Source organism: Pinus tabuliformis, chromosome 9 (assembly GCF_031772625.1).
Source record: "Pinus tabuliformis cultivar Carrire ecotype Pingquan chromosome 9, CPIR1, whole genome shotgun sequence".
Lineage (NCBI taxonomy): Eukaryota > Viridiplantae > Streptophyta > Pinopsida > Pinales > Pinaceae > Pinus > Pinus tabuliformis.
Window position 1 is genome coordinate 920,865,129 of NC_142307.1, and position 72,089 is coordinate 920,937,217.

General features: G+C 37.3%; 1 long non-coding RNA gene and 1 pseudogene across 2 annotated transcripts; one reads left to right on the plus strand and one right to left on the minus strand.

Annotated features, from left to right (window-relative positions):
* Nucleotides 1-26,333: 26,333 nt before the first annotated feature.
* Nucleotides 26,334-35,930, minus strand: LOC149151743 (polyamine oxidase 7-like; annotated as a pseudogene).
* LOC149151744 (uncharacterized) lies at nucleotides 28,340-33,313 on the plus strand. Of its 2 annotated transcripts, none has more exons than XR_016262288.1 (4): nucleotides 28,340-30,187; nucleotides 30,282-30,424; nucleotides 32,255-32,400; nucleotides 32,842-33,313. It is a non-coding gene; the product is annotated as an uncharacterized LOC149151744 (long non-coding RNA). The 2 variants fall into 2 exon arrangements; XR_016262289.1 differs by having other exon boundaries at nucleotides 28,342-30,187; nucleotides 30,282-30,333.
* Nucleotides 35,931-72,089: the final 36,159 nt, after the last annotated feature.

Consider the following 72,089-nt stretch of genomic DNA (forward strand, 5'->3'; position numbering starts at 1 on the left):
TCGCACAGTCAAACCACACTAACATTACGCTCCGATGAAAACCTCTTTTGCAAAACTATTGTGCATGTGTCATCTGCTGGGTGTTATCGCTGCGTCCGGAGGGAAAACCACTTGCTCATGAAAAGCGATGCGATGGAAGATTGGCGGCTTTCCTGGAGTAAATGCGGCAGTTGGAATTATAATTTCAACACTCCCCTTTAATTTTAACTGCCAGGTTATTAGTGATACCCAGACATTTTCTCAAAAATTCAAAAATTTTATGTCCCAATGACTTGGTCAGAATGTCTGCAACCTGCTCCTGAGTTTTGCAATGGACTAAAACAATTTCTCCATTGTTTACCAATTCCCTGATGTAATGGAACTTTGTGTCAATGTGTTTCGTTTTCTTATGAAGCACAACATTCTTGGATAATGCAATAGCTGAGCTATTGTCACAAAAATCACAGTTTCTTTTGTTTGCTCTTGGCATAAACTTCTTAACATCATTCTCATTCAAACTGCTTGACATGCTGCTGCTGTAGCTGCCACATATTCTACCTCTGCTGTAGACAATGCTACAATAGGCTGTTTTTTAGAAACCCATGAAATGGCTCCTGAACCCATGTGAAAAACATAACCGGATGTGCTCTTCCAATCATCTACACTTCCAGCCCAATCCTATAAGTGTATCCAATTAAATCTGAACATTCTGAAGTAGTATATAAAATTCCAAACCTTTTAGTACCTTTAACATACCTCAAAATCCTTTTTTCTACCTGCCAATGTGCTTCTTTTGGCCTCTCCATGAATCTAGAAATCAAACTAATAGCATACATTATATCTGGCCTAGTTGCAGTCAAATACATGAGGCTGCCAACTATGCTCTTGTACAAACTAGGATCAAAATCCTTGTTGTTGTCCTCTTTGCTGAGTTTTAATCCCATCACTGTGGCAGTGATTGCTGCTTTGCTCTCCTGCATATTGAATCTTTCCAACACTTCATTAACATATTATGCTTGTGAGACAAAAATTCCATTTCCACTTTGTTCTACTTCTATTCCTAGGAAGTATCTCAGCAAACCCATGCCAGTCATTTGAAATTCTTCTTTCATGACTGCTTTGAAATTTTTAATAAGATAATCATCATTACCTGTGAAAATAACATCATCAACATATAACACAACAATTAGTATTTTACCATCCTTTTCTTTGATGTAGAGAGTGGGTTCTCCCTCACATTTTTCAAATCCATTTTCCAGTAGATAGGAATCTATCCTACTATACCACACTCTTGGTGCTTGCTTCAGTCCATAAAGAGCTTTTTTCAATCTACACACTTTTTGCTCTTGGTCTTTCTTTTCATATCCTAGAGGTTGTTCAATGTAAACCTCTTCCTTTAACACTCCATTTAGGAATGTTGACTTCACGTCCATTTGGTAAACTTTCCACTTGTTTTGTGCTACTATGAACAGCACTGCTCTCACGATTTCCATTCTAGCAACCGGTGCGAAAGTTTCCTCATAGTCTCTCCCATACTGTTGCTTATATCCTTTGATTACAAGTCTTGCCTTGTGTCTTTCTATTTTGCCTTCAACATTACTCTTGGTCTTGTAAACCCATTTAACTCCAATGACTTCCTTTCCTTTTGGTAGTTCAACTAGATTCCACGTCTTGTTTCTTTCTATGGCATTGATCTCCTCATCCATAGCTTCTATCCATTTCCTATCGTTAATTGCTTCTTCGAAATGAACAGGGTCATCAACATAACAATATAAAGCAAACAAAGAATTCATACCTTCATTTGCTGCCTCTTGTTCATAAATGTCACTTAAATTTCTGAACTTCTTACCTCTTTCATTTGGTGTACAAGTGCTTGAAGAAGCACTTGAATTTCCTCCTTGTGCTGTGCTTGGAGAAGCACTTTCATTTCTCTTCAATGGTGTCTTTTGCTACCCTTGTGTTGGTGTTGTTGTTTGGGGATGTATTTCAGCCATCTCTTCATCATCTACATCATGAGACAAAGAATTTTTAACATTTACTATTTTCTCTATGCTTCCATCCCAAGCTTCCTCCTCAATGAACTGAACCTCTCTACTCACAATAAGCTTCTTGGTGGATGGGTTATACAACCTATAAGCTTTAGATTCCTCACTGTATCCAATGAAAATATATTTATCCCCTTTTCTGTCCAACTTCTTCCTTAGTTGATCTGGAATGTGTGCATAAGCCACACATCCAAAAACTTTCATGTGGGTGACTCCTTGCTTTCTCCCACTCCATGCTTCTTCCGGCACTCTGTTCATGACTGCTTTTATAGGGAATCTATTCAAAATGTACACTGCACAGTGTACAGCTTCAACCCAATAATAATTTGGCAAATGCTTTGCCTTTAACATACTCCTCGCCATATCCATGATTGTCCTATTCTTCCTTTCGACAACTCCATTTTGTTGCGGAGTGTACATAGTGGTAAGCTGCTTATGAATTCCATTTTCTCTACAAAAACGTAGAAATTCTTTGGAGATATACTCACCTCCTCTGTCAGTTCTTAAAACTTTGATATGCAGCCCGCTTTGGTTTTCTACAAGTGCCTTGAAATTGCAAAATCTTTTAAACATTTCATTTTTGTTCTTAAGGAAATAAACCCAAGTTTTTCTAGTGAAATCAACAATGAATGTTAGAATATAGTGGCTGCCTGCAAGTGATGGAGTTTGCATCGGTCCACATAAATCTGAGTGGACAATCTTTAAGGGTGCTTTTGCCCTTATACTTTTCCCAGATGGAAAACTTTCTCTGTGTTGTTTCCCCAAGATACAACCTTCACAAAGGCTGTCTGGTTTCTTTATCAATGGTAATCCTCTTACCATTCCTTTTCTATTCAACAATTTAAGACCTCGAAAGTTGAGATGTCCAAATCTCAAGTGTCACAACCAATTTTCATCTTTTGGTTCGCTTTGATAAGCCTCTTGTGTTACTGCTGCTATTACTTCTTTATTTTTCAAATCTGCATTCATTCTGAGAGGGAACATCCTGTTCCTTGTCATCTTCACTTCAGCAATACATCGTTTGTTGGGTGTTCTATCCATGATGGTGCATACATCATTCAGAAAGAAAACATTGTACCCCTTTTAAACAAGCTGTCCAATACTTAAGAGGTTACATTTCATTCCAGGAACATAATAAACATCTGCTATGGTTTTCTTTTCACCTTTCTTTGTTAAGACATTTACTTCTCCTTTTTCCATAACAGAAACTTTATTATTAGTCCCTAGTGTGACTTGTGACTTCACACTCTGATCTAACATAGAAAACAGGGTTATGTTTCCTGTCATATGGTTACTGCAACTGGAGTCAAGAAACCATACATCTTCACTCTTTTCTTCAGCCATATTACAAGCTAGAATCAAATTATTTTGGCTGATATTTTCTCTAGTGAAATTTGCACTAGTTCTATTACTCATATCTTGCTGCTTCTTCCTACATTCATTTGCATAATGCCCATATTTTTTACAATAGTGACATTGGACATTGGATTTATCATACTTTTGTCCTTGAGCATAATGTTGTCCACTTTGTTGGCTGCTGCCTTGGCCTTGGTTCTGATTTGGATTGCTACCTCTTCCTTGAGCATTTGCTGGACTGTTTCTTCCACCTTTGTTTTGGCTTCTGCCTCTTCCTCTCTTGTTTCCTCTGCCTTGACCTCTTCCTCTTCCAAAGGACATTTGGGTCTTAAAGACATGTTCTAGGGATGAGTTTTCATTCCTACTCAATCTCTGCTCATGTGTTATCAGTGATGCATGTAGTTCATCAACTGAGAAGTTTGTGAGATTCTTTGTCTCTTCTATGGTGGTGACAATCACATCGAACTTTGAGGGTAGGATCCTCAATAGTTTCTCCACAATCCTCCTTTCTTCAAGAATCTCTCCATGAGACTTTATTTGTATGACCAGACCAATCACTTATGTGAAGAATGAGTCAATATTATCTTATTACTTCATGCAAAGATTCTCAAAATCTCTCCTTAGCAACTGTAGTTTTGCTGTCTTTACTTTCTCCGTGCCTTAATAGGCTATCTTGAGAGTTTGCCATGCTTCTTTTGATGTCTTGGCTGTTGCTATCCTTGGAAACACACTCTCATGCATTGCTTGATACAAAAAGCAGAGGGCTTTAGAATTCTTCTTCTTATAGCTCTTCAACAGATCTTTCTTTGCCTCAGTTAAACTATTAAACTCATTTTCATCTGCTGGCTCTTCAAAACCATCTTCAACAAATTCCCATAGGTCTTGGGAAGCAAGCAAAGCTTTCATAGTGATTGCCCATCAGTCATAGTTTTTCTCATTAAATTGTGGAAGCTGGGTATTAAAGATACCCATGCTAGTGCTGGCTCCAGCCATTCTTGCACTCTTAACTATGCTTCAAAATACTTGACTGTGTATATAAAATCACTGACTGTCTTCAACAGTAACACAAAAACTAGCTTGAGAAATACCTTGAATTTTTCTTGACTGAGTCTTCACTCTGTTGGAGAAGCTACTGCAACACGAAATTCTTCCTTCAGCTTCTTTGACACCTTCAAAGAGCCTGTACAAGCTCTGATACCATGTTGGGAATTTATGATAATTCCAACCAAAACTGAACAGAGGATAATACTCTATTTTAACCACAGGATCTTAGCACAAGGAAGCAAAAATTGTTTGCTAAAGAACAAAGTTCACATGCACAATAAAAACTTTGTATTCCTTAATAAAACTTCCTGATACAAAAGGATCTTCCTCTTAACAGAGGGATTAAACAGGAAAACTTCAGTTCCACAAAAAAAATTACTCTGTCTCTTCTGAAAATTTTACACTGTTGTGTGTGTAAAAATTTTCTTTACATTCACTGCTGTAAAAAAAAAATTCTTGTTTCATTTACTCTGATGCATATTTCATTTCAACACAAAAATTACTTTCATGCGCTGCTACAAATTTCCTTTTGTTTTCACTCAACAAAAAAAACTTTTTCACGCTGCTGCGTATGTTTCATTACATATGTTCAATAAAAAAATTTACATTAGCTGTTGCATCTCACATACATTACATATTCACCAACAGAGACTATACTCACGCTGCTGCGTGCTTCCTCTTGTTCTTTCAACGAACGAACAACACTCCTTTCGCGCTGCTGCGAGTTTCACTTTTCATTACATATGCAATGAACAACATAACAAAAAAAATATAACAATACCTATTTCTATGCTATACTCCCGTGAGAAATAAAAAACATTAAAATTAAAAAGAACTTTTACCAACACTTACCAACCAGAGTAAATACATTAATTACTTTACTGTTAAACCTGGCGGTCAGTGAAAACTTTTACTTCACGTTAAGTCCATATGGTGATCTACGGTGCAGGCCAGTTCATTCAATCGGAGGGCTATCGCACGGTCAAACCACACAAACATTACGCTCCAATGAAAACCTCTTTTGCAAAACTGTTGTGCACGTGTCAGCTGTTGGGTGTTATCGCTACGTCTAGAGGGAAAATCACTTGCTCGTAAAAAGCGGTGCGATGGAAGAGTGGCGGTTTTCTTGGAATAAATGCAGCAGTTGGAATTATAATTTCAACAGTTAATCGTATAAATCATAGGTTAAGATCTGATTAAGTCTCTATAAATTATCCACCAAACGTTTAGGAAAATATGGCCACTAAACCACCCTCTATACATATCATATGTTATAAAGATTAGAAAAATACTCGCAAAGTTTCCCTTCCAAAAAAAATATCAGAGCTTTCGGAGACGATTTATGATATTACAACACATAGAATGATGCAAGTAGTCTATGTGGAGAATTAAATCCATTTCATTTGATTGGTTTCTCATTTTTGTTCTCAATTTCACATGATTAAAAACACGAATTTATCATGTCACTACTATCTCTGCCCCACATACGGCGACCAATTTAAAGAAAAATCCATATTGGGCAATTTTCTCACCGTCAACAGACAACCCTGCATACAGCGTTCAATTTAGAAAAAAAAATCCATGTTGCCCAAATTTCTCACCATCCACAGATGGCCGTATTCAGAGGGTTTTATATGCAAAAATACATGCACTAACATGCTGAGAGCAATGGAATGGATGCAGCTTTGCTATATACATTCGAACTTCAATGTAATCATATTAGGGCATGAGCTAAAGAGTGTGGCGGCCCCACTTTTGAAATCAAAGGCCCTACAATAACGGGATGAAACAAGGTAGACAGTAGGTGGTAGGTGATCAAATGGTTTAACAACAAACCCTAAAATGCATAACCGTTCACATACATGTCATCACCTCCTGACATCCAATCACCGTACACATACATCTCATGCCTAGTGACAACCACTCACCCGTAAATTCACATGGATAGGTTACATCTTTTTACGATGTGACTAAAAAATTTTAAGGAAATTTTAATTTTTATTGTTTAAAATGAGTTTTTGATTATATATATGATTCAACACATTGAAAAATTTATGAGGTACTTTAACTGAGGAGAGTTTGTCACTTAAACTTGTGATTCTAAAATATTCCTTAAAATTATAGGTAAAATATGTTAGAATACCATTGAGAAAATAGAACACATAGACTACAACCATCATTAAAAGAAATAGAACAAATAGACTACAACCATCATTAAAAGCATAAAGGTAAAATCAAGATTATTCTAATAGTTGTTTTTTCAAGGCAAAAGTTTGGTGGCAACTCTTATAAGATGTTGGGTATATGACATAATTTGTACAAGGTGGTTTTTCATAACTCTTTCATCTTAAATTGCCTTGGAATTTAAGTTTTTATAATTTTTTTTAAATAATAAAAAATGTATTGTAACTTAGTTGTCAAATCAATAATGAAACAATCGTCATTAGTTGTCATTAGTTGTCATTTGGGAATGCACACTACTCATCATCAATACACAAGGAAAATCATGCTACTTATAAATATTCATTAGTGGTCCATAAAAAAGCATGTTGTGGTTTTTATTTTTTGCTTCCCTATATTTCAAAACATTTAACATTTTCAAAAGCATTTTAAATAATATGTATATGTGCCTACAATGTAACCCAAACCTCCTTATTGTTCGTAGCCTAGCACCATATGTTGAAAAGGTTGAGATAAACAAACAAAGACAAGTTGTTGCTATACAGAAAATATTTTATTCATTAATCTTTCTCACCTACATAACTACTGAGCTACGACTCGTCTCTCTTGCTTCATCATTACAATGACCCAACCATAAGGATATAAACACCAAATTTACTAAATATGGAACCATGCTAACTCAAACTAGACTTGACTTTTCTCTAGCAAACTATGTATCGCAAAATTACACTAGAATCGACTTCTAATATTAGACTTGACTTATTTTTCTTAACTTAAATATTTATGCACTGGATACACACATGAGTAATTAATATTTCCAACACTTCCCCTTAATTACAACAATATGACTCAACCTTAACTCAACATAACTTAAACATGCATGTTGGTCTCAGTCTTACCTACACTTACAATGACTCAAATGACCTTTTACAATGCTAGAGTTTCTTTTTTGTTCTTCCAAATTCTATACCCTTGAAACTGCTTCATTGTTAACTGCACTTTCTTGTTATAACCTCCATATTTATTCACTTGTTATTGCTGCAATTTTTCTTTGAATTCTATTGTATTTGTTCTGAGCCTATCTTCTATAGCTTCCTCTTTAAAGATTCGTTCACTCATGGACTATTGTCACAACTCATCATCTTCAAATTGTGAACTTAATTCTGCTTTTTTCTCTTCATATTCCCGATCTTCTTTCTGTTATATTTCTTGATCGCAAACTTTGATCTCTTCTTGATTGTATTGTTGATATGTTGTTTCAATGCTTTCTTCTTCATCTTCAAAAACTTCCATGTCCTTTCCTGCATCATTTTCTTCATCTTCTCTTTCAGGTATAATTGTAATTGGTATGTTGTCTTGTTTACCTACATACTCAAAATCAATGTTAAAAACATCTTCCTTATGCTCTAGAGTGAGAGCTTTCTTCTCTTCCTCTTCCCTCTCTGCTTCTTTGCTCTCTGCCTCTATCATTGCATCATAATCTTCATTTTCCACTTCTCTACCAACTTCTGTTGTTGTAAACAGGTTGTCTTCCACTTGGATTCCATACAAAAGTGGGCTTCTCTCACCAAATAACAACATATCAATGATATCTTTATGTTGCATTATGTGCAACCACTCATCACGAGTTAATTGTTTTTCATCAAAGATAACATCAACAATTTCAATTGTTCGGTCCACCAAACCACTTGCTTCTCCATTGATAGTTGTATTTATGTCAAACTCAGCTGGTACTAGTTCACACACTTATTAATCAGCATTTCCAACTTTTGCTTCATAACTTGTTGTTACACTGGTAGCTTCAACCTTCAATTCTTCATCAAACACGGCACTTCCCACATTGCCACAATCAAACCTTGTTTCTAAAAGAGACCAAAAATGTGATCAACATAATTTTCATCCACTCTATGGTGGGATATCCGAGCATGCATGTGCTCATTAACAATTTCAACTTCACCAAATTGATCAGTTGTTGTTTAATTCATGAGAGATGCACTCTCAACACCACAAACCATTACTTTATATGACAAAATATCTTTGTCATTCTCAAACTTAAATGTCTCAACCTCTAATTCAAAGAGCTCATCATCAGCTACAATCTTACTAATTGGATCACACATGTTATTCACTGCTTTATTGGAAGCATCACCATCATCATCAAGGTCTATTATTGGATTCACAAATTCACAACTCACTTTGTAGTCATCATCCACGTGTCTCATAACAGTGGGATTCACCACCATCTTTACCATCCATGTTATAGTGGAGTTCTTGAGCATCCATATGCTCTTGCTCTACTTCAACCATATGCACGTCTACATAATGGGTTTCACTTTGACAGTCTTCACGACCATCATCCACATTTGAGTGGGATTCTCCAAGATTTGTTATCCTCCCTAAGTCTTGATTATTTACTCTCAGACATGTGGTAATCTTCCATATTGATTCTTCAATAGACTATGACACAACTTGCTAATGCGTGTCACTTTCTTTTTTGTCAAATTCTGCTCCAGGGATCTTCCATACTTCCTGGGAAGGTGTATCTTTTGCTAACTTGCACAAAATTTCTCATCCAATGCTTTTTTTATAAGATCCAACATTAAAGAATTGGATACTTCATTATATGGGTTATCAGACCACTACTCAATCAACTCTTTACATCAAAGAAAGGTTTTCATTATGAAAACCCAAAAATCAAAATTTTTACAATGAAATTTTGGAAGTGTTACTAGATCCATTTCGATCCATTCATCCTTGAATTGGTCTGCTTCATCTTATTGTCTTTTAGATTCCTTAGCTACAACAAGAACTACCTCTATCCACTCTTCGAAATACTTTGGCTCCTGCTTTTGATTTCTTTTTTTGGTCTGCTTCAGTCTCACTTTATGACCCATCGTTGTCATGGTTATTTTTTCTTCCTTCTTTCCTTATTGCATCAATTTTCTTTCCATATCACCCCCTAAAAAATATGATTTTCAATATGTGCCCTCGTAACCTACAATATTCACCATATTCATGTATCCTTATCAAGGAAAGGGATTTTTCAGAACCCAAAACATTATCATGCTTCAAAAAATAAAATAAAAATCTACAGACCGACTCACCTTTTCAAGGCCCTAAACTATTGTTCAAATACAACCCAAAATTTATATAATCCCTTTTTTAATTCTCTTTTAATAAAAAAAATTCTTCATAAATATCTCCCAAAACATATATATTTTAGAGTGTTAAAATATGAAAGTATGGTGAAATTCTTCTTTTGATAGCTCATTTGATGAAGATAATTATTGAATTTAATTCATCTTTTCGAGAGGACCAAAATTGACCTAAAGGTCATTTAATTTGGACAAGGGAAAGTGTATTTTTGAATTATGATCCGACATGTGCATATTTGATCAGGTCGCCCCTAAAGAAAGTTGGACACCCTTGGAAGGCAATAAATACAAGTGACCTCTACCTCATTTGGACATCATCATGGAGCATTCTTCTATTCTCTTCCTTGTTTTGGCTCACATAGGTCTGAGGCTCACTTTTGGAGAATTGGTTCGCATGAAGCTCGCATTTTTGTTTTATGGTTTTGGGACTCAGTCATAGGCATGACATAGGAAGATATCAACTACACTCACCCGCTAGATGGCTCATCCGTGCAACTGAATCTTTTCAGTGGCACACACAACACGTCCTCCATGCGATTGACATCTAGGGTTTCTTAGTCACAGTTGCAGGCATTCCAAAGGTCGATTTTGACTGCAGTCGTTGGCTTACAAGCTTAACAAAGTGACTAAAACATTTCATTCACTCACATAGAATGTCCTCCATTCGACCAAAAGTTAGGGTTTGGTTTTTCATTTATCTGAAGTTTTCGCTCGTTGACCGCAATGTTTGACAATTGAACGCAAATAATGACAGTTCATTATAGGCTTCTTAATCAGGGTTTTGAGTATTGGCATGGTTGGGTCTATCTCATGGATAATTATTTAGTTTGTTTTATTAGGTAGTTGTATGGATGAAGATATGGATCATTGTACTCTCTTTTATTGAATCACTCAAGGATAATCTAATAAGAAGAATAATTTGAAAGGGTTTTCCCCGTAGTGGGTTTTTCCTTGGTCTCCGACCAATCTTGGTAGCTCTATGTGTGAATTTTTTTCTTCTATTGTTCCTTTATATTCTGATGCATTGATGATGATAATATTATTCTTTCTACATAGTTGCATATGTTGTTGAATAATGTTATTATGTTATGGGGTGAATTTAATGTGTAATTGAAGAAATGTAGTTATCAAAGAAAAGAACAATATAACCCTAAGAAAAATTAACATAGAGCATGATCCAATTGGATATTGGTGGCCACCCACCTATTCCACATAGACCTCTAGTTGGTTTCATCTGTTTCCTTGTTTATTGCAGCATTTACTATTTTTAGCATTTTACCAAGTCTTGAATGTCCGAAGCAGTTTTGGAATTTTTTTTCAAGTTCGCAGTAGGTCCATAGCCTTAGGAAAGGGCCTACTGCAAATCTTGTAGTACTCAAAGTATTCTTTCCAACAAGGTATCATACATGCCAAACATAGATAATATGACCAAGTTACGACCCCGGGAAGTTGGATGTCCAACTAACCCCAACGGGGCCCACAAAATCTTCTTGTTCCATCTCCTGGGGTTAGGGTTTTGGTCGTTTAGGGTTTTTCCCTTGTTGTTCAATAATAAATAGGCCCTTGAGCCTCATTGTAACACAGTTCAAAGGCATGTAGCCACCACATCTCTTCTTAGAGATAAACTACCATCACCCAAGCTAGTTTTATTTCTATTTTGTTTGTAAGCATATTTTAGTATGTGATATAAATGAAATGATGTGTTATTTCTGGTGCATATTTGTTTTTATGGTTATATCTATACTTTTTTGCATTCCTGTTTAAGTTTGGATCAATGGTATCAGAGCAATCTGCTTTTTCTCTATTTTTCTTTGCATGTCCCCAACGAGGTTAAGATATAAGGAGTTAGGGCTCGAACTGGTCAAACTTTTGCAAGATCAGCCTCACAAATCCTGACAGCCTCCCATGGCGGAAGAAAGGAAAGACGAGGGGGTAGGAGATCCTTTCAAAATATTTCTCAAAGAAGCCCTCAAGTGACAGAGGAATGCGATTATGGATAACTTTGCCCAAATCCTTCAACGACTACCCAAGGGTGACACATCTTCTTCCAACAACTACTTTAGAAGCGCCACACCCTTTAAGGTACAAGTTAACTTTGACATCCCCATATTTGAAGGTCAGATAGATGTGGATGTCGTAGATAAATGGTTAAATCTGCTAGAAGGGTATTTTTATGTTCATGATTTTTCCACCCAAGAAAAAATTACTTTTGCACTTCTCAAAGCCACCCCCGATGTCAAGGACTGATGGGAGACCTACTGTGATAAGAAGCACGAAAGTACACCTTCACTATTTTTAGCTGCACCCACTTGGAATTCGTTTTGTGACACCATCAAGGAGAAGTACTACCCTGTCGATAACTATGAGAATAAATACACAAAGTGGACCACACTGTAGCAAGGAAGGGGCCAAGACATGCTAGAGTTTACCAATGTTTTCCATACCCTTCGCACGAAGTTGGGTATCAAGGATTCTGAGTGACATTTGGTACTCAAGTATCGCGACTCCCTACATAAGCACATCCAGGACGAGATGGAGTTCCTGGAAATCTCCTCGCTCAACACGACATATCGATACGTTGTCAAGATTGAGCAGAAGTTTAAATAGAAGAAGCGAGACTTTAGATTTGCGAATCCGAAGCAAGGAAAAGGCACCCCCAAACCGTAGAGAAAAGGACCCATCAAATCTACAAGAAAATAACAACACCAAGAAGACAAAAATGGACACGAGGAAATGGTGTGAGTTCCATAACAGCTCTACTCACAACATGAGTGACTATTGAGCCAAGTACTCACTGGTGGCCAAGCTGAAGGCTTCCAAATCAGACGCATGTTCTGATTCAGAGTCAGAACCTGACAAGGGGAATGAAAAATGGATGCAGATCATTGATGTGGATCCTAGTGCCACTGTGGCCACCACCAAGATCCACAAGAATGTGCCTAAAGATCCAGAAGGGGGGGAACGCCTCTTCCACTCACAGATGTGGGTGAAGGGTTCTTGATTGGAGTTCGTTGTTGACAGCGGGAGCAAAAACAACCTCATTTCAATAGAGGTCATGAAGCGGTTAGGCCTACCGACTACAACACATCTGCAGCTATACACCATCGGGTGGCTTCACCAAGGACGAGATCTCCGCGCCAGCCAGCAATGTTGCCTTCCCTACAACATCAATCCCTTCATGGATGAGGTACTATGTGATGTTTCTCCTCTTGAATTTTGTGATGTATTATTAGGAAAACCATACTTGTGGAACTAACATGTTGTATATGAGCCTAGACTTCACTCTATGATTATTACTTTTCACAATAAGCTGTATAGGATACCAAAGGTAGCCCCGCCTACCGCCATCTATTTGATAACTACAAAGCAATGTAGTAAGATCATTTCACACACCAGGAAATTTATTTTCCTTATGATTTTCCCTCAAGGAAACAAGAATATTATGGCCATGGCTTCCAAACAGGGCTCCTTTGCACAACATCAACAGATGGACAAGGTCATGGAGGAGTAGAGGACATTTTCTCCTCACCTACGAGGGTGCCTCTACACTGTCAAGTCAAGCACTCCATTGATCTGACCCCGACTGCATCGCTACCCAATTGACTGATCTATCGAGGCTTTGTTCTAGAGAATGATGAGGTCAAGATGCAGATCTAAGAGTTGTTGCAAAAAGGGCACATCGGGCCAAGATCATAACCCCATGGGAGCCCGATTATATTGGTACAAAAGAAGGATGGGACTTGGAGACTCTGTATTGACTATCAGGCACTGAAAAAGATCATTGTACGGAATAGGTAGCCAATCCTGTGGATTGGTGACCTTCTCGACCAGCTCAAGGGGGCAAAATATTTTAGCATTATTGATTTGAAGTTTGGTTATCACCAGGTGCCTATCGAACCCTCCGATGTGTGGAAGACTACCTACAAATCTAAGGAGGGCCTTTTCGAATGGTTGGTCATGCCTTTCGGGATGACGAATGCCCCCGCAACCTTCATGATATTTATGGATGACATCTTGTAACCCTTCACCAATGAATTCTAGGTGGTGTATTTAGATGACATCTTGGTCTTCAACCAGAGTTTGGAAGACCACCTCCACCATATTGGACGGGTCGTCCAAACCCTGCGACAACACAAATTGTATGCCAATTTGGAAAAATTCACTTTTGGCATGACCCAGGTTCAATATCTGGGGTACATCATTGATGAGCAGGGTGTGCATGTGGACCCAACCAAGATACAAGTCATTTAGGATTGGCCAGCCCCAACTGCTCTAACATATCTCTACATCTTTCTAGATCTTGCCAATTTCTACCGCAGGTTCATGTTGGAGTTCTCTCATATCACTTCGCCACTAAGTCAAGTCACCAAGGGCGAAGCGAAAGAGAATTTATTTTGGTCTGTAACCCAATCGAAGGCATTTTCTGAGTTGAAGCATCACCTCTACTCTGCATTAATGCTCACATTACCAGACCTGTAGCAACCATTTGACATTGAGACATATGCATTCGACTATGTTATTGGTGCAGTTCTTACTTAGTAGGGGCATCTAGTGGCTTACCATAGTGAGACACTTTCAGACACAGTCCGAAAGTATCCCATCTATGACAAAAAAATGTATTCCATTGTGAAGGCATGCCTTCAATGGAAGCATTCTACTCTGGGGAAGGAAACAGTCATCCACACAGACCATCGATCCCTACACTTCATACAGACACAAGGGAAGTTGTAGAACGATCGCCATCATAAATGGTCCACATACTTGCAACAGTTTCATTTGAACATTAAGTACAAGAAGGGCAGAACCAATAATGTTGCATACTGCCTCAACCGACCACTTGTCATGGCATTGATCACTGTGCTCGACTCCTATGGGCATGAGACTTTGGGGTGGCCGCATCTTTACAAGAGCGATACAAAATTTGGCATCACATTCCAAACACTCCTAGACGGTAAGCAAGTTCCAAATTTTCACCTCCAAGATGCATTTTTATGCCACCTGGGACATCTTTGTGTTTCTCCAAGCGTGCATGCCAAGATGATTTGGGAGGTGAACTACAGTCGAGTCCTTGGACATTTCGAAATAAAGAAAATAGTGGTAGTATTGCAGAAGTATTTTTATTGGCTGAACCTTTGTCAAGATGTTAGGAAGTACATTCGATCCTGCACTGCCTATGTCATTGCCAAGCCAACCATCAAGAAGAAAGGCCTATATACTCCTCTACCTAATCCTAGTTGACCTTGGGAATCCATCTCCATGGATTACATGTTGACCCTTCCTTCTACTAAGCACGAGAATGACTACATTTTTGTGGTCGTCGAAAAATTCTCTGAGATGTCCATTATGGCCACCTACAAGAAGAGTATCACAACAGAGGTCACTGCTAAGCTCTTCTTTGAGTGAGTGTCGGTACACTTTGGGATCCAACAGTCCATTGTCTTAGATCGGGACAATAAATTCCTATGTGCATTTTAGTCAAGTCTCTAGTCGATGCTGGATACCAAACTTACTAAATCCACGACTTTCCACCCCCAAATTGATGACCAAACAGAGGTTGCCAACAAGATGATCGTGCACATTCTTCACACGTGTAACTCGAAGCATCCATGCACATGGGATGAAAGTCTCCCCTATGTCTAGCATAGCTACACCAGAGCTATCCACAGCTCAACATGCCACAACCCCTTTCAGGTAGGGCTAGGATTTTAGCCATTATGTCCCATTGATGTGGCCATACCATTTACATCCACTCAGATAGATTTGGCTCACATCCAGTCTGAAGCCGATAGGGCAAACAATTTCATTGAGCGCATTCAGCACATCCACCAGTAGGCCCATGATATATTGGAAATAGTCAATGCTAAGTACAAGCAGCGCCATGATTATCATCGGGTGTCACACAAGTTCCAAGTGGACGACAAAGTTTGGCTACATTTGTAGAAGGAGCACCTCACTAGTCACCACCACAAGCTTCATCTGCTCTGACATGGGTCATAGACCATCACCAAGGCTGTAGGGGGCAATGCCCTCGATCTCAGCATTCCACCCTTCCTTGGTCTGCACCTAGTGTTCAATGTAGACCACCTTCGACCATACTTTCCACCATTACCAGACACATGTGACATTACAGAACAACTGACACCAATAGAGTTAAACCTGGATAGCATGGAAAATGCCACAAATGATCAGATCATGGACACGCAGATCAAGAAAAATCTCCAACGAAGGATCCAACTATATCAAGTTGTAAGAGGGGGCCAACTCCTTCACCAAGGCAAGTGGTTCATCAGGGACCAAGTGCACAAGAACTTTCCTCACATCATGGAGGTTCTTATCCATGACATCTAGTTGGTTTCATCTGTTTCCTTGTTTATTGCAACATTTACTATTTTTAGCGGTTTTTCAGGTCCTGAACTTCCAGAGAAGTGTTGACCCCCTACACAGCGTATTTTTGAGGTCCGCAACATCCCCATAGCCATAGGCAGGGCCTACCGCAAATATTGTAGTGCTTTGAGAGATATTTCCAACAAGGTATCGTATGCGCCAAATGGAGATAATATGACCAAGTTACGAGCCCGGGAAGTTCGCTACCCAACTAACCCCAACGAGATCCACAAACTCTTGGCATTCCTTCTCCTAGGGTTAGGGTTTTGGTTGTTTAGGGTTTTCCCCTCATCGTTCAATAATAAATAGGCCCTTGAGCCTCATTGTAACACAATTCGGAGGCATGTAGCTACCACATCTCTTCTAAAAGATAAGCTATCATCGTTAGAGCTAGTTTTATTTCCATTCTGTTTGTAAGCATATTTGAGTATTTGATATTAATGAAATGAAGTGTTATTTATGTTGCATATTTGTATTTATGGTTATATCTGTAATTTTTTGTGTTCCTGTTTAAGTTTAGATCATATCACAATTTCAATATACGTAAAAATACTTAAAATAAATTCTCCTTATGGCCTTAATGAAAAACTTCCCACATGAATTTAGAAAGAACCTTTTGAATAATTTTTTGAAAGACTTTCAAATTTATAAAAAAGCTTATTGATCTTAAATGAGGCTTTGACTTATTTTGAAACAAACCACCTAATGTGCCTTTGTTCGTGCCCCTTTTTTTAATTGGAGGCCCAACGCACTTGTTGAGAAAGAGATCCTACGAGGAATTTGAAAATTTCTTTGCACGATAAGATTGGCAAAATCATCACACTTGCATTTAAACTTTAGGGATGTTTAGGTTTATGAAATTGTCACACGATATTATGCTTTAGGGTTGTGCAAAGAGGTGGAAGCTTTGCAGGCTTCTCACAATAACCTAGATTCATGGGTATTTTGGCTCCTTGGATCCTGTAAATCAACCTCAACTCTGATACCAATTTGTTGGAAAGGAAAAGATAAAAAAAACAAATAGAAGCTACTATTATACAAAAAAATTTATATTAATCAATCTTTTTCATATACATAACTACCAAGTTGCGGCTCATCTCTCTTCTTACTTCCTCACTATAATGACCCAACCATGAGTATATAAACACCAAATTTACTAAATATGGAATCGTGAAAACTCAAAATAGACTTAACTTTTCTACGGCTAACTATGTCATGCAAACTCACACTAGACTTTATTTCTAACATTAGACTCTATTTTCTTTTCTTAACTCAACTCTTCATGCATTGCATGAACACGGGAGTAACTACTATTTTTAACACCATTTGGATAACCAATGTCAGGTTCGAATAATAGTGACATATTTATACATGTAATGTCTTTCCACTCTATTGAAATCTCTTTTTCCCTTCATTGTAGGGAAACATCTATATCCTATGCTCTAGTGGATCTCCAAAATGTTATCAACAATCATTCCAATGTATATGGAGAGATGCCACTTACTCAAGGTCAATATAACCATGTTATTCACTTGTAACCTGAAAGTGTACCACCTAACATGAGGACTTATAGGTATCCATATGCACAAAAGAGTGAGATTTTCACTTTTTCAAGTGGTGAAAAACTCCTTTCTTTTCACCATTGGATCCAACCCCTTTGAGGCTTTTAAATTGAATGGCATAGGAGCGATATTTCATCCACTTATGTGTGCACATGTCATGAAATAATTTAAGATGATATCTATTAGCACAACCATATATTCTACCATTACCTCAATGTGCCCCCATGGCTTCAAGTTAGGTCCTCATGGGAATTAAACCCTCTCCAATGGTGAAAAACTCCTCACTTTACACCATTGGTTCCAATCCCTTTGGGACATACTATTAACATTTTATTTTTGAAATATTATATATATATATATGAATTTTTTTTATTTTTAGACACTTAATCCTTGGGTTATGTTTTGGGTTAATGTGTATTATGAGATTAGTTGTTAGAGTCTAAGAAAAAACGAAAATTGAATCAACAATTTTCTTATTGTATTTATATGTACATTATGTACAACATTCTTTGACTTCAATCATTTAATATACAGTGGAATTGGTTTCCACCAAATTTGTTTATTTAATAGTGGTTTCAGAGCGCGAGGTTTAGTAGAGCACAACAAAGGTTTATCCGCATGTAGATTAACTTAAGCGTTAGACTAGTGGTCCATTGTTATGAGGAATTGCAAGAAGCCTGATTTGAACTCCATGTTATTCATGCATTGACGCACCAGAGGTGAGGTGGACAAGTTGTGGACCCTTAAAAAGACCCTCTAACCTGTCGAGAGTGTTGGAGTCTGGCGAACGTGGTGAGGCCATCAACATTCGATTTGACGTAATAGAAGTTCCTAGTGTGGCAGTTGGGATCTCATCTAGTTTTGGGTGAGAAGTGGGTGTGTTGTTATTTTCAAAAGGAAGGGGAGAAATGTCATCCAAATCACCTGTTCGGTCCAAGGCTAATGTAGGAGCCTTACCCATGTGCAATCCAATTTGTGAATGAGGTAAATCATATTGACTCCCTTGTGAGCCGTTGAGCTCGTGACTCCTTTTTATTGCGTCCTGCAAATAAATAACTACCTATCTGTCAACCAACATAATGTCTATTAATCCCGGTATATTTTTGGGAAAATATTTGTTGTGGAAAAGAGTGGAGTGGTTTTAAATACGTGACAAGGGTTTGGTCAATATTCTTAAGTTTACACCACTCACGAGGGACACAAATTCCTGTAAATTATTCGATGAAGATATTTAAGTTGTGTGTGGCGAGTGTTCTAATCGCAATTCTAGCTTCGACCCTCAACATCCATTATAGGTGAGGCCACACTCGAAGTTCTTGCAGAACCATGTGTAGTTAATATTTTTGATATTGATCCTGAAAATTCTAGTGATATAATATGTAGTTTTGAATGGGAATCAATTTTGTTTCTAGTTATTTATCAATCATGAATTTTCAGTTAAAAAAATGTCAGTTTTCTGCCACCGAATTTGGATCACGTCTGTTCTCACAAGGATTACTAGAAAGATACTTTTGCAATCATTATGTATCCAAGATTCCATTATTCCTTCTCTATTCTTTGAGTCATGTGTGTAGTTAATAATAAGCTATCTGCTAACTGATTGACTTATTAAACAAATGATTTTATAAACCAAATACATGCTTTCCAGAGGTGAAGAAGTCCTAAAAAGAACATGTCAAATAAATTTGGCATAAATTTCTTTAGTATACGATTGCATCTAATTAGACCGCTACATTTATGTAGTGCCACCCTACATCCCTTAGAACACACTCAAAGAGCTACCAAAATGAGATTCTTTAAAACTGTAAAAGGAATTTTGTATTGGTCATAGTGAAACAGAGCTTGCATAGATGGCATTTAGAATCATATTTATTTTTTCTTTGACTATTTCTAAGTGGAATTTGAAGAAAGAGGAATCCGGATAAAGTTATGATTGGATGATGATGTATTAACTTCTACCTCCTTGGTTGATTACCTTGACTGATTATCGGCTCTTCCTATGTGAAATCTGGACTTTGAGTAATATTTTTCAGTTTTTTATCTCCATTGGAGCATAAGGATGACATCGAATAGTGTATTTCAGCATTGGGATGTGTGAGTAAAAGCTTCACCACGAAGATGGTTGTTTCCTTAATGACGATAAAGTATGCACATCCTAGAGAGAAGGCTGTGAGTTAATCTTGATAAAGTATTGGGTAGTCAAAAGTAAAGATTTGGAGGCCACAAATAACTTGCATTTCTTGTCTAAATTTCAATAAACCTTCCCATTTCAAGACACCGTTGAAAGTTACAGTATTAGAAATATACACGCACCGAGAAGGAAAAAGTCTGGGCTTGTGGTTGAGAAGTTTAATACTGGTGAGAAATTGAAATTCCAATTGTTTTCTTGATGTTGTGTTATGGCATTGCATTTTATTAAATGGTGAACAATGATATCTCTGAAGGATGGAGTCATTAAAATGAACTACCCTTCAAATTATTTATTGAATATGTAGTCTAGCCTTAGTACGTAGATGTGGTTTGTTATAATTGGTAGAGAACTGGAGCTAAAAGTTGGAAAAGTTTAAAGTTTTGTTTTCTCGGTATGAATTTTATTAACTGTCGAGAAGAAATGATTTGAATACTTATGGCTAGAGAATTATAGTATTTGGCATGCATCAATGCATGATGAAATTGAACTTGTAAAAAAGGCATTGTGGTTAAGAAAGCTCATATAGTTACATGGTATATTAAAGGTCACAAGTTCAAGTCCTTGTTAAGATAATTTTGGAAGTTGTCATACTTAGCAAGAAAATGACATAATTTTTTTTGCAAAATGACGTAGCAGCAACGTTGGACTTTACAAAACAAAACCCACAATGGATTTCTTAATTTCAATAATCCCTCTTTATTTCTATCGAAACCGAAATCCTTTCTTAGATTTAAAATGTAAATATGATATATCCTTTTCTAGATATTAAACCCTTTTATAATAGCGTTTGAACGCTATTTAAAATCAGTTCAATGTTCCGATGCAATATGATCCCAATTATCACAGTCGGTGATCAACACAATATTACAACATATATATATTGTTTAATAATTGCTCCGATGCGATGCAATCGGCAGTCACAGATCGCAATGTTTTAATGTCAAACCTGTTAATTGTTCCACAGCTCCGATCCGATTCAACCGGATCTCAGGAATCGGCAATTGCAACGCGCCTTCTGTAGCCTTGTGGTATCTCTCAGACCCGATTTCAAATCAAACAAGTTTTTAACGTTTCGCATCCATTCCAATTGTCATGTAATGCGATTTGTGAACTCCTTCCCACTCCGATGCGATGGTCTTACTGGACCCGATAGATCATAAACCAATTAACATATATTTGAAATCCGTTCCAAAGTTCTAATAAAAGTTTATTTCACAGTTTTTCTAGGTTAATGACTTTCATGCGCACAGGCTCAACTACTTCAGATTTTTTTTAACACAGGGATCTATACAATTAAAATAAAACGCAGATCACAACTACTTCAACAGTTTCAAAGAAAGACTAATGCATAATCCTTCCGAATTCCTCATACATCGATGCACACAATATTAAACTTATTCATAAACAAAATCTCTGCTTTTATCCAATTACATAAAACGACCCCTGTTACACACAAGACGCAATTCACACACACTCTTGGGCTCTCGCTCCACTCCCAGCCCTTCCTCTAAAAAAAACTCCCTTTTCTCCCTTCTCAATATCTTTTATATTTAGCTAATTCTTCTAACAACGCAATCTTCTAAATCTGGAAATTTAACAACAATCCCCTATCTATTAGCTCTCGCACACACCTATATTAACAAATCTTATCCCTAATCTAAATAAAACAATCTCTTATTTATTACAAACCATTTAATAAATCGACCTCCTTAGTAAACTAAATTTGACCAAACAGTTAATGAAATTCACTTTGTCTAGCCACAACATGTGGACAAATCTCCACATTGCTGGCTAATTCCAATGCTCCTGCATCACAAAAGTTTCATTTTTATCAAAACATTGTTGAATTGCATTGTAAATGGGTGTGGCTTTTGTGGTAGCTGACACCCTTTTCAAAGTCGATTGTAAGTTTTCTTTGATAGGAAGCTGGAGAAAATGACTAAACTCAATGATTTGTTAGAGTTATTAAGCAGTATAATGTCATCTACAGTTCATAATAGTGTCCAAATTAGCAAAGACACCTTGTCTGACATTAAAAAGTGTTTGCAAAATGCACAAGAGAAGATCAAGTTTCTACAACTCAAATCCCAATTCCAGTGAGATGAAATTCAACAGAAGCGTTGTGATTTTGAACCTATTTTTGTTTAGAACAACACTTTGTTTGAACCAGATTCCTATCACCATTCAGAGATGGATCAGACCATTTCAGGAACAAATTTGGATGTGAAACATATAGTTCCCAAAATATTCATTAGACCTTCGGAAGAAATCATGCACAACAAAAAAAATGGTGTTGGATATGATAAAGATGTTTCTTTTCATGTGCCTTATTTTTCAAAAGCTATATAGTTTCGCAGTGCTGGATTTTGGATGATGTTGTCCCACAAAAAATTATTAGATGTCAATATTGTGACAGAGTTGGACATGAGAAAGATCATTGTTATGATGTTCATCCCTGTAAACATTGTAGAAAGTGGAATAATCATTCAAACAAATGTTTCAAGCATAAGACTCTTGTAAGAGCGAGAATTAATTTGGGATGGATTACATCTTGGGATTAGTCTAAAATTACCAAGAATATTTATAGGTCATACCACATGTTATGTTTGAGAGTATTGACCATCTTTATAGTGAAGAGTGCTTCATCTTCTCACGTTGTATCTGACAAGGGGGGAATTGATGGTCTGCTACAAGCTCATAGATTTTCCAAGAGATCATGAGTCAGAGATAATCGTAGTTGTACTGCTACAACCTAGACTCCAAGTTCAAATTCATAGTTGTAGAAAAAGCTATTTCGATTTATGCTCTATGAGAATGAGCACGATTGCATTTTTTTAGCGTGTTGAGATTTGTGAAAGAGCACTTCCACTAGTAGAGGATGCCAAATTAGGAATTGTTCCAGAGTTGGTTTGTTTGAGGAACTGCTATGATAGTTCCAGAGTTGATGGTCATCCTTAAACCATCACTAATTGAGACCTTTGAGTTCTCCCATATTTTGGTATAGTTTGTGATTTTCTCTTAAAAGCCACCATCCTTGGTTTGTGGTCATCCTTGAAAACCATTTCTGAGATACATCTAGCTCTTGGCTTAGATGCATTTTTCATTTTTAGCTCCCATTCTTGGACTTTAATACATCCCTTCGGATTAAGAGGGGAATGTTAGACGCCTAATCCTTGGGTTATGTTTTGGGTTAGTGTGTATTATGAGATTAGTTATTAGAGTCCAAGAAAACCCAAAAACTAAATCAACTTTTTTTTTATTGTATTTATATGTACACTATGTACATCATTCATTATATACAGTTGAATCTGTTTCCACCAAATTTGTGTGTTTAACATTTATATGGTAAAATAGATTTTAATTTATACTGCTATTTATGTTCTCTCTCTATAAGTATTCTTATTTCCTTATATGTTTATTAATTAAATTTATTAAGCCTTTATATGTGTCGTATAATTAAATTTATTAAGTTTTTAAATGTTTATCACTTATATGTTATGTAATATCATTATTATTTTAATTTATTTTAATCTAATATGCATATTATGAATTTTATTAACAAAACAAAATTACTATATTCTATTAATAAAATAAAATTATAATATAACAAATTGAATTGAATCAATTTATTATATTTATTAATTTTTTTGAATTAAATTTTTAATTGACTCCATATTATTATTATTATTTAATGTTTTATAAAGTTCACTGTAACATTTATTTTTTCCATATTGAGCTCTAAAGTGTTTTTTGGTGCAATAACAAAATTACAATATAACAAATTGATTTCAATCGATTTATTATTTATATTTTTACTTTTTATTTCTTTTTTAGTTGATTCAACATTATTTATTAATCTAATTTTTAATTATATAAAATTTTATCTAATATGCAACTTTAACATCTTCACATATAAGTGAAAAATTTCAACATCTAGGGGATTCACTCATTATTATTCAACACTTATATAAAGCAACCTAGTTGAGAGAAAAATACTTAGAAAACCTCCTGAAGAGAATAAAAAAGTTATTGGATGAATTACTCATTATTATTCAACAGGAAGCAACCTAGTTGAGAGAAGAATACTTAGAAAACCTTTTGAAGAGAATAAAAAAGTTATTGGATGAATTTCCACAATTGTTTTTCCCGACCTAAGAAGCCAAAATATAGATATGGTTGCTCCAAGTTGGACAGTTGGTTCCTAAGAAGCCAAAATATAGATATGGTTGTTCCAAGTTGGACAGTTAGAAACCAATGGAAATCTCGAGTGGTTGAACTTGTCATAACCCAACATAAACGAGGCAAAACAAAAATAAAAATAAAAGAAGAAATTAGAGTCTTTGTGATCGATCAAGACATAAAACATATTATAAAGGATATGCCAAAAACATATTTACACAAAAGGTGTTCCTTCTATGAAGTTGGCTGGCAAAAATTGTTCATCCAAACCAATCCCAAGCCGTCATTTTCATTGTTCTCCTTCCAGTTAAAATTTGACACTGGAAAATTTGCTACCCTGTTCACATGTCATGTGGATTTTTTCGTACTCGTATCGGCGAGCGAGGGTAAACTTCCTGTGCTTATTGTTGCTTCATCGACAGGGTGTTCATCTGCCTCTGGCTATCGAATTGTTGGAAGGGACCCTGTTGAGTTCCCACTGCCTCTTGGACAAGTCCGCCAAGGTGAAGGGTTCAAACCTTCTGTCACACTCTCCACCATGGAATTCCAGTGGCAGTGGCTAATGAAAGTGCTTGTCCTCTGCTCATGCTCTCCACCAGGCAGGGAAAATTTTAAGAACCCCCCCTAAATTTATAAATATAATAAATGGGCGAATCTCCATGGTATATAGGAAAAATGGAAGGCGATTTTATCAATAATATAATATGTATATATAATTTTTTGGCGAATCTCTCACCAGGCATGGCGAATATTTTACTCAATTATAAAATCTTGTAAGATCTTGGCAAGTCTTTCAGTAAATCATAAAACTTTGTAAAGTCCTAGTGAATCTTAGCATAGGCTACATGCTGGTTTAATTCCCTCATTTAAATAGGCTACATTCCAGGTGAATACCATGGGTCAATACCATGTGCCATTTTGGTGAATACCATGGGTCAACACCATGTGCCATTTTTATTTTTATTAATTCTAATATTAGGGTTAATAATGGTTTTTTGCATCGTATTAATAACAATCTAGTCCATGGTATTTGTCCCATAGTATTTTGGCCATAGGTTTCACCTAAATAGAACCCATTTTTTGAGTGTTCGTAAATATAAGGTGACTTATGGAGTAAATATAAAAAAATGTTTTATTTGTTTACCATACCTCTCATTTATTTATATTTTTATTAATTTACCATACCTCTTTTACAAATATGGTATTTGGCCCATCGGATTCACTTAAATAAAACCTCTTTCTTGAGCCTTCATAAATAGAACGAGGGTTATGGACTAAATATAAAAAGAGGTTTTATTTATTTACGATACGTCTAGTTTATTTTTATTTTTATTTATTTACCATACCTTTTGAGTAAGTATAAAAAGACGTTTTATTTATTTACCATACCACCACTTTACTTATATTTTTATTTGTTTACACCCTTACATGTATATAAGGTGACTTATGGAGTAAATATAAAAAATGTTTTATTTATTTACCATACCTCTCATTTATTTATATTTTTATTAATTTACCATACCTCTTTTATAAATATGGTATTTGGCCCATAGGATTCACTTAAATAAAACCTATTCTTGAAAATGGGCGAATGCATTCACTTAAATAAAACCTATAAGTGCTAATTTCAAGGGCTAAATTTACCTTTTTACCCTCTCCCTTAAAATAAGGTGGGCTATTTGAGGTGATTTGTAAAAATGTACTATGATACAAAATATTCTCCCACTAAAAATTTAAAACCCCTTAATTTCGCCAAAGGGCGAACATTCGCCCCTAAAATTATCCTTGCCACCAGGGTTCAAACCTTCTGTTCACACTCTCCACCATGGGGTTCCAGTGGCAATGGCTAATGAAAGTGATTGTCCTCTGCTCATGCTCTCCACCATGGAATCCATGGCGAAATGGCTCCACCATGGAATTCCAGGGGCAATGGCTGATGAAAGCGCCTGTGGAAGGATGAGACAGGATGAGCAGCTGCGGTGCCCATCCTCTCATCACCATTCCTCGCTTGTAGTTGTCGCGTTCAAATCCTTCCAGGAGTAGAGACTGGGAGGAGCTCCTCTCATTTTCAGTCTCTGGCAGAGTATGCAAAACCCAAATGAAGGATTTCTCGCTACCTTGGAGCCCGAATGCGAGTTCTCGAATCTGGGCAGTGGACAAAAAGTTCCTGCTCTCGAATGAAACACAAGGTACTCTAGAACATAAATTCAATAAGATATTTTCAACCTGCAGGAATTTCGTTCGGCAACAAGAATTTTCAATAAGATATTTCTGCTCTGGTATCATTGTCAAGGTGTCATTCTATGCGTCGGGTTCGTCGTCTGTAACAGTTACCATTAGAAGGTTTCCACCAGGGTATTCATTTTCCAAGTGCTGTGGAAGGGGAAAATGTACATCACATATTTATCAGCTGAATGATTTCAAGTCTACCTGTTTCTGTGGAAAAACGTATTAAGTACTAATTACCTGCCAGAAATTGTAATAACTCCTTTTTCTCATGACTGTAAATGAAGAACTCAGTGCCAGGTCTAGTGGGCCAGAACTTTGATGGAAATTTCATCAATATTTTGCAGTAAATAACTATATCAAATTTATATATCGCCAGTAGCTTCCATAGCTGCAAGTTTTTATGGAGTAGAGTTATAATTTCACCAAATAAAGCAGAAATCAGATCGAGTGACTTCATGTAAAATTTGATACAGAAAGTAGATATACATATAGGAAAATCAGGTTTAAAACTAATGAGCTTCGTTTGAAAAACCCTAAACTGATAGAAACAATAGCGCTTTCCGCAATATATGTTGAACCGTCTTGAGTCAAAATCTTGACACCTTTCTCTGTATATTCGATTTATTTAATGATCTAGACCATGTGATCATCAACAACAAAATACTTTTCTAAATGTGTGAACGCAAAAAGAATTAAAGGATACATATGCTTTATCAGAGGAGCCTACCTTCGTGAGTTTCAAATGGTTGTCTGATACGGTTCCCATTATGAGATTCAAGGAATTCTTGGGCTAACTTGTGAACAATATATTCGTATCATCGCCTGTTGGCCACGAAATATTCATCATCCCCATAGTATTTGAATGTTGCGATAGGTTCCACATTCTTTAAGCTTATCAATCTTGGAGGTTCTGCACATCCAAATGCAATCTATTATCTTTTTAGATTGGTCATTTAATTTGATCTGAGAAGGAACCATTTTTAGATCTGTATTTCAAATGTCAAACACCAAATATTTGGTGAAACCAAATAAGAACCTGCAATTTCAAAATAGCAATAGTAGTAGTCGTTGGCAATCTCCAAAGGTGTTATTGGCACGCTACAAAATTTTATTAATCAAAATTATCGAGCCCATATTGTGCAAGTTAATATCCGGTTATATCTCATCTTTTTATGACTGTGAAAAAGTAAAATATACAGAGAGATTTGCAAATCATCCTTCTGTCCAAATGCCCATTGACATGCCAAAATCGAAATATCTTCTTTGCCACTCTTGTGAAATGATTTAGGGAGACTTGAACTGAAGTCGGATGATGTTATTTCCAAACCATATGGTCGTTCTACCTCTAACTGTGGCAGAATACCTCCTCTGTAAAACAAAAATATTTTACAGAAACAGAGTAAATGACAGATCTTGGCATAAGAAGATGTTGATTATCGTTAAGGCTTCTTACTCTTGATGATAGATATTGTAACTGAGTTTGCTCCAGTCATAATAGAAATTCTGACGTTTGTATTTCTGAGTTATAGACCATATGGGGTTCATGTGTTTCCCTCCAACGCCCTCTACCCATTTGGCTCCCACCTCTACTGCATACCCTCCTAGGGTTTCCTTGTGCAATCGTTAAAAATTGTAAGATTCAAAGAAATGTCAATTTGTAAGTGATTAGGACGTTGGGGATCGTTCACAGTTGAGAGATTATATGTATATTTTTCCCATGTGAACGACAAATGGTCGAGATTCCATGCCACCTGTAATAGTTGGAAGAGGACAGGGATGTCTTGTTACAAAAGTGTCGAGAGAAACCGACTCATCATTCACTTGCGGTGGTTCCAGAATGTCATGTGTCATATGGAATTGTTCACTTTTTTTTTTTTCAGGTCTTATTTTAGACAACTATTTGTATTATAAAATATCACTCTTTTTTCCTTTTTTTTTACAGGTCTTATTAGTCCCTGCCATCTGGCATCCGGCAGGGACTATAGTAATCGATCGTTCCGGAGATAGCATTAATTCGAAGGTGTTATTCGGCTGTTTCAGTGGTTAACCTAAAGTTTCGAAATGCTTTGTTAGGCGCTTATGCTAAGTTTCATTCGCAGCTGAACTTCGCCATCTTATTTGGCCTCTTCCCGAGGCGGAAGAGGCTCGACCATAGCTTAAAGCAATAAGCCCGGTGCATTTTCGCGTTAACCGTCACGGGTGTCTGGTTTTAATGCTAGCATTACTTCTGCCCGGGTATGCGGTTTAGTAAAGCTCGGTGTTCCGTGTTACAATGTTCTACATTGGCAGCTGGTGCATGCCATGATGCACCATGGTTCAACAGCTGTTAGCCTTCATCGCACGCTATGAAACGCTATGAAATGCCCGGTATGTCTGGCAATGGGTTCGTATGGCCCGGTAAGCCTAGCGTGAGCGTCCGTCCCGGTCTATTCATCTGAAACTCGCCTGTCAAAGCCCTCTCTCTGAATTTGAAACTCGCCTGTCAAAGCCCTCTCTCTGAATTCGAATGGGTCTTCTCGACTTGATTCAAGATACCGGGAGATGCCGGCCATAATTGACCGTCATGAGTCGCGAGAGGCGGCAGAGACAGATCATACCTTGCAAACCAAAGCCGGTAGGAAGCAACTCCTCCGGAGGCAAGGTAAGCGCTTGAGGCCTCTGCGATTGCTGATGAAGTTGCTGAACGGGAGGAACGGGAGGCCTGTGCGATTTCTGATGAAGTTGCCCTTACATCTTCTTTCTATTATTGGGAATCTGCCTGCTCTGAGTACTCTGAAGAAACCCTTGTCTATGTGAGCTTTCCAAGACGGCTAGGAAGCGCTTTTAGACTTTCACACCCGAATAAATCGAGTTTTTGCAACGCTGTAAGATTTTCAAGCTCCCTAGGAAGCACTTCTAGACTTTTACAGCGTTGCAAACAGAGTTCTTGCAGACAATTCAATGATCCCAAATGTTCTGGTAGCTGCGTCAAACCAGAACAGCTAGACATTCTCAACACTGTTAAAGAGCCCAGACTTGAAAATGATGCCGGTAATTTCTCTAAATATTGGCAACTATCAAGTAATAGTTCCTCCAAACCATTTCCCAGATCTCCTAGCTCTTCAGGTATGCTTTTGAACTGTGCCTTCGCCAGTCTCAGTACTCGCAAATTGCTTAGTTGCTGAATACATTGGGAAGAGATTTGGAAGCGAGGGGAATTTAATTCAAATTCGATGTGTCTGAGACTGGAAGGCATCTGCATATTATGCAATTAGGAATATATGAAAATCATACTCTAACTATTAAAACTAATAAAACTGTGCATGATATAGCGTTTTAGATATTCCAGGAAAAGTAAGAAGAGAAATAACCAGATATTTTAGGTGAACTTACTTGACATAGGTTCTGTAAATCTTCCGTTCTGAATGAACGTGCATTCGGGTCGTGGAAATTCCTTTCTCTGGTAGCTGCAGCGATGCTTTTGGCGGTGATACGGAATGTTTTTCTAGCAACTGAAGAGGGATTTATGTCTCTTGTGACAAATGCTCGGTCCACAAAACCACAGCTTGCAGCAGTTGGTTCTTGTTGTTTAGTTGGTCTTCTGTACACCACAGCTTGCAGCAGTTGGTTCTTGCTGTTTAGTTGGTCTTCTGTACGAGAAGACACTTTACGTTGCTAACATGTGGCCACGTTTCTTTGTGCATGCAACATTTGGCAGCCTGTCGTATTCATTTTTCTAACCGGCATATTCACTTTACTAATAATTTTAATGAACTTCAATTTATGTTTAAATATAATAACTTGTCTTCTGAATGATCTCAAGAAATTTGACGGGCAATCCCTTTCGATTTGGGTCATCCTCTGCTGAATAGTGTAACTGAGAGTTTCGTGAAAGCTGCAGGGGTGAGTCCTAATTAAAGCCAGCACTTCTTCTTTAAAAGTTCTGTATCTATATGCTCTGTTCTTACCAGAGAGCTGAAAGTGACTTTAATGGCAGATTGGAGCAGTGCAGGCTGTATCCAGCGATTCTTATTGCGCAGCAGCTGAAGGTCCTGTCACTCTCTATCTATCTCCGTGATTTTGAGCCCTGTGCTCTAGGATATGCTACTGAACATTGCTTTGTTTACAGTTTTTTGGCCTGTAAGTTCTGAATTTTTTTACAATTGCATGCTTGTATTTCTTTACTTTGCTCTCGCACATATGACATATACATCCTAAGTAACCCATTAATTGAATTGATGAATAGTATTCATTGAATGATGCTAATATCGCATGTGATTCACAGCTGTTCGGTTTCAGTGTTGGGCCTGTAAGTTCTGAATTTTTTTACAATTGCATGCTTGTATTTCTTTACTTTGCTCTCGGACATATGACATATACATCCTAGGTAATCCATTAATTGAATTGATGAATAGTATTCATTGAATGATGCTAATATCGCATGTGATTCACAACTGTTCGCTTTCAGTGTTGGTTTACTACAGAGTTATAAATTTTTGGGGCAAGAGTCCTTGCACAACTTAACACTTGAATCACTTCACCACTGGTTGCCCTTGAATGGTTAATATTCACACAGAGCAGGTTTACTACAGAGTTATAAATTTTTGGGGCAAGAGTCCTTGCACAACTCCTGTACTATTTAGTATTTTCACCTTAATTGTTTGAATGTCTCTTCTTTGTTAACTGTGATAAGTCATACTTGTTTATGCTTACGGTTTGGTAGGTGGCTTTGTTTGATAGCTGGTTTCACCCAGTTCTGGTTTTTAAATTTATGGGTCCAATATGGGAAACTACTCTCTGTTATGTGCTATGTGACTGGTGGCACTTGAACCTATGTACCAAGCATCTTCTGGTACATTCTTACATGGAGACGCACAGAGTTTCTCCTATTGAAAATTTGAAACCCTTAGCACTTAAAATCCTGTACTATTTAGTATTTTCACCATAATTGTTTGAATGTCTCTTGTTTGTTAACTGTGATAACTCATACTTGTTTATGCTTCACTGCCCTTTAAAATGAGCAGGGTTTCGATGGTAGAGGCACCCATCTTTACCTAAATTGGTGTTTCCTTTCTTTGACTCTTCATACCTTGTATAGCCTCGTTTTTGACCATCACTTCTCTTTTCCTTGCTGGCCATGGTTTTAACTTTTTTGAAGTTTTCTATTGTTATAGTTATTTTCTTTGCTCATGCTGTAAAACTAATCCTCCAACTTCATCAATGGCCAACTCTTCAATTTTAGATGATAAATTTAGGTATTATAAGACACTCCAACAGAGTGACACAAACTATTGAGTACCACTGTAATTGAAAACCTACTTTGCAATGTTATCAGTTATCACTGCTTGGAATCTATGAATGTTTCAAATCATTAAATTTTGTCACGGGTTTTGTGACTTGATCACCTTTGCCCATCATTAAGTTTTGTAATTTATAAGCCAAATACGGGACTCTGTTTGCACTGGAAGTCTTATGTAAGGACTGCAATGTATTCCATGTACTTTTCGATTTTTTTGCATCTTGGATGTTGATGGGAAACTACTCTCTGTTATGTGCTATGTGACTGGTGGCACTTGAACCTATGTACCAAGCATCTTCTGGTACATTCTTACATGGAGACGCACAGAGTTTCTCCTATTGAAAATTTGAAATCCTTAGCACTTAAAATCCTGTACTATTTAGTATTTTCACCATAATTGTTTGAATGTCTCTTGTTTGTTAACTGTGATAACTCATACTTGTTTATGCTTCACTGCCCTTTAAAATGAGTAGGGTTTCGATGGTAGAGGCACTCATCTTTACCTAAATTGGTGTTTCATTCTCATAATTTGGTTTTGATAGAACTGTAGAATGCATAATATAGTGCACCATCATTGATCTGTCTCTTAATAGCACACAATGAATTCTGTGCAAACTCAGGCTTTTGTGAGCTAGATTATAACTGATTGTTTCTTGTGGCTTGGATTGTAGGTGTGTGTTACCTGGCATAAAACTAGTCATGACTAACGAAATTGTCACAATTCAGCCGGGAGAACTTACGTTTCTCTGTAAGTGAATAAAACTAGTCATGACTAACGAAATTGTCACAATTCAGCCGGGAGAACTTACGTTTCTTTGTAAGTGAATAGCGAAGCTGTTGCAATTTTTAGTTCGAATGTCAGTCTATGCATGTTTTGCATTTTGTGTTTTGCTTTTGGTCTTTGTTAGTAGCTATGTAGTTACACGAATGGCTGAGGCTGGAGTTTACCGGAAAATCTTTTGTTGGCAGAGAGTTCTAGGGATTGCAAATCTCTTGCAGTGACTTGTGTCCAAGTCCAAGCCTTTTGCTTTTGTCTCTGTTAGTAGTTGTGCCAGAACAAGATTAGCTCAGGCTGGAGTTTACCAGAAAAAATCATGTGTTGATCTTTTATGTTTAGATTTTTACCCCTTAAAGTTCATTAGTCTCTAGGTTTTTAAAACCTTTATGGCAGTCTCTATAATTAGGTTGTTAAAACCCTTATGCAAGTCTCTATCTCCCTTTTGATTTCTTCTAATGTCTGTGAATGCAATTCTTGCAGTCACCACGGCGAAACTGCTGCAGAGTGGTAGCATCCAAAAAGTCCAGCCTTGATATTGAAGTGGGTGCCTGCCGGGAAGGTGAGATCATTGGTGTATCATAGCACATCTGCTGTACAAGAATGTCTTTATCAGAAGGCCTATGCACGCATTTTGGGAGTAGATCAGCAAGCTTCTTAAAATAAAGGAGACCATGATATGCCACATCTTGGTGTGAATGCTTTCATCTTGATTTTATTTCTGATCAAAGTTCGTGAATGAATATGAATTGGTCTACTCTATATGCACATATACTATTATCCCATTAGGCTGACCATTCCAATTGCTGTTCTAGGAGTGGCAATAGTGGAAAGTATTGTCATGACTCTCAGGAGTTATTGCTGGCAGTTCACGGGCTCAATCTCCTAGCTTGAATATTTACTACCCAATTATTCAATTGATTGAATTTATTTTCTCTTGCTATTATTGAATTTATTTCACAATTCAGCCGAGAGTCTTCATAATACTAATTCCTTTTAATGTGCTTTGGTTCATTTGTCATAATATTATGATATAGGCTTCAATTTTCTTTGCCTATTTGTCTGAAATTAACTATAATTGTGTTGTGTACATAGATTTTCTTGAGCTCTTGCTACCACTTCTTAAAAACTGAAGCCTACGACAGCCCATGTCCACATGCTTCCACATGCTTCCTTGAACAACATGAAATTGGCAATAACAAACCCATGATTTTGCTGCTGGTCAATCTCTGAACGTCAAAACATAGTATAAACTTGCCGAGTACACGAAGAACTCTGTGCAGTTTACCGGAAAATCTTTTGTTGGCAGAGAGTTCTAGGGATTGCAAATCTCTTGCAGTGACTTGTGTCCAAGTCCAAGCCTTTTGCTTTTGTCTCTGTTAGTAGTTGTGCCAGAACAAGATTAGCTCAGGCTGGAGTTTACCAGAAAAAATCATGTGTTGATCTTTTATGTTTAGATTTTTACCCCTTAAAGTTCATTAGTCTCTAGGTTTTAGTGTTGATCTTTTATGTTTAGATTTTTACCCCTTAAAGTTCATTAGTCTCTAGGTTTTTAAAACCTTTATGGCAGTCTCTATAATTAGGTTGTTAAAACCCTTATGCAAGTCTCTATTGCACTTGTGTTTGTTCCCAAGTGGGAGTATCTTTGATCAACATAAATTGTTAACTATTTTGAATAATTTTCTCCCTTTTGATTTCTTCTAATGTCTGTGAATGCAATTCTTGCAGTCACCACGGCGAAACTGCTGCAGAGTGATAGCATCCAAAAAGTCCAGCCTTGATATTGAAGTGAGAGCTCTTGCTACCACTTCTTAAAAACTGAAGCCTACGACAGCCCATGTCCACATGCTTCCACATGCTTCCTTGAACAACATGAAATTGGCAATAACAAACCCATGATTTTGCTGCTGGTCAATCTCTGAACGTCAAAACATAGTATAAACTTGCCGAGTACACGAAGAACTCTGTGCAGGGACTAGCTGCTTCGCAGCCTTCCTTGTTTTAGATAGCTATTTGTATTATAAAATATCACTTTACAACCTGAAAGACTTTTTCCTAAAATGTACATGATGTTTATAATCATTTAACTATAAGCCTAACAAAAAACCAAATAAATTACATTGATCACTAGATATATAAAATACAGTGATTATGAGCCTTATATAGAAATATCAAATTGACAGTTTGAACTTTGAACATTTAATCCTAGAACTCGACCACTTTAGTAGAACTCTATCTAAGCAGACACTAAATATTTCCAATCTGAAAACAAGCCAAGATACAGTCTAAATTTAGAAATATAATATATATTTATAGAGGTGTATAGAGTTCCTAACAACTACTAACAAATAGTGTGGCATCCATGAACTCAAGAACTTGCATGGCACCATTGAAGTTGGGGACCTTCATTGCACTTCAACAATTAAAAATCCTAAATTTCTTTCCAAATATCCAACTTTCCTGGTGACTAAAATCCTTTGTAAAAGAACCAAATAAAAACCAGTTCATCCATGGTTATGCCATGTAATCCATCACCTTCACCACTCCACTTGCTTTAGATTTTCAGGGGAATCTCTTGGGGAATGAACTTCATTCCCCTTGGTGGTTTTTTTTAACTTGTGGTGATGACCTAAGAGTATGTGGAGACCCAGTATGTTGATTCCCATTAGAAGGCGGAAAAGAGTTTTCTCTCCTTATAGGACCAAACTCTTGGACATCTAGACTTGAATATGGAAAATTACTAGCTCGATATTTGGCTTTGGCTGACACAGTGGCAACCATGTAATTTGGAAGAGATGTGTTTCCTTGTGAATCATTTTCTAAACGATTAGATCTCCTAAAGCTATATGAACTTCGTCTTCTAGAAATGACTGAATTTTCAAGACTACTTTTGGTCACTAAGTACTCAAGCCTCTTATCACTGGTATGGATGGAGTCACCACAAGAAATGATGCCTTGTTGTGATGACACATTTTCTGGTTTATTGCTTTCAAGTGAACTACTTGTTGGCTCGTCTTATTGGTTTTAGGTGAACTTCTTATTGACTGAAAAATTTGGAATGTTCCCTGAATAGAAGGAATGGAATCAAATTTTGTATTTGATAGCTTATCCAAACTAAAATCATGCTTCTCAGATTCAACTCAATCCTGAAGTTGAACTGAAGGGGAGCCCAAGTTTGAGCTCGATACAATGATTGGCTAAACTTGAAAAAAATCCATAACTGAGCTCAATGTACCTTTATTACTCTTAGCTTCAACTTTAGGATGATTTCAGACAGAATCCATATCCAAAGTTAAAGTCCTTCTAAAGCTATCAGTGGATTTCTCAGCTTCAACCTGAAGTGATATAGAATCAAATGCCACATTCGAAGCCTTTTCTAGCTTACGATTATGATCCTCCAAACTATAATTACCATTCTCAGCTACAACATGAGGCTGAAGTTGATCTGAAAAAGAATCCAAGTTTGTATTTGATGAATTTCTAGGTTGAACTGAAACAAAATCTACAACTAAGTTCAATGTACATTTCGAATTCTCAGCTTCAACTTTAGGGTGATTCAAGACACAATCCATATCTGAAGTTAACATTTCTGAAGCTATGTGTGGGTTTCTCAACTTCAATAGGAACTAATATAGAACCAACTACCACATTCAAAGGCTTCTTTAGCTGACAATTGGGACTTTCAACATTGACCTCATTCTGATCAAGTACATAAATTGTTTTGGATATGAAACAATACTCGAGTTGTGAATCATGTGAATGTGTGTTTAAATAATTTATTAGTTTAATATTTTTTTAAATAATTTATTAGTCAATTTTTTTATTAAAGGAATGGGTAAGTGGATTGAGTTTATAATTCTGGTCACATAAGTTCAAATCGCAATAGGTTAATCAAGATAAAAAAACATGCTACACCATAGGAAAAATAAAAGCTAAGCCTCATCAAATCTGTGAATATATTGCAAATAACTTTAAATGCACCTAAATCTCGCATTTAAATTTTCATAACTTGATACAAGTTTATAGTCTTCACCATATAGATTAATCCTTTTGATTTTAAAAACATATTGTTTGTTCTTAACTTATTCTTTCTAACTCGTCGATGAGATTTTTGAGAAGTGACTCTTTTTCTCTTGCATCTTGTCACCTAGAAGAATATTTGAAGGCTTAAAGTCCCTATGAATGGAAATTTAGTACGTCGGGTTGTGTAAGTACTTCATCCCATGAACTACATCCAAAGAAGTAAGCATCCAACTATACACACTAAGAGGCTTTCTCCCATTCCTCTCACAATGGAAAAGGTGTTGGCTTAGTGTGTTCCGAAGCATGAATTCATATATGAGAAACCTTTTATTGTTCTCAATGTAATACCCAAGGAGTGCAATATTTTTTCGATGGCATATCTTGTCCAACGTGCTGATCTCTTCTTGGAACTCTTACTTATGTCGATGCCCTGATTCCTTTGATGTTCCTTTGCACCTTTTTGGGGCAATTGCTAGTATAATTCATATGGGGGAAGGGGAAAAATTGCTAGTATAATTCATATGGGGAAAGGGGCACGACTGTTGTCATGGCACCCGAAGTGCATCCGAAGCATGCATATGAGGTAATATTAAAATCATTACAAGAACATCATACACTTTGATGGCCAGAGTACAACCATAGTGCAAGACATCTTCTTCAAGTATAAATTACAGACCGTAGCTTAGATGTTATGAAGAGTAATGTTGTCATTAATTTGCTGACATGTGGGATTGGGAGACTGTCTCATAAATCTATGGAGAAATAGTCTCAGAGGCAAAGAGAGATTTGCGATTTTGTTATCTAACTGGGCAGATGCCACTCAAGGCTTTACTAATTTCATGGAGTGCAGACAGATGCCAAGCAGAAGAGACTTTGTTTACAATTGTGATACCTTAGTTCATATGAATTTAGCTTCCTGCAACGTGTTGGGGAATGAAAAGGCATCTCCTTTGGCACATCATGAAGGGCTTCTCTTCAATTGCATCTGAGTTCAATCTTTCAAGCGACAACATGAAAGGAAATTTGTAGCAAGTGATATTTATAATCTCAGGAAAAGCTAAGTTTGGTGGCTTTCTATATAGATACAGGCTCGTGTTCACTAATTTTTAAGACCCAATTGTGTTCCAACATTGCAAATTAGCTTGTTCACTAAGTCGGTTTGGAAGGATTTTGTGTCCCTAGTTGCATGACGCTGAGCTTCACGAGTCAGTTAAGCGGAAAAGTAATTGTCCCTCCTTGATCTCGTGGGCCACATTTTTTGTTGGTGCTTTCAACAATAGGGAGAAAGGATTTGAAAAGGGGGTGCAATTGGGGGATGCTAGGTAGAAACAGGAGTGGAGTTGACAATTTGGAGACGTCAAGCACTAGAAATTAGAAATTGTGTATGGCATACAAATTGTGGCTGCAAATTTTCGTCAGGGAGCCGTAGCCGAAGCCAGAGCGTCCACAACGAGAGTGCCTACAGCGAGACCTGCCAGCATCTTCTCAGCAAGACCTACCAGCATCTTCTAGCTACGAGGCCAGCCTATCAGCGAGTTATCTTATCAAAGGCTGCATGAGGCATCTTGACGAGTGACGAACCAGCGATCAACAGCATAAATCCTGGACCAATGGTTTTTTGGCTTCTGAAATCTCTCTTTTCGAGCCATTCCGATAACACGCCACGCCTCATGCCCTCCCATTATCAACCTTCTCCTCACACCTATCATCAGCTATCTGCATCTGCATGAAGGTATACTAGCCTACGTCCTCGTTAAGGTTATTGCTACATGTCATGCTTCATGCATGCATGTGCGTCGTAGGGTGGACAAATGTCTGTTAAGGTGTACATTCCATAAGGTTTCGCAAATTCTATAAAATTGTCCCTTCTTCAACGCGCGCGGCCTTCTGCCCTCTTGGCCTCTCATCCTCCCTACATCTGGATTGGGGAGGTTCACGCTTGCTTTCCCACGCCTTAGTCCAGAACATTGTCCTCTGCAATTTACTTTAGACACAGTAAATCTTTGTTGCGTGCTGATGGATTGATGTTCATGCGAATGCGGTCTCTGGTGCTCCCGCTCGTGGTGGACGCTCGCGGTAAAGGTAAGTATTCGGTTTCCTTTTTTTTGCAAAATGTTGGTCCCTAAACACGTTTTCATGCCTCATAAAAGGAATTCATAGCTTCAGTGGTTTTTATGGTTTTATTTCTATAAGTTTTCTCAGCTAGAACCGGAAATCTGTTATATTTCTAGTTAGTCACCATAAATTCATGAAGTTTTTCTAGTCTGAAACATCAAGATGTTAAAGGATCTTTTACACAAAATCAGAAGGTTCATAGTAGTTTACAAGCCGTGTACAGATATAAGGTTCATAATTGGTGATTGGTGGTGTATATTTGAGGTTTATTGATGTTGTTTTGCATGTAATGATTCTCCATCACTTTAGATAGCTCTCAGAAGTCTTGCCTTCGAATCCTCCCAGCTCCCTGGCGTGGCACAGTAGCTCTCCCCTTTGCCGGAAAATTTTTTCGGTGATCGGTTTTCCTGCTCGTCATTTTCATGAAAATTTCAAATTGGCATCGAGATTAGAAAGCTTTCTCCTCTAATATTCTGTCTCGTACCTAGAAAATCTTCAAATTCCTAGGAACATCCTTTTTGTGGTCTAAATGAGAGCCAGATGCCATCTTACATAAGTAAAGATGCCGAACCTTTCTGCTGATTTACTCTGAGCTGGTACATGCATTAATTTTGGAGATGTCTGGCTAGTGTCCTTTATGATTTCCCGATTATTCTATATTCCTATCCTGGTGTCAGGACAACTCCTTTCCCTTTCCTTTTCCCATCCAAGCATTTATTCTATCCAGGTCCTCCTTTTGACGGAAGCCAGAGGGCTTTAAATTTTCAGTACTCATCTGGATTTGGCAACTGACTAAAATATTACCGAAATCCAAGGTAAGATTTTTGGAGGCGTATGGACGGAGAGCCCGATGCAATTGCCACGGAGGACCTGATCCAAGCCACCATGGAGGATGAGAGGGCATGGGAGAATGCCACGTTATCCGGTAATTGGCAAACAACACTGGATGATGTGGTTGTAAAGCCATCTTTCCAAGGTGCTGACAGGGAAAGGTCCCATCACTTATCCCGTAGAGAAGATAGAGGGGCACAGAAGGAACAGGGCTTTCATGAGCACCTAAACTGCTATAACAAGACGTGAAAACCTGTTAAAATTACCGCTCCGCCTTCTGCAATCAAGATTGATAATGTGCATCTAACCGAAAGGATTGAGACTCTACAGAACCTTGCCCTTATAGGTAGATGGCATTTCCCCAAAATGAATGATGCTGATATGAGGAAATGGATAGCAATCCATTGGAAACCAGTGATAGGATATATACCTATTATATCAAACCTTATGAAGGAGTGGTACTGCTTCCATTTTCTTAATGTTGTTGATGCTGAAGCTATTCAAAAATGTCTGTGGGTGTTTAAAAGGAGCTTCCTTGCTCTTTATAGGTGGTATATTGGGTTCGACCTGCTGAAAAATACGCCCTCAAATAACCTCATATGGGTAAAATTTCCAAATCTTCCCTTAGAACTATGGTCAAAAGAAACCCTGGAGGAGATTGGTAATTCTATAGGCAGATTTATCTACGTTGATCCTTGGTTTCTAGGAGAAAAGGATAAGAGAATAGCTTGGATCCTCATAGAAAAATCGTACAGGGGGGGATATCCAGATCACATTGAGATTGCTTGGAGAGATCAGATAATCAAGCAAAGACTGGACTTCTGGGGCATCCCGTTCAGATGTGCAGCTTGTCATAAAACTAGCCATTTAATAAAAAATTGTCTTAAACACAAGTTTCTTAAGAATAGGAACCTCAGACAAAAGGTGAGGAGACAGGTCTCATCGACTAGCCCATCCTCCACAGATTTGTTGGAAGACCATCTCCCCAAATCAATAGCTTCCCTGCGGGTATTGTCACAGGACCCCCCTCTGTTTCCAGAAACCAGACCTGGCAGTCCAGGTAATATCAATAATTCTTTGATAAGCAGTCCTATAGCTTTTCAGTGCTCCCCCATTCCAGAACCAAGAGATGATAAAGCTATTCCTTCCCCGAGTCCCATGCAGGTAAAGGACTTCTCCGTCGGATCCATTCCTATTCCTATATCGTCCTCATCACCAACCCCTAATCAAAATCTCTTATCTCATATAAAAGGAAAAGAACCATGTGTGTCTGTCACCCCAGTGAACTCCCCTGCTTCATCCCCAATTAATCCTTACGATAGTGATCTGGATTTTCTTCTCAATCGAAAGTCTCTCGAACTGGAGCCTTTAACTATCCACAAACCTAGGAACCAGGCTTCGCCGTTCATTAGCCCGGACTCTGCAATAAATATAACTGTAAGGAAAAAGAATCGGGGTGGCAGCAGGCATTTTAGAGGAAGGACCACTGTTACAGACAACGGGGTTAGAAATCTCTCTCTGGTTGATGTTCCTATTTATGGCATGCCAGATTCACAGCCTCTTAGAGCAAGCGCGGCTGGTGAATCCTCCAAATGACTTTTATTATCTCTATGAATATCAGGGGTCTTGGCGTTGACCCCAAATTTCTAACGCTGAAGAATTTCTTCTACTCTTCTAGGCCGGGAATAATTCTTATCCAAGAAACTATGCACAGTCGCGAAGCCACCATTTCTTACTTCAGGAAAATGCTTCCATCTTGGTATATGGTGGCTACAGAGGCTCGAGGATTGTCAGGGGGTCTAGCAACTCTATGGGATCCTATGTGAATAAGAGCTAAAGCATATAAATGTTTTGCTGGGATCATCATTTCGGCATCCATCAGGGGAAAAGATCTTCCTATTAATATCTTAAACATTTATGCGCCTTATAAAAATAGAGCTCCCTTTTGGGAAAAAATTTTCTCATCAGATATGTTTGATATTGAACATCTCTTAATTGCAGGCGATTTAAATGTAACATTGAGCTCGGAAGAATGCTGGGGATTCGGGAAGAAAAAGGACCCGCTTGCTGATATCATAAAGCTTGAGCTACTAAATAAAAATTTGGTGGATATCGTTCCTTCGGAAATGAAGCCGACATGGGTTAATGGCAGAACTGATAAGGCCTATATTGCTAAAAGGATTGATCGGTTCCTAGTTCATATCAACATTATAGATAAGATGGGTATGCCCGGTTCCTAGTTCATATCAGCATTATAGATAAGATGGGTATGCCTTTTTCAGCAGTGGGGAATGTACTTGTATCGGATCATAGACCTATTCTCTTATCATGGCCGGAAAAGGGTTCCAGAAGGGGATATCCCTTCAAGTTTAACAGAATTCTTTTACAGGACCCAACATTTAATGAATACATTTCCAATGCATGGAAAGAGCTAACAGCAAAGGCTAAGCTCCCCCCGTTTTTAACATTCAGAGATAAGATGGCAACAATGAGAAAGCTAGTGAAGAAATGGCAAATTCAAAAAAGGGAGAAAGATAGGCAGGAACTTCAGACAGTCCAACAGGAATTGGATAGCCTTTTGAAATTATCAGATGCAAACTCGTGCTCTTTCAGCATGAAATGCAGCATAAGAGAGCTTGAAAGGAAAAAATTTAAATTGCTGAAGCAAGAGGAATCCTTTTGGAGGCTTAAAAGCAGGGCTTTATGGCTCCAGGAAGGCGACAAAAACACTAAGTTTTTTCATAACTTTGCTAATGCCAGACGTGACATAAACTCCATATGGAAGATAAGGGATGGAAATGGAGGTTTCGTTGTATCTCAAGATGACATCACAAAGGAGGCTGTCAGTCATTTCAAGAAACAATACAGCAGAAGGAATGATATCGCCTTTCGGGACATTCTATGGGGTATTGATTTGGTTCCTCAGATGTTTGATGATGAGAAGAATGAAGCCTTGTTCCAGCCAATCACAGAAGATGAGCTACTCAGAATTATGAAGTCCTTCAAGAAAGATAAGAGACCTAGCCCGGATGGCTGGACAATTGAATTCTTCATCCACTTTTTCGACCTCATTAAACAGGATCTTCTAAGGATGGTGGAAGCGTCTAGGATGTTTGGTAACATACACCATATCACTACTTCCACATTGATTGCCCTAATCCCAAGAAAGGTTGTGCCAGAATCTTTTCATGATTTTAGATCGATATCCTTATGCAATATCTCTTTCAAAATCATCACAAAAGTTATCGCTGAAAGAATTAAAGGAACACTGGCCTCCTTTTTATCTAGGAACCAACACGCTTTTCTAAAGGGCCGCAATATTCTGGATGTTGTGGCTAATACTCAGGAGTGCCTGTTCTCTATGTCTTCTCATAATACAGAAGCGGCCATCATGAAAATTGACTTGCAAAAAGCTTACGACTGCTTAGATTGGGGGTTTATTGAAAGTCTTTTGGCAAAGATTGGTCTAAGATCCAACTCCATCCGATGGATCATGGCTTGCGTAGTGAATGTTAACTATGCGGTTATTATCAATGGTATTCCCTCTCATTTTTTTCAAGCAGAGAGAGGCTTGCGTCAGGGATGCCCCCTTTCGCCTCTTTTATTCATTCTGGCCATGAACTCCCTTAGCATCCACATCAATAAAGCGGTCGCCGAAAACAATTGAATACCTATTACGATTTGCAGGCACAACTTCATTTCGCACAACCTCTTTGTTGATGATATCCTCTTATTTGCAATTTTTTGCAGAACATCATGGACATGTTTAAAAGATATTCTCGAAAGATTCCAAAGAGCCTCTGGGCTTTTTATTAACAAAGAGAAATCTTTACTCTATCACAATGATACCAATATGGAAATGGTGAATTGGATTTCTCAGCTTTTTGGGATAGAGTCAAGATCGATCAAGGAAGGCCTCAAATATTTAGGTTTTCATCTCAAAGCTAAAGCTTACTCAAGGAATGACTGGCAATGGCTGATAGAAAGATTCTATAAAAAGATATCGACATGGGAGCATAGATGTCTATCCTTGGCAGGCAGAGTCATCCTTTCTCAATCTGTTTTATTACAGTTGGTGGTCTTTTGGGCTCATTTATTTGTCCTTCTAGCAAGCATTATTCAAAAGATGACCAAGATCACGGCAAATTTTATTTGGGGTGGAAAATCTGAACAGAGTAAATTCCATCTCTCCAAAATGGACATTATTTCATTGCCTAAGCATCTCGGGGGATGGGGTTTAATGGATCTGAGGGCTTTTGGGAAGGCCCTATTATGTAAATCGCTCTGGAGAGGGATTTTTGGGGATGGGCCATGGAGTGTTACAGTAAAACAAAAGTATATGAAAGGAAAAAGTCTGGAATATTGGTACATAATAGGAGCAATTGGAACTAAACAAGGATCTGCCATATGGCTCAGTCTTAGGAAGGTCAAGAAATATTTCTTGAAGAATCTAAAGTGGAGGATTTTTTTTGGAAACAATATCATAATTGGTTTGGATCCTATTGCATGTTGTCGGGGAAGCATTTCCATTCCAGACAATCTCATTTTTTCCTTTCACAGAATTGGTTATTTTACATGGGACAAGCTCATTTTTGACTGGAGCGGCCATACACCCTTATGGAAGGATGCCTCTGATATTGGCTTGCCAGTCGAATTGAGTTCATCTTGGAACAATGTCAAAGATGCTCTAGTGGCAAGCGGGATTCGCCGTGGAGGGCCAAATGACCACCTAGCATGGTCCTTGTCCAATGATCATATGACAGCACAAGTAAAAGATATTTATTCTGATATTATTTCTTCAAAGGTTTCGCCTACAAGCTCAAAATTTCTGACGGTCCTCTGGAAATCGGGTTGCCCTCTTAAGATGATTCTTTTCTCATGGTTAGTGTTTAACAATAAGAACCTGACATGGGACAACTTGAGGAAAAGAAGCTGGCATGGCCCAAGCAGGTGTTCGATGTGTGAAGCAGATGAGGAGTCTAATCTTCACATGTTCTTCCAATGCAAATCCTCTCAGCAAATCTGGTATGACCTGGCCATCTCTTTTGGTTTTCCTCATGTTGTTTTTGTTTCTATCCATGCAGCTTTCGAATGGTGGAGCAGGCAAAGGGAGCCTAGGCATGTTCTCATCATCATTATGTTATGGTGCACATGGAAATGGAGAAATCACAAAGTTTTCAGAGACTCAAAGATCCCCTATAAGTCCATCTTGCATAACATTTTTGCAATCTTTGACTCAATCCCAAAGAAGCTGCCCAAATAGCTGGGGCCCGTCTTATGGCTTTGGCATTTTTTGTCCTCGGTATATATGATGGATATGTTTCAACAAGCTTCTATCAGCATATGCTTTCTTGTGCCTTATTGCTTTGAATCTGAGCCCGGTTCTGGATGTTTTGTATATGGTTCATCCTGTTCTTCTCTCAGTCCTTTTCTGATATAACTATGTGTCTTCTGTTCTAGGTGCTTTTATGCACATCTGCTCTTCATGTTTCCGTCAAGTGATGGTTTTGACTCATGGCTTCACAAGCTGCTCTTTTTTGTATTTGTATCCTATCATGGTTTTTATATTGACTTAATATAATCTATGAAGCTTTTTTCTCTAAAAAAATACCAATTGTGGCTGCAATGAAAAGGTCAACTACTTAATGAAGAAATTGGATGTCCTCAAATTGGATTGGATTGTGACAAATCTCAAATTGAAGGAGCAGATGGCAACCGTTGGAGGAGATTCAAGCCATGACAACAAATTTAGCCATGTACGAGGATGAGAAAGAAGCTCTTGTAGATAAATAATGGAATTGCAAGAACAAGTTCAACTCCTGCATAACAGACTCAATGAATTCAGTAATGGGAATTTGAGACAAGGTGGACAATGTCCGTATCTCAACCGACCAACAAAAATGGAAGTACATTATTGTAATTGATGCATGTTTGGTTACAAATTTTGTATTTTCTTTGTAGTTTTTGTAGAGTCTATACCCATGAGAATGTATTCAATTTTGACATAATAAGTAGTCGTGTAACAGTGTCAATATTCAATGTGAATTATAGAGACTTGCAAGAAATAGATCATAGTGTAAAAATTTGTTTTTAGCATGAATTGGTTTAATATTGTTAATTTTTAAAATTAAAATTAGTTTTATTGACACGAGAGGTGTTCTATAATAAAATACGATAGAGATGTTGTAATGATGTTGTAATGTTTAACATTTTGATTGGATCAAAATAAAATAAAATAAAAACCATAAAACTCTCCATAATGTCTGGTTTAACATTTTGACTCGGTCAAACTAAAAATAAAATAAACTTTAAAAATTAAGATAAAAAACATAAAATAAATAATTATGTTATAATTATAATTAATTGTAATTAATAACTAAGCCATTCTAGATCCATCTTAGCTCTGTATCTACCAAATGCCAAAAGGGATACAATCTCTTTTCACTCTAAAAGAGGTTTACATCTGAATTTGAATCCTCTCTCCACTTAGTAGATCCGGAGCTAAAATGAATCTAGATTGGTTTAATTATTAATATAATTAATTATCATGATAATAATTAATTTTATGTTTATTTTATTTTATTTTGATCTCATGAAATTGATTAATTGACAATCAACCAATTTTAATTAAGAAAATAATTAATAATTAAAATTAATTAATTAATATTTTAAAATATTCATAGTAGTATGAAAAATCAATATTTGAGATTTATCTCTAAAATAGTTATTAAATTAAATTGATTAATTAAAAAAATGTCATATGAACAAGTGTCATATGAACTGAGTTATAATTTTTTGGAAATGTGGTATTGATAACCCATGGTATTATAACATGATTTATTTATAGATTAAGAAACTTCATGATAAAGTGGAGAAAAATGTATGTCTTTTTTCTTAAATGTATATATGTTTAAATTATATTAATTATTTTTATAATTATAATAATTTAAATTAATATTATAATTTAGTTAGTTTTTATGACTTTTTTAATTTTAGCAACTTGAAATATATCATGAACTGTTTGTTTTCATGCTTATTCATACTTAATATAGATTGATTCTTATTATACTTTACCAACCATTAAATTTATATGGTTGTGCTAATCTAATATAAGTGTGAAATCCTCATTTCCAATGATAAAATATTACAATAATGTTCAATCCTAAACAAGCAAACCATATAGTTGAATCAATTTGACTTAAACTAATAACTTAATCATGTGAAGCAGTTGTAGTTGTAATTTTGAGTTAAACTAGCATCTATATATATATATATATATATATATATATATATATATATATATATACTAGTTTGATTCACAAAATGATAGTATATATAGAGGTAGTCTAACTTTGAGAGAAAATTGCCTTTTTGAGAGTATTTTTTCTGGTTAAATTTAATTAAGATCAGGTAGAAAGTTTTCAAAAATTGAGTTTAAGTTGTTCAATCTATAGAATTGGAGCGCCCAAGGGTCTTTTTGGGTGCTGAAACTATTTATGGCATGCATTCAAAAATGCATTTTAAACAACAAAAAATATCAATTTTGCTTGAAATTGTATGGTCGAATTATGGTGTAAAAGTTAGTTCGTCTCTAAATTAGACTACACCATATATACACACACAACCATTTTGTTAGTCAAACTAACCCTCTCTCTCTCTCTCTCTCTCTCTCTCTCTCTCTCTCTCTCTCTCTATATATATATATATATATATATATATATAGATATATATATATAGATATAGATATATAACCATTTTATGAATAAACATTAAATTTTTTATTTATTTCATCTAGTGTCCTACAAATAAAAGGATTTCTTACACAAATTTTGAACTAACCAAATATCGAATTTAATCCCTTTCTTTTAAATTTCTTGAGAAATTTAATCCCTTTTTCATATTAAAAATAATAATAATAATAATATTTTAATTTTATATTATTTCATAATTACACTTTATTTATTTATAGATATTATTTTAGATTAAATACATTCCCTTTTAAATATTTCATTTTAGTGTGTTGAATTTTATTGCTCGGAGTTTACATCAAAATTTTGGACAGTCTTTCTGGTCTCTCACTAGGGAGACAATACGATAACTAGAAAAACACCCTCTGTAGAGTGGAAAATAAGATATGAAGACAAAAAGAGATCAAAAAATTGAAAATATAACTACAGTATAGGCCTAGGATTCTCTTACTAATAGAATTTATAACATAGAGGACACAAAATATTGACGTGATCCAGCTAAGCTAAGAATTCCAAGTCCAAAACTGCAACCACGATGGACTCCTTTAGGTTTGCAGGAGCTTTTCCTTATGTAGGAGGTATGCCAAGATACTGCTCTATTATGTATATTCTGTTATCCAATTCATTCAAATGGTGATGTTACTGCTACAAGGATAGAAGGAAATCCTCTCAGTACTCCTACCAATCCAAAAATGTGAGCCCCAATAAAAACTTCATCTACCAATATAGGTCAATAATTTGCATGTATTCGTTAAAGCAGACCCTAGTGTGCCCTATGTCAAGAATATAATCTTCCCATTCCAATAGGACCTTTGTATGTAAGAGGGGAGCTCTATGAGCGAAGGATTCCTCCTCAACCCACGCAATTTCCTCCTATATGGGGCTTGAAATAAAACCCCAATAACGTCCAACAAAATCCTCCAATAGCGGATGCATATGTGTATGCCCTATGCAATCCTGCTGTAATATCCCCTAGTTAAAAGTCATGTAATAGAAGTTAATAAAGACAAAATAAGAGCATGGTTAAGGGACACTTATTCCAAGCTGAATGGTGGGAAAAACATCCTAGTGCATTTTCATTCGGGTTATTATGGCTAAGGAAACTGGCAAAGGCAATGGGAAAGGCTTTTGAAAGGTACGAGACATTTATTTATGAAAATAATGGAAGTTAGGAGAAAAGGAAGGTGAAAGGTCATAGGTTGCATGTGAGGAGGAAAACAAAGAAAATAATGGAAATTGAAGAAAATAGAGGCATCATTGATAAAAAGGCTTATGAGGATCAGTTGGCAAGCTTTGGCTCAAGCTTTTGCTTAGGCTTGGTTAGTGTAGCTTTTGGTCAGTTAAGTTTTGGAGCTCTCTCATTATTCTCTCTCTCTTACTCTTGGACACTTAGAGTTTTCTTGGAGCTTTATGGATGTGGAGCAAGGAATGGTAAAGCAAGCAAAGGAAGGAGAAGGAAAATAAAGGAAAACAAATATCAAGTAAGGAAGAGCAGGATCAAGCAGCTTCAATAGGAATACTTTCAGGTAACATATTGCACGTGTAATTTCATAGATGCATTTAACATGCATGGATTTTCATGTTGGTATATGGTTCTGTTGCTTTCGGTGGCATGGTTTTGTCGGGTTATGATAGTGGTTTTTAGCCTTACCTTGCCATTTTCCGAATAGCCATGGTGTGACAGATTTTTTTCTCAGTTTTGAGCTTCAAAATTGTTGGATGGTTTCCAAATCTGGGGCAGAGGTGGTCTCAAGAAAATTCCCAAAGGCCTAGAAATCCCTTAACTGATTTTGGCGGGATACACAACAGAGATTGAGGTTGGAGTCTCGGTTAGAGCCTAGTGATCTGTTATGGATTGCGTAAAGCCCAGAGAATATTGTCTCATTTTAGGACCTAGTGATACGGTGTGGATTGCGGTAAATCCTGAGAGACAAGGAGACGAAAAATTCCTCAAGGATAGTGATGGAATCCGGAGGAATTCCAAGTTCGATTTTGGTAAGATCACGATTTGGTAAGAGTGGAGGTGATTTAACCTCTGGATTCCCTTGGCCGTTTTTGGATTGGTTTATCCATGATATCCCACATTCAGGCTTGGAATATGGCATGGGGGTGACTGGCTGAAAGAAAGATTTGGTTTAGCCATGTCTTTGGTCGAGTAGTATGTGGAAGTCCCAAACCTGTTCGGATCTTTCTTATCTTTAATAAAAGCTAAGTTCTCTTGCTTTTGTAATTGTTATTATGTGACTTTAATGGTTGTTATCTCATTTTTATTTACATGGTTTAATGTTGTTTATAAGCATGGTTATGTGACTGGTTATAGTCATGGTTATTTCATGTATGAAAGGGTAATGAATGCAAGACCTAATTAAAGTAAAAACAGTTAATGGAATAGGGTGGTGATCCTTCTTGCCAAGTCTCATATGAGTTATTAGTCATTTATGCTTTTCCTTGTATTCATGTCCTGTAGATTGCATTGATGCTAAGTGTTTGATAGAATGTCAGTCCTGGTTGGGGATGGTCAGGCCTAGTCCTAGAGTTAGTTTTAGCTTGCAAGTCTTCTTTTCATGTAAATTATGGATTCTGAAAGCTACAGGGGTTTTTGGGTAGTGACCTGGATTATGGGCTTGAAAAGTGGCACAAATCCCAAAGTTGTAGGCACAGGTGTTGAGCCCCAAACTTGCATCTTCCCTATACACCTTTCTATCCTTTTTCCATTTACTTGGACCTCCTAAGCTGTCAAATCATTACATATTAGTTTAAAAAGATAATATAAAGTGGCTTCCTAACTATGTTTTGTGTCTGCTATTTGAATTAGATTTTTGCTCATTCAACTGCAGAATCTTGTCACTTTCCGCAGCCAGTTCAACTTTCCGCAACCTTTTTGTTAAAGTCTATGTTACAGGTGTCTTCAGGCAAATCCGGCCACATGGGAAAGTTGCAAATGACGAGGACATGGACCGAGTCCTATTGGCTCAGTCGAATTCACCAACGAAGGCCGTGGTCAAAGGTAGTCAAGCGGTGGTCAACCTAAGAGTCCTACGGTGATAAAACTCTGTTTTTCACCACGTGAAGACTTGCGTGGTTGTTCCTAGACTTCTGGGGACATATCAACACCTGTGGACTGCTCCATGAACCGAATCCAACAGCCACCCTCCATAGATTTAATCTTCACGGCTGCCATAATGCTAGATTCCTAGACGTGGTTGTTCACGTGCCTTTTATCAGCGTAGATTTTAGGAAAGTAGTTATGTCATCCTATGTTATAAATAAAGCGTTCTCATATGCATAGTAGCTAGTTTTTGGTAATGTAATTTTGACTGTTAACGAGCCCACTGTGTCGTAACTTTACTTCTGTGTTATGACTACATTTTAATACATGAGAAGACTCTGTTTATAAGCTCAATTCATGGTTGATTGCTGACTGCCCGAGGTTGTGCAGAGGACCCCTGTACACACTGAGGTTTTGTTTATCACTGTATAGTTTCATGCTTTATTTCTTTATGTTCCTTATGCCATAAATCATTCATGTGTACATATTGCATTGCTTATGGTATTCACATTTTACTTATGTCCATAGTTTGTATACTTTATAATGTTGTTAGCTGATCAGTGTCTTTATTTCAGGTTACAGTAGGTAGCCCGGGCATTTGCACATGGTTTTATAATGACTAATGACATAGAATTATTCTTTTCCTTCTGCTGATTTATTTTTCTTTAGTTCTTAGTTCTAGCACTGTTTTATTTATTTCAGTTGCGCATTTACTTTTCTACAAGATAGATATTAAATTACTCATGTCATTTTCAGTTACCTCCGAAAGCCATAGCGAGACTAAAGGTGAGGGATTGAAGTATGAGTGTGTAGTTTGATATTAGTTTATTTTTCTGCAAGATTAGTTATTGAATTACTCATGTCATTTTTAGTTACCTCCAAAAGCCAGAGCGAGACGAATGGTGAGGGATTGAAGTATGAGTGTGTAGTTTAATATTAGTTTTATTTTCTACAAATTAGATATCAGATTGCTCAAGTTGTTTATGATTACCTCCGAAAGCCAGAGTGAGACAAATGGTGAGGGGTCAGAATATGAGTTGATGTAATTTGATTTTAGTTTACTTTGCTTGCAATTTTTTTATTTCTTTGAGTTCAGTTTCTTTTATATTTATACAGCAGCAAGGTACTAGGTTTCATAATCAATAGTTCACTGTTTGTTTAATTGGAATAGTGGCACATTTTCATTCTCTTTTAAGAATTAATTTTATCATTGCATGTTTTAAAACCTTTTTGAAAATTTTGAAGTTTGGAAATCATTTTAAGGGACACTATTGCCTTGAACACTTATATCCATACTTGTATTTTAGGATTGCTATCTTACATTAGGGAATCAACGAAGATAAACCCAAAAACAAACTAAAAATCAAAAACAACAAAAAGTAAGAAATCGGTTATCTTGCATATATAGTGCACCTCACTTCAGCAGTTTACGACTCCTGGATTGACAATTAATATAGTGATTTAGGACACTCTAAATTGACCAAACATTTTGGCACCGTTGCTGGGGAAGTGAAAATAGGTAGCCAATTTCTTAAAAAAACAAGAAAATTTCAAGGAAGGTAAAAATTGATAACTTCTCAAAGTATGCTCTCCTCTTGCACCTAGTGTGATCTGGAGGATCAGAAAAGAGAGTTATTGGTTCAATAATTTCTTGAGTATGCTCTCTTCTTGCACCTAGAGTGATCTGGAAGATCAGAAAGAGAATTATTAGCCTGACTTGAAGAAAAATAAAAAATGACATGCATAGAGCAAGAGATTCTAGGGGAAGGTTTATAGCTAGGGCCAAGAGTTCAATTTGTACAACTCCATCTACTTCAAGTCATAGACAAGATACACCTCCATCATCCCCAACTCACACTCCTAGCCTTAGGATTCCTAGAATTCAAGGGGCAGCAGCTGAATTAGGAGACTCTCCCACACTATCCACCGAATCTAAATTAGGAAAAGACCCTTTCTTTACTTCTACAGTAGAAAAAATTGTAATCAAGGAAGTAGAATCACCTAAAGAAGAAGAGGGAGAAATTCCTCCTCGTTCGCTATTAGTAGAAGAACCAGACTCTGCAGAGGAAACTATCATGACAGAGGAAGTAGTCAACGGATTTGGAGCAGGAGGTAGAGGTAGAGGTAGAGGAGGAGGAAACAATGGAGGAGGTAGAGGCAACAATGGGGGAAATAGGGATGGAGATAACTCATTTTGATTTCCTATAGTTGATGAGGTATCTCGTACAACAATGAAAAACATCTCACCATCTACCCTCCCAAACTTTTATGGGTTGCGAAGTGAGGATCCTGAAACATTTCTATTTGAGTTTGAAGTTGTGTGCCGAACTTATTATTATATGGAAGACTCTAAAAAACTCAAATTGTTTCCTTCCACATTGAAGGGAGCTACTCTGAAATGGTTCATGGGATTAGTCACTCAATCTAATAGGACTTGGAATGATATGAAACAAACATTTTTGGATAGACACCTGGACTATTGCATGCCCACCAATCATAAGGATGAGGTATTCAAAATGGTGCAAAAAGAAGATGAAAACTTGGAGGATTTACTTGAAAGATTTCAATACAACCTAAAAAGAGCAAAAATGAGTAACTTAGATGAGGATACCTTGAAAGCCCTTCTATTAAAAGCCATTAGAGATGAATGGATAGATATTTTAAACATGATGGGAAAGGGAGATATTTCTCAACTTCCACTTCATGATATAGTAGAACTATGTGTCCATCTCTCAAGGGGAAAATCTAAAACCGGAAAATGGCCTAGAGATCCTTCTCTCATTAGAGCAAACAAATCTGCAACTGGATCAGTAAGTAGGGCTAAGATTGGCAACATGCTTGATGAGTTCAAAACTGATATTTTAGGGAGCCTTAGTGAACAAATAGACACCCTTAAAATACAAAACAAGCAGAAAGCATAAGCTGAAGCTTTGGCCATTTTTTGTCCAAAATGTAGGAAGAAACATGCTCTAAGGGAATGCCCCTTGGATGAAAAGGTTGTAGAAACATGTATGATTTGTTCAGAAAACCATGAGACCAAGGATTGTCCTTCAATTCCTGGGCTCAAAGCTTTCTTTCAAGAAGATCCAAATTCAATTGAGTCTCTCTACGTTGTTTCAAGGAGACCTTGGCAGGGGCAACAAAATCAAGGGTTTAACAACCCCATGAACTTTCAACCCCCACCAAATTGGAATCCTTGGCAACAACCTTGGTCCCAACCTCAAAATCCATTTCAATCATGGGTACAAGGTATGCAAAATCCTTATGGGAGATTTGATCAATTTTATCAATATCCTCCATCTTTTCAAAATCAACAAGCTCTGAAACTTCCAAATCAAAATCCACAACTTTCATTGCCATTTCCACAACAACAACAACAACCTTCTCAACAAAATCCAAATTCTCAACTCTTGCTTCCATTCCAACAGAAGAAAAATCAACTACGGTCCCAGCCATTACCAAATCCTAATAATAAAAATCCTCAAAATGATTACATGGTATAAGGGCAACAATTTTCTACGTATATGATTGTTCCTCTCAATGACGTATAACTCAGATCTAGTAGAGTTTTAGAAAAGCCTTCTATAGATGCACAAAAGCAAAGTATTTCTGACGAAGATTATCTTAAAGCCAATAAAGGTTCTGAAGCATCTCTTCAAAACCCAAATACTCAAAAAGAAAAAGAAAAAGATTCAACCCCCACAACTCCTATAGTTGAGTAACCTGCATCATCATCCACACCTCCTTTTCCTGAAAGATTACAAATTGACAAAGGAGTGGAAAAAAAAATCTTGTTGCCTGACTATGATTTCCTAGATGAATTAAAGAATGTCTGTATCAAGATTCCCTTGCTACAAGCCATTAGAGAGATTCCTATTCTAGCAAAAACAATAAAGGAGTTGAGTCTCAAAAGACCAGGAAGGAAACCAAGAGATACAAGAAGAATCCACCTGGTAGGAAAAATTGCAGATATCATGATGGGAAAAATTACCATGCAGAAGTATGTAGATCCCGGTAGTCCAATTGTCAAAACACATATCAATGGGGTAGAAATTCCAAATACTTTGATTGACTTAGGGGCTGCTATCAACATTATGAGTAGACACACTATGGAACAGCTAAAACTTCATAATATTCTTTTTACACCTACTCTACTGCAACTTGCAGATCGATCAATTATCGAACCGGATGGTGTATTAGAAGACATTTCGGTCTCCTTACATTCTTGGGAATATCCAGTAGATTTCATGATTTTGACTCCCAAGAGTGCCACAGCTGATGCTTTCATTAGTTGTAGATCTGGGGATATGTACATTTCTGATGGTAGTTCGACAAAGAAAATCAATTTGTATCCTCCAGCAAAAGCAATTACAGAAGTAGGAGATAATTAATGGGTCGATGATGAGGACACTATACAACCTGTCTTTACCATTTCTGAAATCAGTGAAGATAGTCAAATTCTGAACACATTAGAAAATTTTGAAACATCTTCATAGTATGACCACACACAATTTCAATTAGATTCTGACATTGAGTATCTATCATCTAGACAAATGTCTCTTTACTCTATGGAAGAGTTTGGTAGTTCCGCCATTAAGATTTTTCCAGGTAAAGCATTGAATATCAACAAAAACTTGGAAAAATCACAACAGGGAGAGCTAACCAAAATCTTGCAAAAACATTCTACTGCATTTGCATGGGAGTATACTAATATGAAAGGTATTGACCCTAAGACTTGCATTCATCACATCTACATCGAGGAAAATAGTAGACCAATCAGACAAACTCAGAGAAGGATGAATCCAAACCTTAGGGAGATAGTGAAAGAGGAGCTCTAAAAATTACTCAATGTAAACTTCATTTATCCAATTTCAGATAGCCGATGGGTTTTTCCTTTGGTTATAGTACCTAAAAAGAATGGTAAATGGAGAGTATGCATTGATTACAGGGAATTGAACAAAGCAACTTTGAAGAATCACTTTCCTTTGCCCTTTAGCGATCAGGTATTAGATACACTAGCAGGCAAAAAGTACTTTTCATTTTTGGATGGTTTTAGTGGCTATAATCAAATTCAGGTAGCACCTGAAGATCAAGATAAGACCACATTCACCTATCCATGGGGAACTTTTGCTTACCGAGTGCTTCCTTTTGGATTATGTAATGCACCCGCAACATTCCAAAGAGCAGTACTAGGAATCTTTTCTGATCTAATCCATGATTGTGTAGAGGTTTATATGGATGATTTTACAATTTATGGTAATTCATTTGAAGAGGCATTAGAGAATTTGGAAAAAGTCCTTATAAGATGTAAAGAAACAAACCTTTCATTGAGTCATGAAAAATGCTTTATGATGTTTACTGAAGGTATTGTTTTGGGACATCACATTTCAGGGGATGGGATTAAAGTTGATAGATCAAAAGTTGAAGTCATCTCCAAGTTGCCTATTCCAAATTGTCAAAAAGATGTTAGAAGTTTTCTGGGATTTACTGGGTACTATAGAAGATTTATAGAGAACTTCACCAAAATAGCATCTCCACTCTTCAAATTGCTTACAAAAGACTGTGAATTCAAATGGGATCCTGATTGTCAATCAGAATTTGAAACTTTGAAAACAAGAATATCTAAAGCACCCATCTTGAGAGGGCCAAATTAGAAACTTCCTTTCCATATTTCTACAGATGGTTCAGATACAGCTCTAGGAGTTGTGTTGGGTCAAAAGGATTTAGTTCCTTATGCCATTTACTATACCAGTAAAAATTTGACTCCCACTGAGTTGAACTATACTGTGACTGAAAAAGAATTCGTAGTTGTTGTTCATGCAATCAATAAGTTTAGACATTATATAACAGGCTATGAAACTTTTGTCCATACTAATCATTCTGCGATTAGATATATAATGAACAAACCTGTTACTAATGGCAGAGTTACAAGATGACTCTTACTTTTACAGGAATTCAATATTACTGTGTTGGATAGACCAGGGAAACAAAATACAGTAGTTGATTTCTTGTCTAGGATCCAAAATACTAAAGAAGATTCTCCTGTAGAGGATAAGTTTCCAGATGAATATTTATTTGTAGTAACTACTAAGACTCCTTGGTATGCAAATATTGCTAACTATTTGGTTACAGGGAAACTACCTCCACATATATTTCCTAGTGAAAGAAGAAAGATTATTCCGGAGAGTTCAAAATATTCATGGATTTCTAACGAATTGTTTAAAACAGGGCCAGATTTTGTGATCAGAAGATGTGTTAGGGAAGATGAAATGCCTGACATCCTCAAGGCATGCCATGACGAACCATGCGGCGGACACTTTGCTGAGGACGGCCTATAAAATCCTTTCTCTAGGATATCATTGGCCTTCCCTCTTCAAAGATACAAAAGAATATGTCAAAAGGTGTGACAGCTGCCAAAGAGTAGGGAAACCGACTCTTTCAAATGAAATTCCATTACAACCACAGGTTCTCATCAAACCCTTTGAAAAATGGGCTTTAGATTTCATTGGACCTATTAATCCACCATCTAAACAAAAGAGGTATATATTAGTATGTACTGATTATGTCACTAAATGGGTAGAAGCCAAAGAATTACTTTCTGCTACTGAAAATTCAGTTGTTAGTTTTCTTTATGAGGATATTTTTACTTGCTTTGGTGTTCCAAGAGAAATTGTGACAGATCAGGGAAGTCAATTCACATTCAACATGGTGGAAAAGCTGATGGAAGAATACAAAATCAAGCACAGAAAATCTACTCCTTACCATCCGCAAGCAAATGGCCAAGTGGAGTCTACAAACAAAGTTATTGAAGGCGTCATCACCAAAGCTGTTCATCTACACAGAAGAGATTGGGAAGAAAGGCTTCCTGAAGCCTTATGGGCCTACAAAACTACATGGAAGAATACAACAGGACATTCTCCCTATGAACTTGTTTATGGGAAAGAAGTCCTGCTCCCCATTGAGTTTCAAGTCAAAACTTTCAAGATGACAGTTCAGTTGGGGATGGATCTATCAGAAGCCCAAAAGCACAGAATGGAGCAGTTGAATGAGCTGGATGAAGAAGAATCCTTCTTCTCCACCAGCCTAGCCTTTGTTCCTTTCCGTTCAAAAAAAAAATGTATAAACCTGAAAACCAATTACTGATTGGCAGTCTTATACAGAAAATATAGAGTGAAAATCAGGAACACTTGACACCTTATATTTTCCAAAAAAAAAAAAAAACTTTTCCATTTTCATTCCACTCCACTCCATTTCATCCATTTCATTTCATTTCATCAATAAAAGTTTCTTTCATGACCATTTTCATTCAGTTAGTTATTATCTATCCATCTTCATTCAGCCAAATGGTTGTTGTGTCAGTGTCCGCAGCTAGAATCAGTTTTCGTAGCTAGAAGCAGTTTCCGTAGCCACCACTCTGTTTTTCAAATTGACAGTCAAGATGTTAGTTCAATAATCATGAAAGAAAATGCAGGTATGACTGAGGACATATTATGAATACATGGAGCATCTAAAAGCATCAATAAGGAGCGGTTGATGGACAACAAATGGCAAACATTCCAAGGTATGAGTAAAAATTTCCTTCAAATAGCAATCAAAAGCACAATTTTGCATAGTTATTAAACCATAAGCTCCACTACATGCAATGATTGCTATGATAGCTCCATAACCATTCCACGACACCCCTCCACAAACCATGCATTTATTCTCCAAACGGTCTCATGTTTAATTCTCGGGTTTAACTCATATTTGACTGCACTTTCACATTCCACCTGTAATCATGGGACGTGACCGATTTAATTACGACTCCTCTCCACCGCATAATTTCCGCAGCCATTTCATAAATGTGTTAACATCTCCTCCACAGCCGTTTAGTTTAAAAATTCTGTCGGGTTCATTCCACTCCCTTGCCATTTTATTGAAGCCACGGCTACATTACCACCTCGTTCACATACGTCTCCACTCCACTTCGTGAACTCACCTCGGCTGCATGTCCTCTATTTTTCGCTTACAGTACCTGAACACTCTCGCTACCTGTTCTCCAGTTTCCAATTTCAACCACTGTTTTCTTCTCTATAAACCCTGTAACCTAGCCGTCTTACCTCTGCTAAACCCCTCACATGCAGACAAATTTCAAACAGAAGAAAGGATGGGTCGGTTATTGAGGGCAGAACCGGAAGGGCCCAAGTTTTTTGAAGGATACCCTCAAGTGAAAGACTTACTGAAGAAGGCAAAATGTCTACGTTTCATTAAAAAATTTAAGGGCCACAATAAGGAAATTACAAAAGCTTTTGCAAGGTCTTTTAATGGCTAGGTGGTGGAAATTGGGGACCTTAAGCTTACAATCACCGAGGCATCCATAGCAGCTGCTACAGACCTGCCCCAGGAAGGTGAACGTTGGTTCAAGAACAAGAGCTTGGACGAGCAGGCTTGGAGAGTCATGCTATGTAACCTAGGTATGGACGTAATTGTATTCACAGGAGGAATTCCTATTCATGCTTTAAAAGAGGAGTGGGCCAGCTTACTGTTAATCATTCAAAAGTTCATTACTTGTGAAGGGCATTTTGGGGCAATGTACATGTATCATACTCGGTTATTGATGAACTTTTTAGAGAACCAAACCCTCAATCTGCCCTACTTTTTATTGCTGAGCTTGAAAAAGATGTGTACACCAGTCCAAAAGAACATAGAAGACATAGAACCTCATTTGTATCATCATGGGCTTGTGAGAATTTTAATTGAGGACCAATTGAAGAAAAATAGGGATACCTGGGAACGATTTTTGGTGAGAAACTACTTTCAAGAGCCATCCGAGGCACCTGAAAGCAGTACACCAAGAAGGAGTAGGAGAAAGGAGAAAAGTGCAATAATTCAAGACCCTCCTATTATTAAAACCAAAGAAATTGATCAAAAAGAGAAGGAGAAAAGGACCAAGGATAGAAAACAGAGAAAATTGAAAGGGAAAAGAAACATAGAGGATGTCTACCAATCACCAGAACCTTCTTTAGAAGAAGACCATCAAGTGTTGTCTGAAAGACTAGTGCATCTTCGAAAACAAGCAGCTACAGCCAAGAAGAAAGAAAAGGGAAAACAGAGTATGGAAGAAGAGAGTACTAGCCCACAGCCTTTAAGAAGAAGCAACAGGTTTAGAGGAAAGTGGAGGAAAGCACAAATAAAAGGACCCCACTTTATTGACTTGGGTGGGGAAACACTGGAGAAACCTTCAGCTGGCTGTAGCCCACCTCATCGTCAGCCAAATATTGAAACCAGTCCTCGAGATGTTGATATGAGTCCTTCTCGGCCAGAGTTAGAAATCAGTCCTCCTCAACAGGACTTTGGGGTCAGCCCAAGGAAAACACCCGAAATAGACCCAAATCAGCAAGAGGCGTATGATTATCTAGAATCCTTAGAAAAGACAGATGCAGGCCCGAGCACGTCATCCACTCTGCCTCACACAGCACAAGAAACACAAGTCCAATCATTGAAACAAGAAGTGTTTGAATTAAAGGTCCTAAACAGACACATTAAACAAGAAAATGAAGCATTAAAGGAGCAAAGCAGATTGGACAAGATCATTCATGACAACACTATGTTACATCTGGGACTGTGGCAGAAAAAGAACAGGAAATTAAAGAAAAAGTGCAGGAAGTTGAGTAGAGAATTGATCAATCAAATATTCAGATGTTTGATGAGGAAGCCCAAGATGGTAGTAGTACCAAGGAAGAGGAGAAGAGGACTGGATGTACTGGCAGAAGCTTTAGAGCACATGGACTCAAAGGAAGATGATCAAAATTTTGGTTGCATGAGGACATGCAACACCTTCACAGTGGGGGTATGTTGAGCCCCAAACTTGCATCTTCCCTATACACCTTTCTAGCCTTTTTCCATTTACCTGGACCTCCTAATCTATCAAATCATTGCATATTAGTTTAAAAAGAGCATATAAAGTGGCTTCCTAACTATGTTTTGTGTCTGCTGTTTGAATTAGATTTTTGCTCATTCAGCTATGGAATCTTGTCACTTTCCGCAGCCTTTTTGTTAAAGTCTATGCTACAGGTGTCTTTAGGCAAATCTAGCCACATGGGAAAGTTGCAAATGACGAGGACATGGACCGAGTCCTATTGGCTCAGTCGAATTCACCAACGAAGGCCGTGGTCAAAGGTAGTCAAGTGGTGGTCAACCTAAGAGTCCTACGGTGATAAAACTCTGTTTTTCACCACGTGAAGACTTGCGTGGTTGTTCCTAGACTTCTGGGGACATATCAACACCTATGGACTGCTCCATGAACCGAATCCAACAGCCACCCTCCATAGATTTAATCTTCACGGCTGCCATAATGCTAGATTCCTGGACGTGGTTGTTCACGTGTCTTTTATTAGCGCAGATTTTAGGAAAGTAGTTATGTCATCCTCTGTTATAAATAAAGTGTTCTCATACGCATAGTAGCTAGTTTTTGGTAATGTAATTTTGACTGTTAACGAGCCCACTGTGTCGTAACTTTATTTCTATGCTATGACTGCATTTTAATACATGAGAAGACTCTATTTATAAGCTCAATTCGTGGTTGATTGCTGACTGCCCGAGGTTGTGCAAAGGGCCCCTGTACACACTGAGGTTTTGTTTATCACTATATAGTTTCATGCTTTGTTTCTTTACGTTCCTTATGCCATAAATCATTCATGTGTACATATTGCATTGCTTATGGTATTCATGTTTTACTTATGTCCATAGTTTGTATACTTTATAATGCTATTAACTGATCAATGTCTTTATTTCAGGTTACAGTAGGCAGCCTGGGCATTTGCACATAGTATTATAATGACTAATGACATGGAATTATTCTTGTCCTTCTGCTGATTTATTTTTCTTTAGTTCTTAGTTCCAGCACTGTTTTATTTATTTCAGTTTTGCTCATTTACTTTTCTGCAAGATAGATATTAAATTACTCATGTCATTTTCAGTTACCTCCGAAAGCCATAGCGAGACTAATGGTGAGGGATTGAAGTATGAGTGTGTAGTTTGATATTAGTTTATTTTTCTGCAAGATTAGTTATTGAATTACTCATGTCATTTTCAGTTACCTCCGAAAGCCAGAGCGAGACGAATGGTGAGGGATTGAAGTATGAGTGTGTAGTTTAATATTAGTTTTATTTTCTACAAATTAGATATCATATTGCTCAAGTTGTTTATGATTACCTCCGAAAGCCAGAGCGAGACGAATGGTGAGGGGTCAGAATATGAGTTGATGTAATTTGATTTTAGTTTACTTTGCTTGCAATTTTTGGATTTCTTTGAGTTCAGTTTCTTTTATATTTATACAGCAGCAAGGATACTGGGTTTCATGATCAATAGTTCACTGTTTGTTTAATTGGAATAGTGACACATTTTCATTCTCTTTTAGGAATTAATTTTATCATTGCATGTTTTAAAACCTTTTTGAAAATTTTGAAGTTTGGAAATCATTTTAAGAGACACTATTGCCTTGAACACTTATATCCATACTTGTCTTTTAGGATTGCTATCTTACATTAGAGAATCAACGAAGATAAACCCAAAAACAAACTAAAAATAAAAAACGACAAAAAGTAAGAAATCAATTATCTTGCATATATAGTGCGCCTCACTTCAGCAGTTTACGACTCCTAGATTGACAATTAATATAGCAATTTAGGACACTCTAAATCGACCAAACAACAGGTTTGAGGAGAAAAGTCCTGAGACGTACACATGCATTTTTATGTGAGTGATTGGAGCCTCTGAGATGCAACCTTTTCCATACCAAGGGAGCGTCCAGGGGTTTAATGGTTTAAAACTCAGTGGAACCCAGGGACTAGTCACGAGGATGACTAGGAAGGCTTTTGGGAGTCTTGCAAAAGGTATAGAAGGTCTATGTTGTGGGTTTCAATCGATTCCATTTCCTTAAATGATACATAGGGAGTCAAATCATATCATAGTAACTCCTCATCACATGTTTAACCCGGTTGGCCTATTACTTGGGTAGATGTAGGAGGAGGGTGTTATAGAGTGGTATCAAAGTGGGTTTCATTCTCTTTGGTTGGTGTCTGGTTCCCGTTCTTTTTGGGTGATATCTGATACCACAAAGTGGTATCAGAGCATCGTTCAACCCTTGGACTAGATGGGCAAAATGTGTTTGTCATGCCTGCATGCCAATTGCATATTTGATGTGTTCTTTTTGTTTATGGACTATGTGCTTGTCGTGTATGCATGGTGGTGGTCATTGTTGTTGTTGTGTCACCATGTGAAATTTGATGATGTTGTTGTTGGAATGTGTTATTCATTAATGCATGTCAGTTGTATATGCATTTGTTATGCATGTCAGTGTCTATATGTTGTTATGCATGCATTATTATGCTTATGGTTATGCATGTATGGTAGTTCAGACATGCATTGTGAGGTCATTGTATGCAATTAGGTCATCATGATGTTATTGGTATGTTATGATGCTAATGAGTTGGTTGAGATAAAGTAGGAGATGCAGACCATCAAGGTGAAGTTGCAACATTGGACCTCAAGGAAAGAGAATGTCATCATATATAGGTTTGTATGTTGGGCATCCAGGTATTTTATTGAAAATAGCAACAAGAAATTTTAAAAATAGCATATAGAAATTCTAATTTAATTTATCCTTGAATTAAATTGGGAATTAAATTGCAATTCTATTCTCATAGCAACTTGTAGCAGTTAACTAAGTTACGTTGACTTAGTTGGCTTAGGAAATTCGAATTGGAATTCTATATAGAATCATGTAGAGTGATCCCTAAATTTTAGGGGCCCGGGTTGAGTTATTTTGAGTTGTAATTAATTAACTCAATCTAACTGAGTTATAGTCAGTTAAAATAGTTCCAACAGTTGGAGGAACTAGTAGGAGGTCTAGTAGTGGGGACGGGCACCAGTGCAACTTCACTGCTCCACCAGTTAACTGAAGAGTCACTCATAAATAACGCATGCATGTCATTTCAGAGGAAGACCCAACTGAGATTAGAGTTCAGGGAAAATTTACACTCAGTTGTATAATTTTCCGAGTTATACAGGTGGTGCATGCAATCAGTTGAGGGCCTATGATGGATTGTGCAGTGATGGAGAGAGAAATTACCAATTAAATATGGGCTAATTATCTCATGAATTGTGCAAGGAAGTAGGGGCTTGGCAGGCAGTATATTTGGCTAAGTGTTGGCTTGAGCCAGTTTGTGAAGTAGAGATATAGATTGTACTTGTGCAGGTGGGTTGAACAAGCATTGTATTTTCTTCTCAGATCTTCTAGTTAATTCAATATAGATAGTCGGGGTTTTGAGCAATTTCTTTCCCCAAAAAAATAGTGTTATGTGTGATTGAGATTCTTCCTCTTCTACTTATTGTTTTCATCAACCAATTTTGGTTTCCGCTGAAGAGTAGAGTAGATTCTTGTATTTTGTTTTGGCATATCACATAAGTTGTTGAATCTATAGTAAAAATATACATATGTAGGTTAATGATTGTTATATGCATTATGGTTATGTATATGACTTTCATTCTATTGATTTTATGGTTACATACATGATAGATGCTATTCGATTAGTGTAGTCATATCCACGTGTGTCGAATAGTCATGAATGATAGTAACATGTGGTTTTATGCATTGCTATTGTTTTTTATGACATTTAACTTGATGATTATGTTATATGTTGTTGGTGAGCATGTTATATGTTAACTAGTTGTTGTTATATGTTAGTTAATGATTAGGGTTATTTCATTCAGATGTTGATGTTATATGTATCATGCTAAATTGGATTGGCCTATGCATATGGTTAGGGTTATGACACTAAGGTATGAGTTTGACTATGTCATCTAGTTGATTTATTTAACGTGGTATGTTTGCAAGTGGTTTGAATGTTTGATGGATTACATAATATGACTATGTGTACGTAAAATTGCTCGAAGGAATGATCTTGTTTTAAGATGGTTTTAGTCACACATATGTGTTGAGGTAGCCGATATGTACTTGAGTGTAAGTAGATGACAGTTGTAGCATTATGTCTAATGACTATGAGTTGACTGTGGATTATGACATGATTGTTAGTTTTGGTAAATGTTGATTTCAAATTGATAGATATGGTTGTCTTGATATTTGGAACATGTGGTTGACATGTGTGAGCAGTTGCAGGGTAACATGCTTGGAATTTGTATGAAAAGGTAAGGTAACTAGTATGTTGTTATGTTTACTTATGTACTGACAGTTATGTGTTTATGGTAGTATGATGTAGGGGATTGCATGGCAAAAGAGATTTCCATGAAATCTTAAAGAAGGCTTAGGTTGAGCTTTCACTTGGAGGCACTGGGAACCATGGGGATGGAGTCATGGTGTTTGTTGCTAGTTTTTTGCTTTTGGTATTTGTGATTTGGTTGTACTTTATTGCATCTTTGTTATGTATGGTGCAATACCTTACCACTTTGTTTGCAGTGTCGTATTGTTATTGATTTTCATGGTTTTCTTCTTGTTTGTTTCTTGTCTTGCCTTTTATGTTTTGAGCCTTGGGAATTGGTTGGGAAAGAAGAAAATTGATGGAACTCTGGGAGAGATGTGTGGAACCCAATAGCTAATGAAACACTCAAATGAAGCTAGTGCATGTGTAAGGGAAGCTTAAGGTAAGAGTACGACAGTCCGCTAAGTTGGTCGGGTCCATTTGTGTAAATGGATGCTGGTAGGAAAATCATGAGAAAGCTAACAGGAAAGGTAAATTGAATGGATGTGAGGCATCTAATGCCTTGGCTATCTTGGGAACTATTGTTCTCAATGTTGTGCATGTTGTGCATGAATAAAGGAAGTTCTTTTAACCTTGACCTTATCATATTTGGTAATTATGCTGTGATCATGTTTATGTTGATGTCTATATAGGTATGCATGTATATATGTATGTACGTATACTGTTGTCTGGTAGGAGCATGATTTTTTATGTTGATGTTTATGTGTGTGTGTGTGTGTGTGTGTGTGTATCTAGAGAGAGAGAGAGAGAGAGAGAGATGTATGTATGCATATTGTTGTCTGAAAGGGTCATCAAGAATCATTCCTGTGGAGGAATGATATCTTATGCAAGTGAATGACATGAAGAGATTCTTGTTTCATGAGGAATCAAGTGGGAAGAGTAGTCATGACAAATATATGAGGTAAGTATCATCTGGATATAAATTGATATTGTATGCTTGTATTATGCCTATGTTTATGTCATGACAGGTAATGTTGAAGGATACATCAGTGGAATGAAAACAATGTGCTTTGTAGCATGCTAGGATAAGCATGGATGGCAGAGAGACACTGGAAGCAAGGCTTCTTAGTAGAGGCAATATGGTTTTGGATGTGCAGTGCTATTGTTGTGTATATGTTGTGCATGTTATATATTCAATGATTGTACCTATGGTGATGTGTAATATTGTATATATAGTGTTTGTGGATGTTGTTTATGCAATGTTATGTATAGGGTGGTACAATTAGTGTTGTGCGAATATTTCATATGCAGTGTTGGGTATAGATGGTGCTATGTACATGTTGGAAATGCGGTGTTGTGTACATATTGTATTGTGTACATGATGTATATGCGGTGTCATGTGCATATGGCGTTGTGCGCATGTTGAATATGTAGCGTTGTATACATATGGTGCTATGTACATATATATGCAGTGCTATGTACATATGGTGTTGTGTGCATGTTGTGCATGTGGTATACATATGGTGTTGTGTGTGTGATTATACATGTGGTGTTTTGTACACGTTGTACATCTGGTGCTATGTGTAGGTGGTCTTGTGTACATGTCATGCATGTGGCATCATGTACATGTGGTGTCATGTACATTTCGTGCATGTGGTGTTGTGTGCATATGGTACTGCGTACACATTGTACAGGTGGTGTGTTGTACGTGTGGTGTTGTGTACATGTGATGTTTTGCACACTTTGTGCAAGTGGTGTTGTGTACAAGTGGTATTGTGTACATGTTGTACATATGGTACTTATGTACATGTGGTATTGTGTGCATGTCGTACATGTTGTGTTGTGGGCATGCGGTACTACATATGTGCATTGTGTGGCTGTGGCATCATGACATATGTATTTGTTACTTTGTACTATGTGTATTGTGGTGTACGCCGGATGTAGGTGTATTTATTGTGTTGTGTTATACACCATATGTAGGCATATGTATTGTGTTGTGTTTTACACTGGGTGTAGGTGCATGGTGTTGTATGTCATGTGTGGTTGTATGTGTGTGATGCACACTATGTGTATGTGTACATGGTTGAAGATAAGGAACTGGGTGTTTTTCGGGTGTGGCAACTGATCTGGTGTGCGTACGGAATAAGGAAAAAGGTAGAAGATAAGGATTGATTAAAGGATAAGTATCAATATGTCATTCAATTTAATTATGCATGTGATTTATGATTCTAGTTTATGATGATTACATGTGATCTATGATTCTGGTTTATGATGGTTACATGTGATTTATGATTTTGATCTATGATGGTTGTGTTTTGAGCTAACCGGATTTGATATGTTTATACATGATGATTTGGTCAAAGATGCTAGTTTGACTTGTTGTGATAGGAAGCGAACAGAATTGCAGGTATACCTTATTGATGAGCTACCAATGAGGTATGATGTGAATTTATTTCAGCTTAATTTAAATTGAATGGAAATTATGGGTTCGGTACAAGAAAGCATGGGAAATTTCTGGGTTGGGTGGTTTAAACCGATTGCAATAATTAGCAATGCCAGTAAAAGAAATTGAATCAGGTAGCAGTATAGTAGTAAATCACTTCAGGAGCAGGGCCATTGTGGGATATTGGTACCCAATAGTGTCCATTGATTTCCATGAGCATGTTATGACCAATATGATGGTTTTGAGGCAGGTGTATGCATTGGTTGTTGAACTTTCGATTTGAGGAAGAATTTCCAAGGGATGGATCGCTCGAGATAGGGGATTTCAGGGAAATTGGAAGGTGAGTGACTACATGGAAGGGGGTGAACGGATTTCCTAAGGGACTGTGTAGCACAGAAGGGAAGGCCAAGGATGGATTTTTTTTTGTCAATAGCATTGCCAGATGGAATTTGATGCACATTGGGAGTGCGTACTGCAACAATGAGCCAGTAGTTGTTCACTAAGAGGAAAAGTGGCGAAGAATTGCAGCCCTGGACATTGGATGCAACTTTGACTTTGGTAGTGGATTCTGGACTTGCTGGGAAGGAATTGAATCCTGGCATTAATTTTGAGGGTGAAGGTGTAAGGCTCTGGATTCCCTTGTTGATTCATATGCGCGTCATATCCTTTTATTTGTTGGTTTAGAAAATTTGCATATGTATATATGTGGTTATTGTAAATCTCGTAATGAGCTATGTTATAAAGCTCTAATAAGCGGTATGGTTGTTATCTTGTCATGTTGTCATGATTTTTTTCTTTTGAGCAAGTCATTCATTATAAATACTGCAACGAGCTAAGTTATAAAGCTCCATGGGTAGTGTGTTTGTTTTTCAGTAGTTTTGCTGAGGTCTTGGTGTGGTTTAACACCGAGGATGGTGTTCCCCAAGGCGGGGGGGGGGGGGGTCTGTAACAGCCCCTGGTTAAAATTTCATGTAATAAAAGTTAATAAAGGCAAAATAAGACCACAATTAAGGGACACTTATTCCAAGCTAAATCGTGGGAAACACATCCTAGTGGGTTTTCATTCGATTTATTATGGCAAAGGAAATGGTAAAGCCTTTGGAAAGGCATGAGGCATTTATTGGAATTTATTGATGAAAATAACGGAAATTAGGAGAAAAGGAAGGTGAAAGGTCACAGGTTGCATGTGAGGAAAATGAAGGAAAATAATGGAATTTGCAGGAAATAGAGGTCTCATTGATAAAAAGGCTTCTGAGGATCAATTGGAAAGGTTTGGCTCAAGATTTTTCTTAGGCTTGGTCAATGTAGCTTTTTGTTAGTTCAGTTTTGGATCTCTCTCATTGTTCTCTCTCTCTCTCTCTCTCTCTCTCTCTCACTCTTGGACACTTAGAGTTTTCTTGGAACATTCTAGCTTCGGAACAAATAAGGGAAAAGAAAGCAAAGGAAGGACAAGGAAAAGAAAGGAAAGCGAAGATCAAGAAAGGAAGAGCATTGGATCAAGCAACTTCAACAACAATACTTGCAACTAACATATTTCATGTGTGATTTCCTAGCTAGTTTTGACATGCATAGCTTTGCATGTTGGTATATGGTTCTCTGGTTTTCAGTGGCATGGTTTTTCCAAGTTATGATAGTGGTTTTCAACCTTTCCTTTCCTTTTTCTGGATAGCCATGGCGTGATGGGATTGTTTTCTTGGTTTTGAGCTTTGGAATTGCTGGATGGTTTCGGAATCCGGGGTGGAGGTGGTCTCAGGAAAATTCCCAAAGGCCTATGAATCCCTTGACTAGTTTTGGTGGGATACATGGTAAAGCATGAGGGTGGAGTCTCAGTTAGGGCCTAGTAATTCGGTGTGGATTGAGATAAATCCCAGAGACTGGTGTCTCAATTTAGGGCCTAGTGATCCGGTGTGGATTGCGATAAAGTCTAAGAGACAAGGAGACGAAAAATTCCTCAAGGATAGTGATGGAGTTCAGAGGCATTCCAAGCTCGGTTTGTTTTTGTGATCTCGGTACTGGTTTTGGTGAGATCATAGTTTAGTGAGGGTGGAGGTGGTTTAACCTCTGGATTCCCTTTTTTTTTTGGATTGGTTTATCCATGAGATCCCACATTCATGATTGGAATATGGTATGGGGGTGACTGACTGAAAGAAAGATTTGGTTTAGCCATGTCTATGGTTGGGTGGTACATGGAAGTCCCTAACCTGGTCGGCTCTTGCCTATGTTTAATAAAAGCAAAGTTATCTTGATTTTGTACCTATTATTATGTGGCCATGATGGTTGTTATCTCATTTTTATTTACATGGTTTAATGTTGGTTATAAGAATGGTTATGCGATTGGTTATAGTCATGGTTATTTCATGTATCTACTTGTAACTGAAAGGATAATGGATGCAAAACCTAATTAATTTCAAAACAATTAAGGGAAGAGGGTAGTGATCCTTCTTGTCAAGTCTCACATGATTTATGAGTCATTTATTCTTTGTGTTGTATTCATGTCCTGTAGATTGCATTGATGCCAAGTGTTTGAAAAAATGTCAACCTTGGTTGCGGATGGTCAAGCCTAGTCCTAGAGTCAGTTTTGGCTTTCAAGTCTTGTTTTCATGTAAATTATGGATTTTGAAAGCTATAGGGGTTTATGGGATTGAAAAGTGGCACAATTCCAAAGTCGTATGCACAAGTATGAAGAGAAAAGTCCCCAGACGCATGAATTCCTTGCTGTGTGAGTGACTGGAGCCTCCCAGACGCATGCATTCCTTGTTGTGCGAGTGACTGGAGCCTTCAAGATGCACCCTTGTCCATATCAAGGGAGTGTCTAGAGGTTTAATGGTCTAAAACTCAGTTGGACCTAGGGAATGGTAATGGGGATGACTGGGAAGGCTTATGGGAGTCCTGTAGCAGGTATAGAAGGTTTGTGTTGTGGGTTTCCGTCGATTCCACTTCCTTAACTAACACATAGGGAGTCAAATCATATCATAGTAACTTCTCGTCACATGTTTACCCTGGTTGTCCGGTTACCTGGGTAGATGTGGGAGAAGGTCATTACACACTCTATTGATAATACTCTACCCACATTCGAAACCATGCTTGCTAACAAGGCATTAGAGTGAGAAGAAGCAAGATGATAACCTAAAGTGGAGGTCCAGGAAAGCTGATAGGCTTAAAAGAGCATAGGACCTTCCAAACAAAATCAAATGTATAGTAAACACTTGTTCCGGACAACGGATATATCTGAATTGATTTTAGATAGGAAAACACAATTGAGAGTGGGATAAGGATTATAGATCTCCACTTTCGCCAAAACGTCTAATAATTACATAGAAGGGTTTACAGTAAATGCACATAGAAAGGAATAATTACACAATTAAAACAACAGAAGGGAAAAAATATTTGAATAGAACAACAACCAGAGGAGTTTGAAACCATAGGAGAAGGGCCAACCATGGGACTTGAACTTCCATTGTTGTAACGACCCTAGTTAAAAATCCATGTAAAAATATGTAATGCCACGGTGATGGGACACATATTCCAAGCTTAATGGTGGGAAAAACATCCTATTGGGTGTTCATTTCAGTTTATTATGACTAAGGACTTTGGAAAAGGAAATTTGGAAAGACATGAGGCATTAATTAGAATTTTATTTATCAAAATAATGGAAATTAGGAGAAAAGGAAGGTGAAATGTCACAGGTTGCATGTGAGGACGAAAATGAAGGAAAATAATGGAAATTGAAGAAAATAGAGGCATCATTAATAAAAATGTGTTTGAGGATCAGTGGGTAAGCTTGGTCAATTCAGTTTTGGTGGAGCTCTCTTCTATTCTCTCTCTCTCATACTCTTGGATACTTAGAGGGTTCTTGGAGCACTCTTAGAAAGAGTGGAATACTTGAGGTTTTGGAGCAACAGGGAAAAGGAAGAGTAGGAAATCACAAGAGGACATCTGAATCAACAACTATAGTGGGTTTTGCTTGCAGGTACCGAGTTGCATGTATGTTTTCCTCTATAGTTTTGGCATACATGACACAAGCATGTGGTTTCTTGGTGATGAGTTGTCATTGGCAAGGAGGATTGCCTAGATTGACAGTGGATTTTCTTAGCCTTGCCAGTTCCTGGATATCCATGGTGTTGTGGGTTTATTTCTTTGTTTTTCTATTTGGTTCTCATATTTCCTTAGCTTGGGTTGAGTAATTAGTTTTTGGAGCCTTGGTTGGACAAATGCCATGGAAGCCCTGTAACGACTTGGGTTGATTTATTAGTACTGGAGCCTTGGTTGGACAAATGCTTTGGAAGACCTGTAACAGCTTGGGTTGAGTTACTAGTCCTCGAGCCCTGGTTGGACAAATGCTCTGGAGCTCGGCAACATCTGTGGGTTGAGTTACTAGTCCTGGAGCCTTGGTTGGACAAATGCTCCGGATCTTGGCGACAATGGTGTGTTGAGTTACTATTCCTGTAAGCGGGGTTGGAACAAATGCTCTGGAGCACTGGAAGGCTTCGGTAGAGACCAATCTGATGATAATTCTTGCGATGTGCAACCATGAGGTGGAATAATTGTTTGATGGGTTGAGGTTGTTGGCCTCTGGAAGCCCTGTATGGTTTCAGTTGATGTGTTTATGAGATCCTACATTCATGCTTGGAATATGGCACGAGGTTCAATGGATGAAGAGAGATATTGCTCATCCATGTCTACAATCAGGTGGAATGTGGTAGTCCCATACCGGGTTGGATTTTGCATAACTAATATGAGATTATTTCTCCTTGTTATCTCATGAGTATTATATTGGTTTATATGTGGATTATATGTTGTTGCTTCCTTGGTATTTATCTTGTTATTATGCTAGTTATGAATATGTATTACGACAACTATGTATGGCTCTCATCGCGTTTTTAATTGCATATGAATGAACAATGTATCTATGGCCTAATGGATGAAACTGTAGCTAAAGTGATAACGAAACAATGCCTCATAAAAAATCTCAAATAAGTATGAGACCCCTATGCTTAGATCTATCATTTACACTTGTAGATTTCATTGATGCCTAGTGTTTGACAGAATATCAATCTCGGTTGGGGATGGTCAAGACTAGTATTGGAGTTAGTTTTTGGTTTATTAGTCTTGTCATCATTTTTTTAATGGATTCCGGAAGTTACAACAAGTTTTGGGCAGTGGTCGAAATTCTAGGCTTGAAAAGTTCCTTAAATTCCCTGGACTCTGGCATAGGTCTACTAGAAATAGTCCTTGGACGCAAGCATGCAGGCTTGTGGGAGCATCCATAGCTCTTTAAATGTTGGCATGCCCACAACATGGGAGTTTCCAGAGGTTTAATAGCT